Source organism: Elaeis guineensis, chromosome 8 (assembly GCF_000442705.2).
Source record: "Elaeis guineensis isolate ETL-2024a chromosome 8, EG11, whole genome shotgun sequence".
NCBI lineage: Eukaryota > Viridiplantae > Streptophyta > Magnoliopsida > Arecales > Arecaceae > Elaeis > Elaeis guineensis.
The window spans coordinates 750,113-822,201 of NC_026000.2; the positions used below are offsets into that span (position 1 = coordinate 750,113).

At 41.0% G+C, this 72,089-nt stretch overlaps 4 protein-coding genes and 2 long non-coding RNA genes across 45 annotated transcripts in view; 3 read left to right on the forward strand and 3 right to left on the reverse strand.

Moving 5' to 3' along the window:
- Positions 1–639: 639 nt before the first annotated feature.
- LOC105050883 (uncharacterized) lies at positions 640–1,444 on the forward strand. The gene has a single exon (XM_010931095.4). It carries the CDS (start codon positions 721–723, stop codon positions 1,153–1,155), a length of 435 nt encoding a protein of 144 aa, XP_010929397.1. The 5' UTR covers positions 640–720; the 3' UTR covers positions 1,156–1,444.
- A 9-nt stretch (positions 1,445–1,453) lies between these two features.
- Positions 1,454–7,395, reverse strand: LOC140851093 (uncharacterized). 3 transcript variants are annotated; one of them, XR_012133899.1, is made up of 4 exons: positions 7,033–7,395; positions 6,513–6,915; positions 3,051–3,908; positions 1,460–2,954 (listed from the first exon to the last, which is right to left on the reverse strand). It is a non-coding gene; the product is annotated as an uncharacterized lncRNA (long non-coding RNA). The 3 variants fall into 3 exon arrangements; XR_012133900.1 differs by having other exon boundaries at positions 1,454–5,830; XR_012133898.1 differs by having other exon boundaries at positions 1,460–3,908.
- A 630-nt stretch (positions 7,396–8,025) lies between these two features.
- LOC105050882 (protection of telomeres protein 1a) lies at positions 8,026–20,038 on the reverse strand. 2 transcript variants are annotated; one of them, XM_010931094.4, is made up of 10 exons: positions 19,778–20,038; positions 18,832–18,968; positions 17,332–17,521; positions 17,036–17,103; positions 16,856–16,944; positions 15,241–15,519; positions 15,076–15,152; positions 9,688–9,746; positions 8,694–8,849; positions 8,026–8,566 (listed from the first exon to the last, which is right to left on the reverse strand). In XM_010931094.4, exons 1-10 carry the CDS (start codon positions 19,959–19,961, stop codon positions 8,519–8,521), a joined length of 1,287 nt encoding a protein of 428 aa, XP_010929396.1. In that variant the 5' UTR covers positions 19,962–20,038; the 3' UTR covers positions 8,026–8,518. The 2 variants fall into 2 exon arrangements, with proteins under 2 accessions (XP_010929396.1, XP_010929394.1); XM_010931092.4 differs by having other exon boundaries at positions 8,026–8,550; positions 19,778–20,035.
- Positions 20,039–23,327: 3,289 nt separating this feature from the next.
- On the forward strand, positions 23,328–33,815 carry LOC105050880 (uncharacterized). 37 transcript variants are annotated; one of them, XR_012143279.1, is made up of 10 exons: positions 23,328–25,047; positions 25,692–25,738; positions 25,833–25,895; positions 26,644–26,718; positions 26,882–26,946; positions 27,147–27,391; positions 30,083–30,342; positions 32,346–32,472; positions 33,092–33,525; positions 33,600–33,815. It is a non-coding gene; the product is annotated as an uncharacterized lncRNA (long non-coding RNA). The 37 variants fall into 37 exon arrangements; XR_012143283.1 differs by having other exon boundaries at positions 23,328–24,530; XR_012143272.1 differs by lacking the exon at positions 25,833–25,895 and adding an exon at positions 25,925–25,973 and having other exon boundaries at positions 23,328–25,832; positions 26,837–26,946.
- Positions 33,816–42,729: 8,914 nt separating this feature from the next.
- LOC105050879 (auxin-responsive protein SAUR50) lies at positions 42,730–43,634 on the reverse strand. Its single transcript, XM_010931091.4, has one exon. It carries the CDS (start codon positions 43,458–43,460, stop codon positions 42,960–42,962), a length of 501 nt encoding a protein of 166 aa, XP_010929393.2. The 5' UTR covers positions 43,461–43,634; the 3' UTR covers positions 42,730–42,959.
- A 27,307-nt stretch (positions 43,635–70,941) lies between these two features.
- LOC105050954 (cation transporter HKT2;1) overlaps positions 70,942–72,089 on the forward strand; it is a 3,392-nt gene continuing 2,244 nt past the window's right edge. Inside the window, exon 1 of the mRNA XM_010931180.4 lies at positions 70,942–72,089. This exon is cut by the window's right edge and continues 242 nt beyond it. Within this exon, the coding sequence (XP_010929482.1) occupies positions 71,130–72,089 (960 nt within the window). The 5' untranslated portion in view covers positions 70,942–71,129.

Here is a 72,089-nt window from a genome sequence, read left to right on the forward strand (position 1 = left end):
ACGTAGCTGCAAGCCACTTTCAAAACTATATCAACATCCATATTGATCAATTTGCCTTTTTATCCACATTCAATAAGATAATTTACCGTGATGAAGGCAAGGTGGAAGTCTGGATCATTAGTACCCGATACCCTGACTGATTTTACCAACCGAACTAATTAAAACCCTCTCTTAACTTTACTAATTACACTAGTTGGCAGCCTGTGATTGTATCTGAAATCCGAAACACAAAACTCTTTCCTGTTGACGCATGACTTGATTCTCAGATAACTCAAGTTCACCTTTTTTTCGTGAGATTGAGAATTCCACCAACCCAATTGTGAGAGAGATTTCAATTGACAGTTAGAGGTGAGATAGGGTATCTCTGCCTCAACCTTTTATATTCTCACAAGGGTAATCTTTTAATTATACGACCGTATATGTTGCGGGTAATGATCCCATGGGTAGGAAATCACCCAAACCCGTTCGACCAAGTTCAGTCAGGCCCCAACTTTGGAGCGGATGCGGAGAGTAATCCGTTAGCGGACCCGCAGTCCGGACCATCGTTCCACCCGCAAGCGCAGCGCCGGGTGAGGAAGCGGATTCGAAGATGGCAATTCCAACGAATCCGAGCAAACAAAAACATCCGGTGGTCGGTGGATCCCACGTGCTCACCAGCACCACCCGATAAAACCCTAACCGCCTCCCTCTCTAAGCTCGACCACCGAATCGCCGTCCAGAATGGAACAGCCCTCAACCCCCAACGCCGCCTCTCCTCCTCCCAACGACTCCACCACCACCACCAATAACAAGAACAAGAAGAAGCGGCAGCTGCCGGGCCCGGAGGGGGTGCTGTCCCACTACGAGGCCCAGGGGCTGGGCACCCGCGAGGCCTCCCTCCAGGCCATCGGCGAGCTCCAGTCCCTCCTCTACAAGTCCGTGGTGTCCGGCCGTGGTGGCAAGAAGGATACCGACTCCGTCCGCAAGCTCGACACCATCAACACCCGCCTCGCCATCATCGAGATGAAGCTCGACTCCAAGCCCAGCTTCCTCCAGTCCTTCGCCATCGGCCTCGCCTCCGGCGCCACCATCCCCCCCATCCTCTCCGGCCTCGGCGCCATGTGGAACGCAGTCAAGACCGCCACCAGGAGCTCCCCTCCCTCTTCCTCCTTGTAGTTTCTTTTCTCTCTTTCTTCTCCATCCATCCTTTTCGTCTTGTCTTTCTTTCTTGCAAAGCGACCGACCCGGTTATATGTAATGAACATGAAACAGAATTCTTCTTTTTCTCGATATCAGCAGTTTACAAATATCCAGGAACAAGAGAGAGACGATTAGCAAATGGGCATGGAGGTGGCTTTCCATATAATTGTTAGATTACAAACTGGAGCGCTTTATCATCTTGGGCGGATGCAACTCGTGTACTTGAATGAATAAGATCTGAAGTTTCTTCGGGAATTTTAGAGTATATTTCCTATTTTTTTTAAAAAAAGAAAAGAAAAGAAAAGAAAAGAAAAGAAAGGAGTCCTGGCTTATTAGGGAATATTTTACATAGGCTAGTCGTTCGATGTATTAATTGTTTCGACCGAGTAATTTGCCGTGAATGCTGGCCAAGATCGTATGGAAGTCTGTTTAGAAATGATATAGAAAAAGATAAGAATTAAAAATACTAGTTTACAGAATTACACTGTCAATTTAGTTTACTGTTCTTTATGATGAAGTTGAAGGTTTGGAATATATCTCGGTTAGATCATTTTTAAACAAAATCGTAGACCTTGTTAGTTATATTTGTTTTTCAGTGTTCCATGGATTTCTATTTCCAGACTGCATATCATATTGAAAAATAACTGATGGCCGCTAACATGCTTTCTAAGCCCCTGGAGGTCTTCCAATGTTTAATCTTATCTGCAGAAATATTTGCTCCGTTAAATGATTAGTAGCGTCCGCTAATTTTCTAGATTATTGAGATGCTGCGCTCCCCACCTATCTAGTTTTGTTACATTAGCAGAAGTGCACAAATGACTGCAACATCATGCAACTATCTTGTTTGGCTTAGTAACTTCTGAGCAAATTTAAACTAAAACATTACGATATTATATGAACAAACAAAATCCAGAGTGTCTACCTTAAACAATCTACTATAAATTGATGTATGCACCAAACACACAAGTTACCTCAATGCCTCGTTTGTGAGCTTCTCTGACAAGTCTTGAATTCTTTAATTGCATCACAGCTGCAGTCATACAGGCTGATTAATACCTCATCATTGGTGAAAAATAGTTTGTTGTTGAGTATCCCCAGAAATTCAACCTGACAAGGGAGGTAAAAAGCTCCAGGAAAATGATGAGAAATTCTCCATAAAAGACGGACAAAATTACTACGGAGGAAGTTATTAAAGTTTTTATGTGATAGAAAATGAAAAACCTGAAAAATGGGCACCGACTATAAAGCATTTATATAAGATGACACAAAATGTAGTCATATTAAATTAGATGAAAGGCCAGATGCCCTGCGTTGGCTTTAAAATCCACAAAATGAACCCTGCAAAGCAGGATTCTTTAATTTGTGCAGATGGGTTAAAAGGAGGTTGGGAAGACTTGAGAAAATTAAAATGCAAGAAAAGATTTTAAGAGTAACTTTGACCAGGAATTAAACTTGATCGAAAATGATGATGAACCCTCATCACACCACCCATATATATGGAAGTTTGGCCATGGTGGCTAACTTAAACACAAATTTAACTTACAGAAAGTAATAACATAAGGACTGCTGATCAACTATTTTCCAGTGGGAGTTTTAACTTCTAGAAGGGACTAGCATGGACCACTACGCAATGATAATCTGCTAAATAATTGATCAAAAATATTAATTAACTGTTAGATCAAGTCCACAGACTTATTCTCACCAAGAATGGAGTTGTGGCTGAAGTACTCCAGCTTATTGAACTCTTGACAACTGATACAATTGATCCCAAGCTCCTGTAGTTTTTTAAATGCTCAACTGAGAACCAAAATTAAAAAAAAACAGACAATCTCATATTGGTGACCATCCAACAAACACAAATTGAACCTTACATTTAGCAGTTGTCAGAATCTACATACTGGAACGATTGCATTGAATAGCTGCCAGCACCAAATTCTTAGATTGCAAGTTTTAGGGAACAACCTATGGATGATCAAACTTGAACAGCATGGTTACGTAGCACATACCACAATTTTTTTTTAAGATAAAAAGTTATCCTGCTTTGAGTATGACAAAGGCTTCTACCAAAGAAAAAAAAGTATAACAAGGGCATTCAATATCTTTTTTTCTTTTTCAAACTAACATAAACATAATAACATGGGAATTGTAAAGCCTCTGACAACCACCATGAGCAATCAGGGTTTCAGGAGTATGGGGGGTAGCACTAATAATACATCTTAGACAGATTTCATCAACAGGTTTCAATTTCTACAAAGAGATGCTTCCAGGCTCAAGTGGTGATACAACCAACCGGAGCCCTCCCGTGCCATTATTATATTTGTTTACAAGCACTGCAGTAGTGTTGCTTGAGGTGCCTGAAACATCACCATTAACTTAAAAATGTGCATGTATGTCAAAATACTTGAGCAAGTTGTTGAAATTGAGAAATATCTCCCTCTCAAACCTTCTAAACTCTTGCATGGACGTTATGGAGGTAATATTCCAGATATGTGCTAATATTAATCGATGCATGATAAGAAGAAAGATATGTTGGTTGCTCACGAGCATACGAATACTCAACAATATAACTACTATCATAGTAGTGCTTCAAATTTATTTGCTGCACCAAGATAAGTCCCTGGGAAATCTGTCTTACTCGAATCATGCTTTGGGAAGCCTCTTGCAGGCGTTTCCTAGATTGTAAGGTCCTTTTGAGGATCGTGTAAAGGTAAATCTCCCTCCCAATCAAACTGAAAACATTACACATAGCATGCTGAAGTTAAACCTAGAGGAAAGGCCAAGCAAAATATACAAAAAAAAAAAAAAAAGAAGAAAGAAAAGAAGAAGAAGAAGAAGAAGAAGAAGAAGATATTAACAAAGATTCAAAGTGCAGGCACTGCAGGCTATACAATCAAGAAACTACTAAATCATGCAAAGCTTCAAAATTTATAAAATCAACAATATTTACAAAATGGCCTTTTGGCATACCCTACGCACAAGGCACTATAATACCAGGTTACTATAATAACCCACATGAGGACCAACAAGCTCTGCAAGCCTCCATGCCATACAGGTTGCACCACAAGTGCCTCTAGCAGCAGCACAATTGCAATGACCTGGAAATCATGGAGCAGCTGACAGGACTTGAACCCTTGACTTCATCCAGACAGAGCAAGGTTCTGAGTGCATGGGCTAAGCACTATTTGATTACATTTTAGACAAGTCATTGAGTTATTCTATGATCAATTTTAGGATACCTAACTGTAGGTGAGTCATGTGCTTTTCAAATTCTCATGTGATTATGTGACCTATTAGTCTACTCCGTGGCATTTTATCCAATATTGGTGTATATCACCTGCAAAAGACCAATCAAAACAATCCTTTTGTTTTGAGTAGTGAAAAGCTAAAAGCAATGATAGAATTCTTCATCCGCCCAATCCATCTCTTTCTAGAACTCATCCTATCCTTGACAATTCAGAACCACTTCAAAATCAATCTGCCAACGGTTTTTCTAAGTCAAGTATACAGGCAAGATCCACTCATAGGTTTCAATGCTGGCCAATGTTGCTTAAGATATTCAGGGAGAAATTAGTCAGCCATGAAATTGCCTCTCATAAATAAATTGACTTCATAAAAGAAGATCTTCAGGCTTCCCTTCATCCATTCCACCATCAAAATTACTTTCAAACTTCTTAGGTTCAATTCCACAAGCTAATAAGCTCATTGCCCTCAAAGTTCCCAACCTCCTTTTTTTGGGTACACAAGCAACAAAAGTTGCATTAGTGCTTCTCTAACAAAATTGATTGATGCAAAAATGTTATTTAAAAGGAGAGGGTGGGTGGGGGCCCGGGATGGGTGGGGAAGATCATCCTATCATCAGGCCTTCCGGTCTTCCATATAAAATACCCTTAATTCTACCTTCATTATCTCTCTAAACTCCAAAATTTAAAGTAAAAGACGTCACTGCTCCCCATTTTCTAGGTAACAGGTTAATCCTCCTTCGAGCCAGTCTCATGCATTTCTTTAAGTGGAGTGTTAAGATGTGAGTTTCTAATATACAGCAGCAGAACAAAATCTTAATATTACATTTACAGAAACTAGGTCTCCTAAATTAACTAACTGATATAAAGTTATAAAATATGGAATTCAGCTTATTACTGTCATGTTCATGAGAACATAAGGTTCAAGCAATATACAAACAAAAGTAGAGAAAATGAAAGTAATGCCTTAAAATTCAAAGGGAAAAGAGATACATAAACAATAATAAATTTGAATGTAGTGCAGTATTTATAATATACATAAATACCTTGTCAGAAGTCCGGAACATACTGGCCAGGAATTGTAGTGCATGATCTTAAAATGAGTCATGTATGCTTAAAATATTAACTGCTTCAACTTGCAAGAATGAATATTTGCTAGAAAACTAACATTCAACAGCATTATACTGAGAAAACCACAGACTGATCTAACTAATGTGAACAAATTCAACCTTAGAATAAGGATACAGCAAAATGTGGGAATAATCAAAGTAGTGCCTATCTTCAGGAGAAAATTTTTGGTCAAATTTGTAGCAGTATAACATATCCTCAAATTTGCCTTGAAGAAAAACATGTCACATGTCCCTTGTCTTGTTGACCAATGGGCCAAGTGAGATCTTCTCTGTCACTCCATTCTGCACCAAAAAGTGATGCAAGAATGTACACCCCCCACCCAAGAGAAAAAATAATGGAAGAAACAGTGGAGCATAAAAAATGAGTTTAATCTTTAAGATCCAGGAGAAGGAAAAATGAACCAAGTTAATTCAGGATAGCAACTCAATGTTTGCTAGGTTGTATAAATGATACTCAATTCTTGTGGAGAATGTGACATTCTGCTTTTAACTAGGAAGCATATGCTAATGCTAAGGTAATTGAATAGGAATTCTCAAACCATTCTGAATAGCCACCCACTATGAATTAGTTAATTAAATTTAATTTACTCTCTTTTGCCTCTTCCAATGGTTGAGGTAGGTTTGATGTCAAAATCTTGAGCTGAAAAATAACACGGTCAATCACTCGTAGTTTATCTTGCAGTGTGTATGTAGTTGAGAATTTCGAACATTGCTGCAGCAAAGTGTGATTAAATTGAAGCATTACTCTATCACCAATATCTTAATCCCCGTTTTCATCATCAGAGGTATAATTAAATCATCGTTCTGGTGAAGGTAAAGCTACGCCACAAGTTGTGCTTGCTTAACACGCTATACCAACACATTACTCCAATTAAATGCAAGATGAATCAATAGAATCAACTGAATGGACTGATAGACTCATTCAACTAGCAGAAAACTATCAAATTGTAGCGATAATGCTTACCGCTTTCAGATCAGAAAGGGTGGAGAGGCGAAGTGGTAGTTGCCGGAGCGCTGCTGGAGCAAATAGCAAGATTAACACCTCCATCCCAAGGTGGAGCACCAAGTGGTGACGGCGCCACGCAAGCACACCCGGGCCTCTCAGCCAAAGTGTCTCCACCTCGGCGGCCCCGATACCAGTTGCATTGCTGACCCAAGACGACTTCTATTTTGGAACTTCCAGAAATCGTCATCATCACCACCGACTTTCACGACACTTTTTTTCTCTCGCTTAGCATTAATCCTCGAGTATTGGTTGGAATTCCCCCACTTGCTCCTCCATCGACCATAGCTGGAAGGGAAGACCGAAACCCAGACGGCCCTCGCCAACTCCATGGGCAGCAAGGCCGAGTAATCGAGAGAGAAACCTAGGAATTGGAAGATATCAAGATACGGAAAAAAGAAATAAGAGATGCAGAATTCGCGGAACAGTAGAATTTCGGTGGGATTCAATGAGGGTTTGGAAGAGTCATAGGGTTCGGTACTCTGAGATTCCGGGCTCTTCTGGGATCTCGAACCGGTGGCGTTCGGAGAATGGAGAGAGGATGGTGGCGTTCGGAGAATGGAGAGAGAGGATGGAGTGAGGAGATTCGGATTCGGGAAGTATTTATCATATTTGTAGGAGCTGTTCCCGCCCGCTCTTTCGTTCATACCACAGACCAGGGACGCAGGCCGCCGCTTTCCACTTCACCAATTATTAAATAACTACTGGTTTAAGAAAAATTAAATAACTTCTAAGATTCCATATAACGTAATACCAGCCTCTCCTTGTTATCGGATTGTTGAGCACTGTGACCCGGCAGATATAAAGCCAGTCATCCCGAGGCTTAATGAGAACAAACGAGGATTGCTTTTACTTTCCAAACAAAAGAGGGTTGCCTTCACTAGCAGGGATGATAACATTTTAAAGGGTGCCTCAACAACTCAAATATCTTAGCGAGCAGATTTGTGATATGCCCCACCAATCATGGGATAAGCTTGAGAAGATCATCTGCATTTAAGATGTCCTGAATGATCTTGATTGGTTTAAAGATTATTACCATGCAAAGATTCTTTTTCTTGACAAGAAAAAGGGTACTCCGCTATGCTAATAATTGGTCAGGTATATATTGCTGATAATGCACCATACAAAAATCAAATTCAAAAACTTTGGGTCGTTAAGAAAAATAGCATGACTACCGAAACAAGTGTATCTTCGCATTTTGATGCAATGATTAAAGTTACCAAGTAAAGAAAGGAAGGAAAGAAGGAAAGAAACCTTCACAGATTGCAAACAGAGGGAGGAGAAGAATGTAGCCTAGACAGTCAGATCATACCTATAGCATGCAAAATAGGTGCTTTACCCGTTCATGCAGAGAAAATTACATGGGCAATTGCAGGACATCACAGAATATTCAAACAAGGCTGAACGAAAGGAGTATGGATGATTGAAGGAATGGAGAAAAACTTGCAACATAGTTCTTCAGGAACTCTGGTGCTGACTATAATCTGGCTGATTATCAACTTGAAGCAAACAAAGTAATTCCTCAGAATTACAAGCATCCCCAAAAACCAGACCTTCTGTATAGCACAAGGACCACAAGTTACAAGACATGGAAATCTTCCCCAAATGGTATTTACATGATAAGGACCAGTTCAACTTGCCAAAAAAAACATACATCCCAACTTGCCAAAAAAAAAACATACAACCCAAGACTCAAAATGTATGATGATCAAAAGCTTCCTCACCCAGTTAGCTTGGTGCCAAAAAAAACATATATCCCAAGACTCAAAATGTATGATGATCAAAAGCTTCCTCACCCAGTTAGCTTGGTGGCAAAGATCCGGTACCTCCTGGTTTCCCATGGGTTGTTTTTGTCCAAATAATAAGATTTCAAGCAGCACCATGCCCATGGTGGGTCTCTAGCAGCACGGACTTGGCCAGCACCATCAGTTATACCCAGTAGCATGTTCATCTTTCTAGCTAGTTCATCATTTGTTGGGTAGCCACCAAAAAAATATTCCTGGTATGTGTTGGATCTGTTAGGGTGCAGTCCTCAAGCATCAATTGAAAATTACTGAACTTCACACATACTTTCGATGTCCAAAGATATGTGAGGTAACTTTAGCATTAAGCCGTGAGGGTAAAGTGGAATTTGAATCCTACCCCATCTTCTCTATACACATATGCATGAATTCTTGTTGTAGGATCTTCCAAAGTCAATCTGATCCGGTAGTGCCCATCAACTGGAGAACGGAGGTCTTCACCTCGCCAAGGATAAGCCGCTGCCACTCGAACAATGCACTTGCACCTATGCGTTACCTATAAGATTCAGAATCCAAACTGAAATGAGTGTTTTCCCTGCAGCAAAATAATTGTCCAACACTAATTGCATGTTTCGAGCGGAAAGCTTGAATGGATTATTTTCTATACAAGAAAGGGATAGTTATTACATTAATTTGACAAAGGATGTCTCTTATAAGATACAAGGAATCCCATGCTGCCAGTGTAACCTAGACACCTACGATGGGGATACTTGAGTCTCCACAAAATTACACCTAAGTGCCCAACACTTTTCACATTCAAATTACCTTGATGATGGAACATCTCCATACACATAAGAAGGAAAAGAAAAACGAAATAAAATGGTATACATGTAATTGTATAACTAAACTAGGTAGTTTAGTCAGTTGTAAATAATATTGAAGAAAAATTAGTTCACGTTATGAAAAAGGGAAAAAAGGCTACTACACGTTGTTAATCTATTTTGATATCCAGTATTAATTTGTTCAAGTTTACTGCATCGGTATGGTTACACTTCACTTATCAAGCATTCCTAGACACATGTCAATTACTTGATCCGTGGTAAGAGCTGGCTAAAAATGTGTTTAGACAAGATACCATGCTGGAATTGGAAATTACATGCATTGGAAAATAAAGCTATTAAAGAATGGCAATATGATCAAGAAGAATCATCTTAAAGTTTCGCTTCTATACCATTTGAATTTTAATTAATATGTAAGTTGAAGCATCCAGTTGCGCAAGTTCAATCAAATTTTTTAAACTAAATTATATCTCCTTCTAGGGAGTAATTCTATTTTGTGTATATAAGACAGAAGAAAAGTTAAAAGTTATCTTGAAAATCCATAGACAACATAACCTCAGGATGGGTGAGCGAATCCATCAATGTCGCAAAGGCAGCATGCCTGAAATCTGTATCTGAAAGTTAAGAATAAATTGTTTAAAAAAAGTGGGAAGTTTAGCGAAAAAAGAAAGATAACTGTAGACATAAATGTTCTTTTATGGTTTCAGATTGATATGCCTCACTCAGTGATTCAACAGAAATATTAGAAAATATGGGTTTCTATGTTCATAAATGATTTACTACAGTCATAAAAGTTGAAGTGAGAAATTTTTTAAAAAATAAAAAAATAAAAAGCAGGACTACAGCAAAAAGGGGGGAAAAAAAAAAGCAATGTTCTACGGTAAAATGGATAGTGCATGATTCTTCAAAACATTGTAATCTAGTTTAGGCAAAATGTATTTCCAATTTCCCATGTATTCAATTCCATTTTTGAGGAAGTTTAGCTACAAAACAAAAACATAAACAATAAATAATTTCTATAAAAAGTAAGATGATTTTGCAAAAGATTAATTATAAAAGATAGAGAACCAAGATGCCACAGACATACTCCAGAAAAGTCAACATGAGCTTGCAGACAATGTAATCAGTTGCAATGAGTACCGCAGCCATCCAAAAAAATATGCAACACCATTGGCTTGCTAGATCTATTTGTGTGTTTATCATTGCACCAGCCAAAAACTCTAGGTCGAGATTGATACAAAAATAATAGGAAACATATCCTTCAACACACACAGAAAAGGTGGCATTAAGTCATGTTAGGATTTGACGCCTCGAGATTCGGTCCATATTAAGCTCATAGCGAGATCCGTGACGAAAAATGGAGTCTAACGAGATCAAGATCACCTCAAACGGAGCCCGAACGAAGGAGATATGAACTTTTGAAGTCGATACGAAATCCGAGGCGGCAGAGGACCACTGACGGGGGACCGGGGGTGCGGCAGCAGCACGGCCGCAGGTGGCGGTGCGCAACCCAGGTGCGGCCAGTGCGGGCACCTCCGCGCACAAGGCGCGGCCCAGCGGGCGGGCCCGGCCCAGGCCCAGGCACACGGGCGCGTGGGCCGGCCCAGCCCAGTGCGCCGCGCTAGGAGCCCAGATCCCGGTCCACCGTGGAGTGGGTGGTCCACGGCCAGGTCTGTGGACCACAAGCCCATTTCCCATCCGTTTCGCACGGTCCACGGCACTATTCCGTGGATCGATCGCGATCGAACGGCTCTGGTGACTCCCGATCATGATCCAACGGCTTGGGGCCTTAATTGGATTGGTTTAGGACTCTTAATACTAATCTAACAAGGGTTTTTTAAGCCTGTAAAGGCCTGGGAACAGTGAGAGAGTGGTTGTATGGTGGTTCGACTGGTCTCTGGCATGTGCGAAAATCTTAGGAGAGCCTGATCCCATGAAGAAGAGAGAGAGAGAAGACTGAAACGCTGTGAGAGGAGGAGCAGGGGAGCTTCTAGACAGCGGACAGCAGTCACTTTAGGGGTTCAGGGGGATCTTCCAAGAGAGATAGCTTTTGTGAGGAGAACTTTCTGTGAGAAAGAAATTGAATGTATGAGGATTGAGGGTGAGATCTCCTCTTGTAAATTTTTTTTTTCATAGTGAAGTTTGCATGTCCCGTGGAGGCGAGCCCTTTTGTGACTGATCCACGTATTTTGATTGTTTTTATTTTATTTTTTCTTTCTTCTTGCTGCATCGCGTGATACTGAAAAAGTCCTAGAAGGTGGTGTCCTGGCCAGACATCCACCCAACAAGTGATATCAGAGCGAGGCGGTATAAGAACGCAGACTGCAGCGGTGGTGAGCAAGACTGAAGATGGAAAAAACAGAATCAATCGAGATGGAGATCAACAAGTTTGATGGAAAGAGCAATTTCTCCTTGTGACAGGCAATGGTGAAGGACGTGCTCATCCAGCAAGGATTGATCGATGTTCTCTTGTGTGAGGAGAAGCCGACCATCATGGAGGTGCAAGATTGGAGACGGCTATAGATGCAGGCGGTGAGTACCATCCGTATGTACCTAGCGGATGAGGTGGTGATCCATGTGCTTAGCGAAACTTCTCTGACGGTGCTGTGGTCGAAGCTCGAGGAGTTGTATATGACGAAGTCTCTCACCAACACTCCTTTCCTCTGGAGATAGTTTTACCAGCTGCAGATGGCTGAGGGATAGAGTGTGCAGGAGCATCTCAACCATTTCTAGAAGATCCTCACCGACTTTCTCAGCGTTGGTGAGAATGTTGAGGAGAAGACCAAGATGTTGGTTTTGCTGGTGTCGCTTCCCCCTTCGTACGAGTCTTTGATGATTGCTCTTCTAGTGGAGAAGAGCATCATCAAGATGGACGAGGTCACCGTAGCGATACTCCACAACGAGATTCTCAGGAGACAGAACCCAGCTTCGAGCTCAGGTGGCGGTAGCTCAGCTTTAGTGGCTTTTAAAGAAGCAAGAGGCGGTAGACGGAGCGACAGAAGATCGCGACGAGGGCAGTCCAAGTCCAGAAGAGACTTGAGCAAAATCAAGTGTTACCGGTGTGAGGAGTTGGGGCATCTAATCAGAGATTGCCCTCAACTCAAAAATCGGACGATGGCTGCTGTGGCGACGGCCGATAGCGATTCAGATGAAGATATCCTGAAGATATCTGACGAGGTATCTACTTTTTCTCAGCAGTGGATATTAGATTCTGCATGCATCCATCATGTATGTTGCAGAGAGCAGTTTGACTCTCTGAAGAACAGTGAGGGCACTGTATATCTGTCGGATGGATCGAGCTGTACGATCAGAGGTATCGGGATGATCAACTGGAGGACACATGATATTGCAGTGAAGAGATTGGAGGAGGTCCGATACATACTCGATTTCAGATGGAATCTTATCTCACTGAGTAGACTGGATTCGAGAGGCTACAGGACGGTAGCTGGTGGAAAAATTCTGAGGGTGCTATGCCGCAATAAGATTATGCTGGAGGGGAAGAAGAGGAGCAGAGGACATTATAATCTGACAGTGAGTCCAGTGCGAGGTGGAGCTTCAGAAGCCAGGTGGAGCCCAGAGCGAGGTGGAGCTCCAGGTGGAGGTGGATCGGGCACGAGACAAGAGACTCGGGAGAAGGAAAGGTGACGTCGCAAGGTGAGATTCCTATTGCCGCAGGATGATGCCCCGAGTAGGTCTCAGGTCAAGAGGAGCACAGCATACGATGGAGATGGAATCGAACGGCTTAACTCGACTCCCATGTTTGCCCATCCATGATCAACAGGTAATTGTCCCAGGACATAAGCGTGAGGAGATCCAGAAGCTCTCGGAGTCAGGAGGAGGCCGAATATCGAGTCGAGATGGAGATTGTTAGGATTTGATGCCTCGAGATTCGGTCCACATTAAGCCCATAACGAGATCCGCGACAAAAAACGGAGTCCAACGAAATCAAGATCACCTCAAACAGAGCCCGAACGGAGGAGATACAAGCTTTTGAAGTTGGCACGAAACCCGAGACAATGGAAAACTGCCGACAGCGGGTCGGGGGAGAGGCGGCGGCACGACTGCAGGCGGCGGTGCGCGGCCCAAGTGCGGCCAGCACGCGGGCTGGGCACGAGCAGGGCGCAGCCCAGCGAGCGGACCTAGCCCAGGCCCGGGCGCGTGGGCCATCCCAGGCCCGAGCGCGTGGGGCACGGCCCAGGCCCACTCGCGGGCTGGCGCAGCCCAGCGCACTGCATTGGGAGCCCAGATCCCGGTCCACCGTGGACCGGATGGTCCACGGCCGGGTCTGTGGACCGCAGACCCGTTTCCCATCTGTTTGGTGCGGTCCACTGCACTATTCTGTGGATCGATCGCGATCGGACGGCTCTGGTGACTCCCGATCATAATCCAACGGCTTGGAGCCTTAATTGGGTTAGTTTAGGACTCCTAATACTAATCTAACAAGGGTTTTTTAAGCCTATAAAGGCTTGGAAACAGCGAGAGAGTGGTTGTATGATGGTTCGGCTGGTCTCTGGTGCGTGCGGAAATCTTAGAAGAGCCTGATCCCGTGAAGAAGAGAGAGAGAGAAGGCTGAAATGCTGTGAGAAAAGGAGCAAAGGAGTTTCTGGACAGCGGACAGCGGCCACTTCAGGAGTTCAGGGGGATCTTCCAAGAGAGCTTTTGTGAGGAAAACTTTCTGTGAGAGAGAAATTGGATGTATGAAGGATGAGATCTCCTCTTGTAAATTTTTTTTTTTACAGTGAAGTTTGCATGCCCCGTGGAGGCGAGCCCTTTTGTGGCTGATCCACGTATTTTGATTATTTTTATTTTATTTTTTCTTTCTTTCTGCTGCATTGCGTTGTACTGAAAAGGTCCTGGAAGGTGGTGTCCTGGCCAAACATCCACCCAACAAGTCACATACACACGATACATTTGAAGACACATCCTCAATCAAATGCATGAAAAATATGATTAAAATTATTTATGCCAAGTCTTCTGGTGAAATCATTTTGCTTAATTTCACAGAAGACAAGTACCAAAAAATTCTTAATTCCTAAGTTAACCATATGGCCTGGTTACATAGAAAAGGGCTTCAACCTGGCTCGTTGGTGTATGACCACAGCCAGCAGAAAATAACCAGACTCAGAAAAAACAGTTTTCAAGTTTCTAATTGCTGGCTCAGATACCCCTACAAAGACCTTGATTCAAAACTTCGCATGTCCCTGTTTAGTATCTCACAGTCATCTTCATCATTCAAGCCTTTTTCCCACCAAGTCAGGGTCATTTATAAAGCACGGTTCTAAGTTGAGAGAAAACTGAAGGATTGGAGCAAGTTACATTGCTTTCTCCACATTAACCAACATCAATGCTCTCACAATTGGCGCCGTTTTTTCCTAGGCAGGGCAACTTTATCTGACAAAGCATCAGTTGTGAAAAATGCATAGCCAAATAGTGGATGGTCTGACCTACTTGTGAATGTTTTGATGAAGCCATGTCCCAAATCTATCTTCATTACAAGTACCCAACTCACTAAAAGATAAAGTTTCAAAAATCAATAGAGAGATGCATATGCATTTGCAATGAGCCAAACATCCATCATGCCTTCATAAACAAATATGCAGAAACAAAAGCCGAGGAGATCACTCTCAATTAGAAGAAAGCTCATGAAGGATGCATAAAGGCATAGAAAATTTTAACTCGATGACATGTATAATCTGTGTTGATTTACCTTTACGGTCTAGAATGCCAGGAAAAAGCAAGAATTTAAACTTAAAAACAAAAAAAAAATTAATTTATTGAGGATCGATCCTTAATTCCACAATGATCAATCACTGAGATGAAAAGGAAAAATACACACCCAATTAAAAAAAATGAATGATCATATAAAAAAACAGCAAATCAAAAATGAGAACAGCAAATGCTTCATGCAAGTTCCTAACCAAAGAACGAAGTTAAATCCAATACCTGTAATATCAGATGGCTGAGGAAAGCTCATAAAAGGTTGGCACTTTGGCTTAGATGTAATACGATCATTATACATCCTAGTTTGAAAAATGAAAGCTGTTACAAAGATTCCCACTGAAGATAAAAGAACTGAGTTATACCAATCAATAAAAGAGATGAAATTACTTTAAACGATGTAATATGGTGTCATCTTGATCAGATAGAAGATGGATTTTACTGGAAGGCTGCAATACACCCTTCCACATATCAGACTGCAGCTCACATACCATATTGCATAATTTAACCCAGTGGCCACCTCCCTGCAATTGTGGAACCTCTTTGAAATATTTATTAGCAAATACCCTTAAGACTGTCCCAACTCGAGGAAATGCGTGCAGGACTTCTCTTGAAAGAGAAAATTCTTCAACATGTAAAGGAGATGGAGTTTTCCCTTCATTATCCAGCCTGTTATTTTCATGAAACAGAATTACACTGCACATTACTCTCATCATATAACAGATCAGAAATTTGCATATAAAGAAACTGTAGCTATACCATAACCACAAAGCCATAACCAACAGGCCACATTTCATCAGTTAGGTTAGCTCTACAAATTCTTTTCCACCACATGTTCTTACCTCCGTTATATTCATAACCTATGTAAACCTTTCCAATTCATCATTAGAATCTTCATCCAAGATATTATATTTCCCTTTCTATAGATTCTTCTGCGAATTGAAGCTCCACCTTGCAGAGGTCTTCTTTATAGAACAACAAACAAGCCCCTTCAACATATTATTTTCACAAAATCATATTATACCTTAGTTATTACATATTCAACATAACAGCTGTCTTATAGTGTAGCTCTTTCCCATCCATGATGCAAGTCTAGGCCACTTAAATTCAAGTCAGATTAAGGAATCAAACCTTTTTGCTGTAAATGAAAGAAACTGTCACTGAGAGAAAGGCTTATTTGAGGTTGACCTCACCTTGTAACTCAAGGCAATACCCTGAAAAACACCTCGAGTCTCATAATTGATGATACATAATGCTGGTTATGCATATCAGCTAGAGGTTGACCACACCCCTCGTGCCTTAAGTTAGGCCTTCCATGGAATACACCTTATGCTTTAATTATTTCCGGAACAATGGAAAGTTATGGACAGAATTCTTTTCTTATATATATGCATATTTTATTGTCCATCAAGTTCGAAACCATGGCTAAAGATGTGATATAAACTAACCATTAAGGTGATCCTTGACAGAGTCCATAATTGAATTTAGACAACATGCCCGCACCTTTTTTATCTTCTTACCTTCAAAAAGATCTTTTGGAAAGCTATAAACATTAAAGAAAAAACCACAAGTTTTACGCCTAAACATTTTGTCAAACACCTTGCAATCAAGTAATTTTATACTTGCATTTGATTGTCGGGTTCACAAAAGGTTACCTAAAGCAGAATGCATGTTCATGTCAGGTCAAGAGTTTCAGAACTATTCCCAGCAAACCAATTTTCTGTTGAAGCTAACCATTCTGAAAGCAAAGTTAGTTGCAGACTGAAATTTTGTCAGGTCCAATGCAAACACCCTCAACAGATAGTAATAATAAAATTTGAGAAATTCATGCAACTGATCTCATAAAAACAAGAAGAGAATGTTGGTTATTATCATAGTTAGGCTTATTTCCTATATTCACAATAGTCTATATACTAAAATAGACCTTGCTATCGAAGTTTGAAATCCCAATTAATACAACTAAGTAATGAGAAAATTTTAAAATCAAATGAAAATATATACTTACTCCATTGTGAAGCTTATAGGAGGGGTATCCGTTCCATCCCACACAAAGAGCACCCATTCACTGTTAGAAGTTTCGCACAAATGAAGAACCTTCAGCACAACCATGAAAATGTTTTTTTTTCACATTTATACTTACCTAAGAACAAATATACAAAATAAACTATTAGGCCCATTGACTTACCTTGCATATTAGATCAAAACAATGACCAATCTTGATTCTATTTAGCTCCAATGAGTATTCATTCAGAACTAAACAACCAGATTAAGAAATTAGAATTGGCATTGCAAAGAAGTAATGAAGGTAAAAAAAAATAAAAAATTAAGAGAATCCATCCAATCTTCATGAACAGGATAAGTGAAATGATCCAAATACTGGAGCAGAAAACAAAAAGATCCAAAGCATCAACAGAATCAGATTGCTTGCCTGAGTGAGAAAGTAAAGCTAAACTAAAATTACCATGCACCATAAAGTTTTACCTGCATCATGCAGATAATTGAGCAACCATGTCCTTAGCTGTGACAAAAATTCATTGTCATGATCAGTAGCTTTGTACCCTGTGGAAGTCTGATAAGCACTGAAACTCTCAGCAGTTTTGCCTTCAAATAGTGCAAACGAAGAGAACCTCTTGTTGTAAACACAATAAAATTCTCCATTGTGGATTTTCATCTGGACAAGATATGCATTTAAGTGTTGAGATTTTGTTCCTCAAAGCACTCTAACCAAATATGAACTCCAATGTTTCAGCCAAAAAACATGATGACAAGACAACAGAGCTCATAAACAACAATCTTATTGTACAAGTTACTTTAAAATATCCATGCCACACCAAGACCATTAATGACAACTACATACAGATATACAAGAATTGTAATTCTGAAATGAGAAATAACACATGCCTTTAAGAGTTATTTCACATAAGATATGAAAAATGAGATGAATGTTTGGTCCCAACTATTTGGTCAAGCAATGGTTACAATGAAATCAATAAGATTTACTAATGCAATGCTTACTCATGTGCTTTGGTTAAGCATATCTTATAATACTTGAATACATACAATTATGATGATGTTTCTAATAGCCCCTCTTCATGTCATTCACGTTGGATAAGCAAAACTTGTGTATTCAAATGTAAACAAAATTTTAGTTTCCTATAGAAGTAAAAGGGCAAATGCCATCAGTAAACACCTGGGACAGCCAATCCAATGCAAGTGCTGAAAATTGCAATTATAAATAACATAGGATGCTTCTGGTTGAATGTTGCCAACATTGTGGAATTAGATATAAAATTCTGGTTGGTTTCATTTCTTTTAAGATAATATGCACTCCAACCTTCATGGACTTCTAATTGTTCCCTTTCTCCTTCAACTTTTTCACCATTTCATCTGCAGATATAAACTTCAGCAATATAAATCTTACATATTAGGCCAGATAATCTAGTATTATTGACTAAACAAAACATAACATATGCAAGCATCAGATGAATTTTTTCATCTCACATTCCGGTAAAGAGAGAATGCAACTTCATGTTATTAAAAACTCGATGTGTTAAAGACCTGTTTGGATGCCCAGACAAACTATTACACGATAAGTCCCACACAACCAAATGTTTGAGAGAGAGAAGGTGATGCATTAGAGAATGATCTGTGCAATTGGGAGCTTGCAGATTACCAGAGTACGGGATTCCTTTTGAAAGGTGATTTTCCAGCATCCCATTTTTCGGGGATTTTCTGGTATACCCTGGTTAGAAACACACTTCCCCCCATCTTCCTAACATCTTCCCGCTGTCTACCATATACAGTATATTTCATGGACAGTTTACCTGATAATATGCAGAACCATGCATCTTTTCTGGGTAAAAGTTTTAATCAAAATGATGTATTTAAACGATACAATGACACCAAATGAATACACTATCAACAAGAAGGATTATTATGCCAAAGAAAATGGCAGATAAGAGTGCTAATACTGAGAGTTACCACAACATGATGAAGACCGATTATATCGCCAGTTGACCTAACATGAGGTAACTTTGTTGTATTCTCAGCAAAGAAGTTTACAGAAAGCCCAAGTGCTGAGTAAGACTGGTCCCTTATCTTTAGTGTGAGAACATAGTCTGCAATGGATCACACAAAACGAATTGAATAAGACATTTTATATTGGATTTTCATATATTTACAGGCAAGCATCCAATCGGGCAAGATAAAGAACTCCTTTGTAACTTATTGGTGTCTGAAAAGGAAGGATAAAAAGCTCAGCCATACCAAATGAGCCGAGTAACTTTAAGTTAAGAGCTCTGGGTAGTTTTGTTATATGCGAAGTTAAGGTTCAGCATAGGCAAAAGAAGATCTAATATAAAGGATGCAATACAATACCATCAGCACAGAGTATTCAAACTTAACATCAAATATATTCATTTGGAAATTGCCGCTCCACCATTCAAGAATTGCTTTTTTTTTCTTTTAAAACCAAATGGTACCCCGAATATGAGCTTTCTCGTAAAATTTACAGGAGGTTTAAAATTTGGTATTAGAGAGGATCTATCTACATAGAGGTATATTTTCTACGTTATTTCGATAAATTGGGTGGGATATCCCTCTATTTTTCCTTAAATGCAGGCATCTAAATATATCACTTCAGTCCAATGTACAAATTATAATTATACAAATGTTTTATTATCTCGAAAAAAGACCGGCACTTGTGCCTTAAAAGTAACTCAGTTGAGAGAAGCTTCAAATCGAGATATTTCTTGGTCTGAAATATCATTACAAACTCAAGTAGCACCTTACAACAATTCGCCATCGTTCCAAACCCTAGGAACTCGAAGAAAGCTGGAATATTTGAGAAGAAAAAAAGAAGACTTGGAGACATAACAAGGCCTCGAACTGAAGCAAGATTCGGGGGAAAAAGGCAAGAGAGACAGACCGGTTCCTCTGCTCCGTCTCGGCTCCCTGATCTCGGAGACGGAAGCGAAGAGATTCACCTTCGCGTTAATCATCTTCAACGCATCCGTGAGCGGGAGGTAGAAATATTCCGTCGAGGTCCCACTCGTTCTCGTTTCCCCTTCCAAAACCCTAGCTTTCTTCGCCGGAGATCGACTCGATTCCATTTCAAAACCATAGGGGAGGAAGGAGACCGCGAATTGGTTCGAACTGAGAGAAAGGAAGTGTCCAAGAATGGGCCTGCTTTTGGGCTAAAAACCGGTCGGATATGGATTGGATATCCATATTCGAAAACTAACGACATCCGATATTATTTCGAGAACCCGACCCAGGGGTGGCAAAAAGTTAACCCGACCCTAACCTGATTTGTCTCGGTGTAAATTGGCAGGTTCTCTTAAACAATCTTTTTTTGAATTTTAATCACGTCAGGCATCAGTCAAAACTTTGGTCTGACACAAGTCATATAAGTATATGCATTTTCCAATCTAAATAATTCAAATTGTGTTGAATCTTAACCTGCGATAAAAAACTTATGAGTTGCTTGTTTTTTTACATTATATATTATGATATATAATTAAGACTCATGAGGGTTAAACTAAATCAATCACATAGTTAGTGCCGATCAAATGTCATGGTAAGTCAAATATGTCAAATTCGATTAGTGGTATTAGTCTTAGATGAGCTAATCAGCATGGATCTGATTGTTTATGCCCATGCCTAAAATTTTTTTTATATTATTACCTTATTTAAACCCAGCATGGATCTACTAACTAAGGCGTTACCATCAAATTCTACTTTTTAGTTTTGATTTTTTTTTAAAAATTTATTGTAAAATTGGTTGATGTTCTTAAAATTTTCTCTTATTTATTTTTAAAATATTATAAAATTAAAAAATTAAAAAATCAAAAATCATCATGCTCATCACCACTATCTCTACCGCCACCATTCCTCACTGGTTGTCACCATGGATTAGATGTAGACCTGACCATTGTTACTATTGTTATTATCAAATATAATTTAAATGATTGTCAGACAGATTTTAAATTTTATTTTATTTTTAAATAATTTTAATTTTTATTAAAATCAAAAATTGTATCTGATATCAAACATGACATTAAATAACGAAAAGATTGGTCAAGAATATCATAATACAGACTATCGAAGAATAATTTTATATCTAAATGCAAGAGACTTTATAAATCTTAAAATTAAATATTTATATAATAATTTTGTCAGTTTAAAATATCAATCAACTAGCAAACAATTTGATGATAAGTGAAAGAGAAATTAATATATAACATTGATTTAGGAATGGTTCAATATACTCTTTCTATTATTTTTTTATCAAAAATACCCACTAATACTTTCATAAATAAATAAATTTAGATTTAAGTTAATCTATCGATTTATCTAAATATCTTTTACCCTATAATTAACTAGAATATTTTAAATTAGTAAAATAAAATAAGTCATTTATGAATACATAATAAGTGTTATATTCTCATTTTAAAATATCCTACTATGAAAAGAACTAAATATCCTTGAAATAAAAGTTCTGGCAAGTGATAAAATATGTGACAAAAAGAATAATCATTTCTAATCTCTCTCCCATTCCTATCATTTCTATTTATTAATATATATGACAAAATTTAAATGCAAATATAGATGATTAATATGTTTATCCATTTATTTAGTTAAAAGGGCTCCGCTACAGGCACCTTAAAAAAAAAAAAAAAAAAAAAAAAAAGTGGGGGGGTGGTGCGCCGGGGGATCCATTACAAGTCTTGCCAATTGCCTCTCTCCTCCCAGTCGATTTTTTTTTTTTTTTTTTTTTGACTCTCCTCGTCTAAAAGAAAAACAAAAAAAAACCAAGGGACTGCTCTCTGCTTCTCTTAATTTAAAAATTAAAGAGGCACTTTCCCAAAACAATACGTTCATAGCTCTGTAAGAAAAGAGAGAGAGGGAGAGAGATGAATCTGGAATAATTATTAGTTTCTTTGCAGAGATCATCAAATAGGTTCTTATATGTTCAAATATTTTTCTTGATTAGAAATTTTTTTTTGAAAAGAGAGAGAAGTCTTATGGATTGCTCTCTATTAACCTCTCTTGATTTTGAATTTGAAAATTAAAAAAAGCACTTCTCATAAATTTTTCAACTCATTTGAATCGAATGTATTTTTTAGTTAGAGATGATAATTAGATCGGATCGATCATAAATGGATAATTCAAGACTTATTTATTAAATATATTAAAATTTATTAAATCGATCATAATAGATAATTCAATATATTTATTAAATAAATTAAAATTTATTATTTGAATATGATATATTTAATAAATAGATAATTCAATCCGATCTATTTAATCTATTTATTAAATAGATAACTTATTAGTCCAATCCAATCTGATCTATTTAACATATTTAATAAATGGATAACTTATTAGTCCATCTGGTCTGATATGTTTAACCTATTTAAAGCGAAATCTATTAGTCCAACTCAATCCGATTCGACCTAACCTGTTTAATACATCAAATAATTAAAAAAATCTGAATATAAAAAAAAAATCATAATATTTTTTGGATGATATTTATATTTAATTTTTATAAAACAAATCATTCACTCTTGTACTAAAATTACAAAATATTATACCTACAAAAAAATAATCATGCTACAAAAATTTAAAATAAAAAATAAAAACTAGCATATATAATTATTAAATAATTAAAACAACAAAGAAAATAAGAAAAAAAAATGACTCAAATTTATTATTTAATATATAGTTAAATCAAAATAATTATAATTAAATATTTGTAGAAGTAGATCGTCCGAGATTATTATCTTTAGAAATAATTGAATCAGCAAAATCTTAATCTAAAATCATCATAGTTTTTTTATACAATCTTAGAGCAATTTTATTTGTGGCTGAAAGTTAGTTCCAATATGAGTAAGTATAATAAGTTAATACAATTAGATCTAATAAGAAAAAATATCAAATGAAACAATAATTCAGGATAAAAATATCTTTCGATCTAATAAAAATTTAAATATATTAATATAATATTAATATATTATATTAATATTTTATATAATATTATATTATATTTAAAATTATATTTTATATTTATAATATGTATTATATGATAATATATTATTAATCATATCATTATCATAATGGGATGATAATATAAATTAGAATAAAATTTTTTATTATATTTTATATTTATATAATAAAATATTTAATATATTACTTCAATTTATTTTTTTAATCAAAATAAATATTTATATTAATAAATAATATATTATAAATATAAATAAAAATATTAATTTTATAATAAAAATTAATATAATTTTATAGGATTGATGATTTATAAGATTAATAAATATTTTTTAATAGAATCTATTAATTATTAATATATTATATATATATATATAGAATTATTTTATTTATAATATATAATATATGATTAAAAAATATATTTTTTATAGAATATATTATAGATAGTTCAGCGGTCTTGGATTCCCCTCTCTCTGTTCCTATCGGACTGCGGCCGCCCGCCCCCTTTTCTCTTCCCTTTCTCTTCCCCTCTGATGGCCGGCGTCAGGCCCCTCTCTCTTCTCCTTCCTCTCTCTCCCTCCCTCCCCCTATCTTCCCTTTGAGTCTTGTTTTCCTCCACTTCTCTCTCTTCTCTTTGAGTTCCAGCCCCCTTTGCCGGATCTCTCCCTCCGGCGGAAGGCCAAGCACCCCCACTCTTTTGCCTCCTCCCTTCCTCTCTCTCCCTCTTCCTACTGCGGTCGGACAGTGGCCATGCCCCTCGGTTTCACCTTCCTCCCTCTCTCTTGTTCTCTCTCTCCTTCCTCCCCCAACCCTCTGTTTTTCCCTTTTCGCCGATCCTTTTCGACGGTGGATCATTTTCTGGTGGAGTGCTGATCTACTCCGCCATCTTCTCTTTCCTTCTCTTCATCGGCCATTCTTGGCAGCGGGCCCGGCTAAGCCGGCTTCTCTTCCTCTCCCCGGCAAGGTCAATCGCTGGTCCTATTCTTCTTTTTTTCCACCGACTGTTCTCGAAACCCACCGAGACTGAGAGTTGGCTATTCTTGAACCCCCGGGCGCGTTGAGCCCCTCTCTTTGCTGCCTGGCTTTCGCGGGGTGTCGCCAGTATTTTCTTGCTGGAATGCATGACTGTCTTCCCCATCATGGGGCGTCTCCCTTATCACCTCTGGTTGGGCCCCCATTCCTCTTCCCTTCTCCCTTCCTCTGGCCTTGAGGACCTCTTTATCCTCGGCTGGAATCTTCCTTGGAGCGGCCCCCATTCTCCGCTCTTCTTCGAGTCTCCGTCAGTCGGAAAAATCTTGGTTTCGGACTGCTTCTCTTCTGTTTCAGTGTTGTAGAGATCGGAGTGCTCGTTCTCTGACTGTTCTCGAGTGATAGCTTCTCTCTCTATTCTGCGACCCTCCTGATATCGGACTGTTCTCTTCTCTTCCGGCATTGGGATTGAGGCACTCCTCGGATCTAGTCATCGTCTGTGGGTCTTCTCCTTCTTCTAGTCACCAGCATTTGCTCTTCTCCGGCGGCCCGCTTTCTCCCCGGCTGCCGGATTCTCTCTCTGAGCTGCTGGTGTCGTCGTCGGTGAAGACGGAACGGCCATCCATGGCAATGTTGGATGGAGGTGTCGTCGACTTGTTGTGAAGCCATGGGTCCCCCTTCTTCTCCTGGGACAACTTCATTCTCCGATGGTCAGCATTGCTTCTTTTCTGTTGGCGGCAGAATGGGTTTCTCTCTTTTTTAAATTCAAATTTTAAATTTGAATTTCAATGCTGAGGGTTTGTTGGAATTTCTTTTCTATTGATTTCTTTTCTTCTTTTATTATTTTTTTTGTACTCTTTTTTTTCTAATAAATTTGGATGAATTTTTTCTCTCTTTATATAAAAAAATAAAATATTAAATAAATTATTCATAGATATTTGAAAATTTTTAATCACTAAATCATGATGTATTGAACATCCGATCAGATCATAATAAAATTCGCATCACTGATGATCTTAGATTACCGTGGTGATCTTTTTTTGGTTCCAAACGCTGCGTGGAAAGGGGGAAGGGGTCTTGAATTCCTCGAGAACATTGCCACTGCATCCGGTCTTCTTTGTCGGTCAAATATTTCGAGTTAGATTCACTTCTATTGCGTTAAAATGTTTCTCAAGAAATTCAAGAACTCAGACTTGATCACGTGGGTCTTCTCCACATTATTTTGCGGTAAATTTCGTTCTTTCTTATAGTTTTATGGAAACCGGTTGTTTTCTGAATTCTTGATTCCTTATTTCTTCTCTGATGATCAATATGAAGAACCGTCCGCAATTTCTTGGTTATTTTTCTCTAGTTTTTTTTTTATTATTTCTCTCTATGCCAAAGTTTTGGGCCGGGGTCGATCAATATATGAGAAAAGGTTCTCCTATTAAAAATTTATCCGAGAAAAAAAAATGAATTCCCGTTATTTTAGAGTTTGAGAATCAATTGACTTGAGAATTCTTGATTTCCCAGTTTGTTGAGGTGAACTGGATATTGTTCTGGCATTTCGTTTGATCTTTGTTAATCTTTGAAATGCATCCAGCGATCATGTTCATCTTGTCTTTTAGCAAATTATTTTGAACTTCTCTCTCTCGGTGGATACTTTCAATGAAAATATAAACAAAATGTGGAGAAAGTAGAATCTATTTGATGATTTGACGATGTTTTTCCTTAAATATCGCAATCTGACATTAAACTCTCTCTGTGCTCCATAAACAAATTTGCCTTTTAGTTGAGAGGGAAAAAGAAATATAGCAACAGACATTAGCTTTTTATTATTTTCTTTTCTCCAGTTCCAGATTTTTTTTTTTTTGTAAAATTTTTTTCTCCAGTTCAAGATGGGACTGATGTCAACAAAGGTTTTGCCTGCCTGTGGGAGGTTGTGTTTCTTCTGCTCTGCACTGAAAGCAATGTCTTGACAGCCAGTGAATCATTACAAGAAGGTTTTGGCTGACATTTTTTCTTGAATGCAGGTCTTGCTTCATACCTTTTATATTGATCTTGCTGTTTTACTTGGACAAATCATTTTTTAGACTGTAAGCTGTTGTTCCATCTCCTACTGCAGCTTGGGCAATCTTTAGACACCTTCAAAATTATGCTACTTGTTATTGCTAGTAAAATGATTTTCCTTTTTAAATGCTTTGCTTATTCTCCTCAATTATGGTTTGGTGAGTAGGCCTCTCATGATAACACTTCAATATGTTTTCATGTGATGATAAAAAGCTTCTTAAATCTGTCAAAAGTATACATGTCATTTCATCTTATAAATTGTACATGATTAATATGCTCTTATATGGACCCTAAGTGTAAAGATCTTCTACGGAGCAGCCGACTAAGAAAAATCCACATATCTTTCATGCGGGGTAGTAAAGTTCTGCAACTAGGATTGGGGATAACCTTTCAAGTATCTAATGCTTGTTCCTGTTTCACTCCTTTTCTTACATGAATGTATTCATTTTATAAACTCAATAATGCTGTCAGATTTTGCTACCTTTCTTTTTGCAGCTTCCACATGTGCATACATAGGTATCTGTTTGTGTGCGCACATGCATGCATGCCACATGCATGATAGTTCTTCAACTTATTTGAATTTGATCAATGTTGAACTTTGGCAGGCTTGTCAGGCTACTTTTCTAAGTATAGATTCAGCAGAACAGCTGTATTTTTGAGTAATCATAACTTTTTAAGATTAATTTTCATAGACTTCTGAAAGTCTCTTTCTCAAAGGTGCTAACATTAATATATGCTTCTATAAGGATTCAATTGTTGTTAAATGCCTTGCAGAATGAGGAAGTAATTGATTGAGACATTGGCAAATTGTGCGAACACGCTTCTAGAAATCCACTACACATCCCAAAGGTAGTTCTCCTCCTTTTTCTGTTACCACCTGAATAAATAGTGCTCTCAAGTAAATTTATTAGATAAGAAATATACCTGGTCATTATTTAAGATGTTTTAACTCTACCTGTTACATGAGGAGGATCAAAGATGTCAACTAACATACCAGTTGCTAGGTCAACAGTCTCTGCAGTTTATCATACAGCTCAAAGAAGTGCATCAGTACCAAATTTGTTGTATCAGAATAAGGTTTGTCAATGATACATATTTTTGGATATATCTATTTTATGTAATGCTTCATTTAGTTAATTGCTTGGAATTTTATATATTCACTATATATTGCACGCACTTCCTGAAGCCCTATTTCATCAGTTGCTCTTGGCAATGGTCCACCCAGATCATGAAACATGTGTTGAAACTCACCATATATTTTCCCTATCCTTGCTCAGCTACTCCAGAGTCCAGAATCACCGAAGACATATGATCTTTGAAGGACACTCTCAAGGATTGTGTCTGTCTTTACATCTTCGGCTGCTCTCTTTGAGAAGTTAAGAAGGGAAACTTGCTCCTTGAGAGATAATGCTTGCCAAGAAAGTCTGGATAAAAATTCTCATGGTTACTATGGACAACAAAAGAGCAGCAATGGGGCAAATCTGTATTAACTGAAGACAGCATGAAAGGCTCTCCTTTACCTGTAAGTGCAGAAAAATTTCCATGAATAATTCAACTGGGGAGGCAATACATCTTTAGTTCTTTATAATATTGTGTTATCTGCCACTCCACTTGGATAGGCTTATTGAATTCCTTGAATATTCATGGTGTTCCAATAAGTTCGCTCTTTTCCGTTCATGGAAGCACCCAGTTTCTTTAAGATTTAGCAGTCATCAAATCACAGTAATGTTTTCATCCAGTTGGACTCAGTCCAATTCTGCTGAAAATACACCTGAAGACCCTGAAGCTTTGCTCATACTTATCATCTGATATTGTTGTTTTCTCGAACAAAGGTTACCTCACCTCATTTCACAGTAATGCTGAAGCATTGCCATTATTATTCCTTCATTTTAAATTTATACTATTTTTTTGTTGGTTCATATTGTTATTTTTTAATGGTACCATGCATTAATGTTTGGATGAGCTTTTGTGTTATTTATTTGCTGTCTGATACTACCCTTGTGAGCTGTATGAATATCTGAAACTACCTCTCTCTTGATTCAGTTTCATGTAAAAAGATTTTAAAGGATAAGCTTTATATTGATTTGCTTCCTTTGATCTATGGTCTGCGAATTGTATCCTGCTTTATATTGAAAAGTGATGCTCGACAAGAAGCAAAAATTAATTTGTAAATCTATTTAATCTCAACAAGATACACAATATAATCAAATTTCAGTTGTATTGTTGCGATATAGGGTGCTCATTTCTCTCCCTTTTCTCTCTGCTTGTGTCTAGACTTATTTCCTGTGGAGCTTCTTGATTTTGGATGGTTGTCCCTTCCTTAAAACCTTAAATGAATGAAGTATTAAAATTCAGTCTCTCTATAGGCTTCTTTTTTTTCCCCTGTAAGCTGCTTCTTTTTTTGTGCAGGCAATGAGATTTCACATGCTTTTTTTTTTCTTTTTAGAAAAAGAAGGGAATTTGTTGAAAATTGTAACTTTAGTTTCTGGAGTGACTAGAGGAAAAGATATCATTGATACTTCAATCTTTCTGTGGGACCTCCCCTCCTACTGTAATACATCCAACACCTAAAACTACAAATAAATGCCAATTTATTGTGGGAAAAAAGAGGCATATTGAAACAACTGTACAAATTAAGAATATGGGAATATCAGCATCCCTCCTATCTTGCTGTAGGGCTAGACCTATTAAGCTGACATTGGAGTGACATAGGACAGTCGTGCAGTCAGGTTCAGTATTAATTCATCTTAGGACAAAAATTTGTAATTTGCTAAATGTTCTAGAGAAGTATTGGAAAACGTCTGAGAATGGATGTTTATGCAGGTTTTAATATATTAGAAATATATGATGCATCTAGTAAATTAGCAACATCACAAAAGTTAAGGAGACCAGGAGTGATCTATGAAATATGCATAAAATACTATGAAATGTTTCTTAATGTTGCCAAAATAAATATCCAGGAAGAAATGTTGGCATAATAGGAAGCTAACTGCTTCCCCAAAAACAAGAAGAAGAAGAAGATCTTTTATTATGGTTGGTAAAAATGCTGTGTTGTGGTGTAGAAGGGAGGGCAGATCGCAGCCGGCCAAACAAATGACTCTTCGACGCACCACCGCTTTGATTCGGCCACTAAGATTGATCCGCGCAAAACAGCATCGGGCCAACTGACATCAGACAGATGGCAACCTCTGATTGGTTGGCCGGTAACCATCGATTTCTGACTCTCAAAGTCGAAATAATGATCTGCTTCGAGCCGCCCATCCCTTATAAATGCATCGGGATCTGCGAGACGGCGAATCTTCCTAAATAATTAAGATGCGATTCACGAAGTGACCCATCAAATTGGTGTCGGGATCCACGAAGCGATGCATTGATTCGACTTTGAGAAGTATGAAGCAATGCGACGGTTCACTTAAAATTCAAACAACTCGGATTTGCCAACTCGGACATGTACCAAGGACTTATCTTGAGGATTACTACTTCTTTTGCCTGAGGCAACTGTCTTGAGCTCGAAAGTGGGGGGCAAGTGTTAGGGGGTTAAACCACCTTGGCCATTATCCTCGGTGCTCATCCATGGACATTGCTATTTGACGTTATACTTCCTAGAAGGTTCTAGTCGGACATGGTCATCGGCCTGAGATCGAGGACTGTTTGGTGACCACGGTCACAAACTTCATCTCGATGCTCAATGCCATTTGGGTGTCCTGCTCCTACGGAAGGGCCCTTATCGCTATAGCACCAACTCAAATTCTCGAGAGCCAAAAGAAAATGGAGGACCACACCACACTCTGCTTAAAGTCATCATCCTTTGCTACGTTCCAAGGACTATGTCGTTTGCCTGCCGACCTCGTGGTTAGACTCAATCCGATGACTACAACTAATGACTCTTAAGGACCTTGGGATGTAGAGCCATTACAAAGAGATCGTGGTTATGACGGTTATGACGGAACACCCGATGGTTACAATCACACGTGGTGCACAACTTAACGCTATTAATCGCCCATTACTCATGATGGATTGTGAACCACAATTCTCTGGACGGTTACTAGTAATTAAGGTAACGTATCCATCCTCCCCTCTATAAAGGAGACCACAGAGGACTCTTTAGTAAGTTTTGCATAACTAGAAAGTCTACTTGCTGTTTTTCTCTCTTTCTCTCTCTCTGTTCTCAAAGCTTCAACTGACTTAAGCATCGGAGGGTCTTGCACCGAAGAATCTTTGGTGGCTGGACTTTTTACAGGTTCGAAGGAGCGCCCAAATTCTCGAATCACCACCGACCACCTATTTTCTCCTTGGACCTTCGCCGACCTCAGTTACTCAGTCCGGAATGTTGCAGCAACATTATGTATGGAATATGGAAGAAGAAGAAGAAGAAGAAATGGAATACGGAAGACGAAGAGGAATTATTATGGTTGGTAAAAGTGTTATGTATGGAATATGGAAGAAGAAGAAGAAGATCTTTCATTATGGTTGGTAAAAGTTTCTGCATTTACTACGTCAAATTCTATGTTATGTATGGAATATGATTGGTAAAAATTTCTGCACATACTTGCATCAAATTCTATGTTATGTATGGAATACTGTCATTATAATGTATATTTTTTAATTAATTTTGAAATAATTATAGTTTTCATGTTGACCTTTTTTCATTTTAAACTTAATAAGTTAATATCAAATCGAGGTTTGAAATCTCAACCATATCGTACTATCATCAACATAGGGGTATTGTCTTGTTTGGCGACTGTATAGGTATGGGAGGTGGAGTACCGCTAGTTTTTAAACCTTGTGTCTGAGAGATCTCAGTTTCAATCTGCCTGTGGCAGTGACCTGATTCATATATAGTAGCATTATTATTTAGATTTGGACACAAACAATTGATGCTGTTACCATTAATTGGTCAACAAAAATCAGTTTGAGGGTTATAAGTACGTTTGTAACATAGTTATTGAGAAATAGGAATTGTTGCCATTAGGGCTATCAAACAAGTGAGCTGCTTGTCATCAGTTCATGTCAGCATGAAATTCAGCTGTTCTATGGTTTTCCCAATTAGTAAACGAGTCAAACATTAGCCAAGATTTTGAGCTTGAAATATGAACAAGCTAAGTTTGAGCTATGGCTAGCTTGTTCATGTTCAGCTTGATATAGCTCGAAATATTATTTCATTAATTATGTGAAAAAACTGAAGTTCATGCAAAAAGAAGGATAAAGTTTGGCTATAGAACTCAATCGATGCCTATAATGATAACATTGTTGATAATCATTTCAGCTTTTAGATAACGGACTAATGGCCCTAATCAACTAGTTTTATTTCGAAGGGGCAACCCTAAGCAAATCCTTTATTCAAGTAGGGGGGCACCACTGAAACCATTCTCTCTTCTCCCATCTCTTCTCTCTCCCTCAACTTTTGCAAGTATTAAACCTAACCCCAAAATCCAAATCCTCCAAAGCCCCAAGGTTGGATCCACAAAAACCCTTGAGCATAGGTCCTCAACTTTTGCTCATCACCATCCCTCTTTTCCTTCCTTAACAATGCCTTGGCCAAGCTGACATCAAACCTCATCCTCTTCTTCTTCTCAATTTCATCGGTAACAACAGTCATGTGGTCGGTGAGGATGATTGAGATCAAGTTGTTCATTTAAAGATTCTGACTGTTCACTTGATCTGGGCTGTCATGTTGCTGGTCCTCACTGCTCCTTTCTTCAACTGATATATCATCTTCTTTCTCTGCTCAGCCTCTAATAAGCCTTCTGAGAGGAGCATGTGCCAGCTTGATAAAAGACGAGACAAACTTGAGTTGGCCCAGCTTAGTCTGTTATAAGCTCAAGCTGAGGTCAAGCTGGCTTTCCACAATTTCATATTTTGCCCAAACCAGGGGTAGCTTGTGCATTTTTGGCTCGTTTACAACCTAATGGCACAGACTTGCATAGGAAATTTGCATCAGCCCTGCACTTTTTTGCACAATCCTGAGATGTAATTTCAGATCTGAGCAAGATTCATGAGCTGATACTGTTGTGTTGCTTCGATCAACATTCTTAAGTTATTGCTGTAATACAATTTGATTTGTGCTTAAATCTGTGAAATATTCAAAATCCAAATTCAATTTTCACATCCAAAATATGTGGAGTGTTAGCCACAAATTGCTGATAAAGGTTGTTTTTCATGGTTAGTTATACTGAATATTGTCACTTATACTGTATGTACCAGTAACAATAAATGGTGACGGCATGTCTAAGTTGTCAAATATTGTATGTTGGACAGTTATGATCCTCTGGGAAGTATCTTCCTGTTTGAGAAGTAGCAACTCTATGCTGTATAGGACCGTCAAGTTATTTTAGCCAGTTTTCAATTATAGATACTTTAATAGTTTAATCTCGGTGGTACTATATGATTATTTTATGATCACTAGCAGTTTTTTCTTTTTTTTTTTTTTTTTGCTGCCAATTGTCAATGTTGATGCTGCTTTTACATATTTGTAGGTTCACTTCCGCCATCATGTTGCTGGTTCCTATTTATGCTGGCAGCAGTCATAATTGTGCTTTATGCAAAGCATTCAATGTACAGCCTCGTATTCCACTCATTATGTCATTGCTGAATAAGAAAATGGTATGTAACTCAATACTTATGGTCTTGTTCGAGTCAGTTTTGTTCATTCTATGTGCTAAGAACATCCTGAAGGCCAGAAGTCTGCATTAGGCAGTAGAGGATCTGATAAATATATCTTCTGAGATTGTCACACGACCAGCATAGAGTTTCAGGGTATTGTTTTAAGAGAAACTCTGCATTAGTTTTTATTTTGTCACTTATAAATATTCAAATATCTTGAGGTTTCTTGTAGTATCACATATTACTATTGTCTTATAAGCGATGCAGTTACATATATCACGTCAAAACACATTACCTGATCCTGTAACATCAGATTCGTGGATATTACCTGATCCTGTAACATCAGATTCTTGGATATGTACCTGTCACATGTGTTCCTTTTTGTACATTTTTATGGCAACAACCACCATTAACAAATTTGTTCCATCAACTTGAAGTTCAGTTCATTGTTTCAGCTAAAGACTAGCAAAAGTGCCGCAACTTAAAGTATCATGTCAATCAAATAATCTTCTTCCAGAATTTTAATGATAGACATCACAAGGTGTGAATAAAGTAAGATCACTTTTTTTTTTCCTGCTAAAAGAGTTTTAGCCTTTATAAATTGTGTTTCTCATTCCAGGTTGATCCATTTTTCAATTGGTTGAAGATTCCAAACTACAGTCCATGACCACTGCATCTGATCATCTGGTGAATATGGATCAAAAGAGGATGATAATAGTGCCTTGATACCTCTTTCGGAAGTAGAACTAACAGTAAACCAGTCAAAAGAATTCATGGTTTCTGTAAATTCTGAACAGCTTAGGAGATCCATCAGATGTGACTCCTATAAATTCACTAAGCTTCCTTTTTTCCTCCATGCGTTGGAAAATGGTTGTTATGCTATCGGTGTCCTTGTTGACTTAATGTGCATCTTTTAGACAGAATTGTCTGCCATAAGAAAGCAACTTCTGAGTGACTTCTTGCCTGATGATGTGTGCATTGCGGGCTAAATTTGTGGCAAGTCCTGGACAGATTCCACCTTTCAGCTCTAAAAAGGACAACTCTTAAGAGAAGGTGCTCTATATTTACCATTTTAAATGACTGATCTAAAATCCTATGACGTAGAATTTACCAATTTTATCTTACAGGTCATACGTCCAACCAGTTTAGTTCATGTCGACATCTTAACTGAAGCATTTGAAGGACTTGTAGACCCCAGTCCGCAGTTTCTCAGTGATATGTATAATTGTCTGTCAATCAATTTCTGACACGGTATGCTTGCAATTCTCTTGCTTCTGTTATACTTTTGTTTCATACGGTAAAAGAAATTAGAAGAGAATACTTGCTCGTCGCTTCTATATCAAGTTTTTAGTAGTTAACAGGTTGGCGGTTGCTGAATCTTTAGTTTTTTATATGTACCCCTCTTTTTCCATTCTTCTGATCACAAGTTTTTTGATATCTGAAGGTCATTAGAGATTCTGTAGCTCCATAATTTAAGTAACATTTGAATGAAAATTTTGCGAAAATACATAAAGCTTTATTTTTCTGGGCATTGTTACCCATCTTATCTAGTTACCAACATGGGCAAGTGAAAATGGATGCATGAGCAGTTTTAAGAGGTGGATCCTTGAATGCGTGTCTTGATGGTTGCATGCGTTTCATGGTAAAATATTATGAGTACCCTTGAGTCAATTAAAAGAAATTGACGTGTCTCATGTCAAATGTTTCAGAATGCCATGCTATGGGAGGTTCATAATGTAAAGATCATGTTTAAATAACATGGAAGATGGCCCTTAAAGGATCCATAAAACCAACCCAAATAGTTGGGCTAAGATTGGCTAATTTATGGTCATGGTTATATGCTAAAAATGCATTAAAATATTAGCTAGGCACTTGGAAATGTTCGGCATTAAATAGTTAAATTCTTAAATATTTTGTTAAAATATCTTTATTAATATGATCTTTCCGAATTTGTTGATTTTGGACCCTCCAACATGTTGAAAATGGACACAATGTCACGAAACATTGAACTAATGTGTCTATATACATTATGTTTTGGTTTATCAATTGTGGTTATCATGAGTCATTTTTTATCCATTTTCTTTTCCTTCATGAATTATTAACTTAAGAAGTGTTCACTGAATCAGTTAGATGTCAGCTTTCTTGTGCTGTTGCGCAAATATGTTGCTGTGAACATTCTGAGCTCCTCCGTCTCCATATTTTTCGCAATCCTCAGTTAAACGGATAGAAAATACCAGAAGATATCTGTAAAGGATTTAGTTGCCAGTAGTATGGCAGCTGCTGGTCAGTGGCTGCTGTGCCAGCGCATATGTCACCATGCTGAAATGCAAAACGATTTAATAGTCCCCTTTTAATTAAAATATATCAGAAAGAGATATAATATGTGTAATGCCCAACTGTACCAACGCATGTGCGTCATGGAGTGGTACGGACTGGCTCAGCAGGCTTTGTCCGGGTTATACGTTTGGTCTATTAATTTATGCGACTCCTTTTGCAGCTTTTGGAGACTTCGTGGCCTGGCAAGTTGGAAGATTTTCAGTGTCAACCACACAAGATTTACCATTTAAAAAAATATTTAATTATTTTTAAAAAAAATTTAAAGAATTTTTATTTTTATTTTAAATTTTGATTCATTGTAATTATATTATTAAAATTTTAAAATATTATAATTTTTTTTTGACTATTATTTTCATCTAATGGTCACGATGGAAATAGTTACGTACTATCATATGATATATAGTGGAAGTTGATTTGGTATGAAATAGTTAATGTGAAATTTTTATAAATTTTTTTATTTTTTTAATTAAAATTTTTATTTTTTATTTTATCTTTTTTTTTTATCACTATCTTTTGTAAAATTCCATCATCTCCTACACTATCATCGATGCTTTCACTTCTACCATCACCAACTTCAGAGTCTCCATTATAACCACCACTACCATCAAGATTGTCTTTACCACTGCTATCAAATCCACCGCCATCGTCTCTCATGACCCTTAAGCAACAAGCAATTTTCATGAAGTATATGATATGGGAGGCAAATCTCTCTTATGCAGTAATCTATTAAAGTTATGAAATTCTTTCAACCATATTAAGTTTACGTGTTTGTTTCTTCTCTGAACACCTACAAAAAGAGGTATGAATGGTGGAGATTTTGAAGGAGATAGTGATGGAAAAAAATAGAGAAAAATGAAAAGCAAAAATTTAAGTTAAAAGAGGAGGAAAAAAAGGAAAGAAAAAATTTAAATTCTAGCTAAAAGAGGAAAAGGGGAAAGATTTTTAAACTTAAACTAGAAGAGGAAAATGAAGGAGTTTAGAATTTTATATCAACTAGTTTTATGCCACATCAGCTTCTATTATATGTCATGTGATGGCACTTGATCATTTTCGTCATAATTTTTAGACGAAAATAATAGTTGGGGAGAAATTATAAAATTTTAAAATTTTGATAATTTGGTGGTAATGGATTGAAGTTCAAAGTAAAAATAAAATTTTTTAAAAAAATTCAAAATTTTTACAATAATTAAGCTATAAAGACATGGCTAGTCACTTTGAGTACCTGTTTTCATGACTTCGCAGTAAAAACAGGAAATATTATGTTTACAAGATCAAGGTGACATGAAAGAGTTATCACATTTGTGTGCGCGGGGATGTAACAAGATATGATAGCTATTCGTAGGATGGATGCAAATATAAGTATATAGGCGTCTTTGTGGGCACGATTTTGATACTAATATTTTTCTTTTTTTTTTTTCTTTTTCTAACCCTTTTTTTTTCCAACATCTACTCATTACATCTGCCGGAGTCCTAATTTTTATTAAAGAAATCAAGTAAATGTGCACTTTGCAACCTTGCAAAAGCTTCAAGTTATTCCTTGGAATATCATCTCTTTATGTTAACCTAACCCGATCCTTGTACTTTTCGCTCTTTTTAAGAAATTTGCACCTGTGTTGCTTCTGCTCTTCAAAACTATAGGTATTTTTCATCTTTGAACTCTACATGGATGGGTGCTGTTGCGGATAAAGATTTGGTCCGTTATGTGAGATATTATTTACTCTGATCTATGAGTCTCTCGATTTTGATCTTTAAAAGGCATTTTACGTGAATTTTTTTTTTCCTTTTTATACATATCGGAGTCCCTCTTTGATTGGGATTCTGTTGTGGTTTTAATAATGTGGAGGGCACCAATAGTCCCATATTAATTGTGAGTCAAGAGAGATTTGCGTTTATAAGAAGGAAAAAACTCTTCCTGGCGCGTCATTGTTGCGGACAAGGGCTTGACCCGTCACGTGAGGTATTGTCCGTTCTGGTCCATGGGCCTCACGGTTTTGTCCTTTAAAAGGCGTCTTACGTGGGAAGGATTATTTCCTTCTTATAAGCGCGAGTTTCCATTGACTCACAATCGATGTGGGACTATTGGTACCCTCTACATTATTAGAACCACAACAGAGCTCTCCAGTCAAGGGAGACTCTGATGTGTATAGTTCGAGAAGCCCCACAGTTAGCCGAGGCGGACTTCGACTTTAGAGAATCGAGGCGGAGCTCGACCCCTACCTGGCGCGTCATTGTTGCAGACAAGAGCTTGATTCGTCACGTGAAGTATTGTTCGCTCTGGTCCATGGGCCTCACGGTTTTGTCCTTTAAAAGACGTCTCACGTTGGAAAGATTTTTTCTTCCTTATAAGCGTGAGTCCTCCTTGACTCACAACCGATGTGGGGCTATTGGTGTCTTCCACATTATCAAAACCACAACAAAGTCCTCCAGTCAAGGGGGATTTCGATGTGTATAGTCCGAGAAGCTCTACGGTCAGTCGAGGTGGACTTCGATTTCAGGGAATCCTCGATTTCAGAGAATCGAGACAGACTTCGATCCCTACTTGGGGTGTCATTGTTGCGGACAAAGGCTCGGTCCGTCACGTGAGGTATTGTCCGCTCTGGTCCATAGGCCTCACGGTTTTGTCTTTTAAAAAATTTCTCACGTGGAAAGAATTTTTTTCTCCTTATAAGTGCGAATCTCTCTTTACTCATAATTGATGTGGGATTATTGGTGTCCTCTATATTATTAGAATCATAATAGATACTTTTTTTCTATTGACAAGGTGGCCTTTCTTCTGTTCACATTGCATCGCAGTTTGCTTCTTTTTGTCATCTCTAACCATCTGCAAAATGCTTCTCCTGCAATTTCCTTTACTATATACTATTTCCCTAGTTTATTTGCGGCTCTAAAGAACATCGTGACTCTGTTAAGATACAGGTATGTACCTGTATGAAGCAAATATGTACAACATATAAGACATAAGTGTCTCACCAAAAAAATATAAGACATAAGTATGGTACAAGTTGATAAAATCCTGACATTTGCTGACTAAGATTTTCAATTTGGTAATAGGGGAAGATAATAGCTATTTTTATTTTGAGAAATAAATTGTAATTAATTTCTAGCAGTTACTGGCTAGTATATTGACGATGATATGTCAGTCATGACCACCAGTCAGATATATAGTAATATCTCAAAATTGTGCTAAAATCCCGGCGTTGTAAGAGAAATAATTTTAGTTTCTTCCGACTGTCGTTTTGGTTGAGAGTATAGCTCGGTAACAACCCCCTCTCGAACAGGTTCCGCATGCCTCTCGCTTGCATCAAGAGAGGTCAAGCACCCTATCCCAGCCTCAAATGAGGTGTGTATGACTTGGGGCTCCCCTTCCGATTATCCTATTGGATCTTTAGGATTGGAATGATGATTTTTAGTATGGATGTAAATACGCCGAGTAGCTTGCTAGCTGTTCGAGCTCAAATTGGGTTCAAGTTTTATTTGATTCAATTGTTATCAAGCTCAAGTACTTCGAATAATTTTTTGAGTCAAGTTCAAAAAATAAAATACTCGATTTGGAGATTTACGAGATTAATTGAGTGTATATATTTTTAATAATATAATATTATATTTACAATATATGTTAGTAATTTTATATTTTAAAATATAATATTATTTTATATTTTGCTTTAGTCATATTTTTAAATTACGGTCAAGGTATAAATTTGAGCTCGAGTATGGTTTAGTTTATATTCGAATTGAGTTAAGTTGATTTCAAGAATTTTTTTTTTTTCAATCGTGTCAAATTAGAGCTCAAGTTTGGATATTAAAGTTTGAGCGATCTCGGATTGAGCTTTAAGCACAAATATTTTGAATCGAATTGATTACACTTAATTTTTAGCATTATAGAATATAAGTTGTGGTCCAACCAATGTCAATTACACCTCTTCGATTCCTTCATGTAGGATTGAAAAAAGAAAAAAAATCTCATAAGTTTTTTTTTTTTTTTAATTTTTCTCCTCACAAAATCCGGGCCAGACCATTCTAAAGAAAATGTTTCAGTGAATAGACAGTCCAATCCGGGCCAGACCATTCTAAAGAAATGTTTCAGAGATCTGGCCCAGCCTGTATTCATGTGAATCTTGTTGGATTGCACCAAGTATCCAAACATGCTGTAAATAGACAGTCCAATCCATGAATCCAGTAAGGAATCTCAATTTGTCTGGCCCTAAAAAAAAAAAAAAGGACGATCCATGTACAATTAGCTACATACATTTGGCATTCACGAGATACACTTGATTTGTTTTATAAATATATTTGTTGTCGTTATTGTGCTCATTATATGTTGATCAACAGGATATAAAATAAAAGAAATTTTTTGTGCATCGTCTGTGGTGTAGAAAATCTGATATAGAACGCACCGTTTCATTCTATCGAACGACATGATCATCGTTTTTAAATATATATTTAATATCTATTTAATGTTCAAAATTTTATTTTTTTGTTTGAAATTTTGAATGATAAAAATACTCCAATATTTTGATAAAATTATGACATCTAAGATAAAAATTATGGCATTATGGATTAAGACATCTTAGGATAGGATGTCATAATTTTGACATAAAATATCATAATTTTTTTTTTGAATGTCATAATTTTGTCACAACAGAGAAGCATTTTTGTTTAGTAAAATTATTATTTTTTTAAAATTTTGAATGATGAAAATATTTTTTTATTTTAATAAAATTATAATATTCAAGATAAAAATTATGATATTACGGATCAAAATTATGGTATTTTTTGATAGAATATCATAATTTTGGTTCAGAATGTTATAATTTTTATGTTAGATATCATAATTTTATCAAAATAGGAGATAATTTTTATCATTCAAATTTTAAAATAAAAAAATAAAATTATAAATATTAAATATATATTAAAAAATAATACCTAATCGAATGGAACGATGTATTTCATGTCAGATTTTTTACACGGCTTTTTGACTGCCACCGAGGTCGATGGACGAGGGGTTGCTCTCATTTATAGGCCAACCCATTTAACTGCCACCGGGGGACCGGTGTCGCCCGATTTAGCCCGCAACTCGAAAAAACTGCCAGGGGTTGCATCCGACAGAAACTTTGAAAAGCCACAATAGATCAGAAACCTTTTTTTTCCCTCCAAAGTGGAGGGGACGAGGGGAGGGATAGAGCCTCCGCTTGTTGACGCCATCACTCGCAGATATCATCAATACTGCTACAGTCTCCTAAAAAATTATTTATATATATATATATTAATTTAAATTTTATAATTATTTTGAAAGAATGTCAAGAATATCTTGCACAAAAAAACTGTGCCTTGCTTTTCTTTTTCTGTTCTGATTTTTTGTTACAATGTTTTCAGAAGAATTGAAATGTGTATTTGTTTGAAATTTTTTTAATGCAGTCAAAAAATTTAATATGATTCATGGCAACTTGATTGTATTTCTTTCAATCCGATATCTTGTTATGATGTAAACTTTAAATTACAAAATTATCTATCTTAGCCTACTTGCTTTTTCGACAAATCTTTTCTTTAAATTCTTACCACTTTAATTGTTCAATTCATTATTGTTTAAGATTGCAACTGAGTTCCACCGTCCTCTCCACCAAGCAAAGGACCAAAGGTAAATATATAGTAGCCAAGATTAAAATTAATGAACAAGTACAACAGATTTATGAAGCTAACATGAAAAATAAAATATAAAATTCTCCTTTTGTAAATTAAAAGAATGCTGAGAATTGATGATACGACTATTTTTACAATTTTTCCCTACCGGCGCATATAAAAAAATATTTAAGATTTTTTTTACTAAAATAGAATGGGAGTTGGAGGGGGCGGTTGGTGCATCGATCTATCTTTCTTGGACGTGGTCATAGATCCTCAATTTTCACGGAAGAATATTTGATTTGGGATCGAATTTGGGTGAATAGATGGTCTCATTCTCATCGTATGGATGAACTTAACGGATGAGTACATCATTTCAGTACCGTCGAGAGCTCACGGGACTAAATCTACTTTTAGATGTCATGTTCGGACTATTAGGATACGTTTCATTCACAGTCATTTGTATTCTAATATTTAATCATAGTATGATGAATTGAATCCAAGTCATTTCGTTGAAAGCAAATGATCCGCTCTATTGGGATGCCACCACCTCAGCAGCTATACTCTTGTAATCTGAAGTTACGCATAAGACATCCATGATATATAACGGTCCATGCATCTCACGTGAATGGTACATTGGAATGGTCTGGTGTTTTGCAATGCCACCTATCTTAGATGAATTTCCAATTCGTTTCTCATAATAAATGCCTGAGTAATTGAGAACGTTAGAGTAGGTGAATAACGGCTAACTGACGGAGCGCAAGCCCACCCATGCGGACCAACAATGCCGGAAAAAAAAAAAAAAAAAAAAAGGGAAGAGGCCAATTTGTCAGGAGATTGAATAGCATAAAGTTGGAAAGAAATCTTGGGACGGTTCGCAATTATTGCAATCAAGCAGGTTACGAATATGAATAATATAAGATGGCCTGGGCCCAAGGTCACTGCATTAGTTGATGTGGGTGCTGTGGCTTTCTGATGAATGCCAAAGTAAGGAAGAAATCTCCTATGAAAATTTATCCAATTGCTCACTAGCTTTCCCTATTGCTATCTTAATTGTTAAATAGCATAGATAACAAGGAAATGGTTTATACCGATATTTGTGTGTGTATATATATATACATAAAATCTTCAGGGTCACCCTAAACAGCTAATGGATACCATCTAGCTCCACAAGGAAAGCAAATTTTCGCATTCCCCATTCTACGAAATATGGTGTTCCATCCAAAATGGCACATACGGATTATTTCAGAGTTTTTGCCTGACAATAGATTTACAAGTATCACAATGATAACAGTAATATCGGAATCAAGAAAACTGTGAATCCGACATTACCTTTAAAAAGTCATACATGAAATCTCTAGATGATCTTGTCACCTTATGATTGATGCAGGACGCCCCATTTTTTACATGTGGGTGCAAATAAATTGGGCTAGCAATTGTCGAGTTGTGTCCACCCTGAACAACATTTGCATTATATTATTCCCTTGCCACGCCTTCCTTTCAACTAATTATAGAAAACGCCAAGCAATCAACATGCATGAAGTTGGTTGCCAAGGAAACTTTTGCACCTTCAACACTATGGCTTGAAACTTCCCACCTCTCCAATACACACACGCATATCTCTCTCTCTCTCTCTATATATATATATATATAGAGAGAGAGAGAGAGAGAGAGAGAGAGAGAGCATTAGAAAAAAAATTTCCTCTGCAAGAAAACAACATGCTATATGCTTACATGAAACCCTTCCTGATATATCTTAACACAATCTGAAATAATTGCTAGCATTGGATAGTGGTCGGTCGTCGGCACACATAGTGGCATGACCATATTTCATAACTTTTTCCATAAAAGATGGGGTAGGCTACGTAGTCCAACGTAACACCAGAGAATCAAAACAGCCATTGCCGCACCAGTTTAAGCTATGTGAGAGGTACATGCATATCTTACCCAAGCACTCAGGAATCAAGATAACGTGCTTAATGATCCTTAACCAGCAATCTTCTAGTAATATCACACTCAAAGAAAATAATAACAAGCATTACGACAGAATAATTGGAATTAATTGCGACAAAAAATGAAATATTTCTCTCTATCACTAGCATCCATCATCAAACAGCCACATTACCATTCTTTTTTATTTTCCTCTCCAATTCAACTACATCATCATCACCATCACCATCAAACCCATCCACAAAACCATTAATTCATGCACTAGAAGTCAGTTATCCGAATCAATTGCATTATATTTTTCATCATCATCTACCCAAAAAAACGAGCTTAAAATTAACGTTAAAAAGGAGACACTGGGATCAAACGAGCTTAAAATTAACGTTAAAAAGGAGACACTGGGATCTCATGCATGGAAACATGAATATGGACGGATGCATCGAAGACATCACATTCTCCCTTGTCCCCCAGATTGCATCACCATTTCTTTGTACATAAAGAGTTTAGAAAAAGAGGTTAAAAACTAAAAATCCTCGAGGACCGAAACTACTTCAGAAAAAACAAAAGAAAGGGCAAAAAGCGCCCGATCAAACGTTAGTCTTGGATAAAAGAGGAGTGAAGCCACTGTAGGAGGAGTCCCTACAGGGGGAGGAAGAGGTGCGGTCGGCGAAGAGACGGAGGAAGGCGTCGAGGTCAAGACCCTTGAACCGGTCCTCTTCCCGGTCGAGTGCGTCGACGACCCACTGGAAAAAAGCCGGGTCGCATGGAAGCGCAAGACCGCCGGTCGGCTGGAAGCCGTACTCCTCCTCTGCCCGTTCCAGCAGCGATGCCAACACCGGCAGGTTCAGGAACCGAGTCGGGATCACGAACCGCCGCCGCTCCGGGCCCACGTACACCGCCACGAAGCCGGCCCGGACCGGCCGGTTCGAGCCGGACTCCCACTCGGATTGAGAGGAGCGCCGCCCTCCCCCGCCGCCACGGAGGCTGAGAGCCCGCCACCGCTTCATCACGTGCTTCAGCTGCACGATCTGCCGGATCTTCTCCACCTTCTTGATGGCCGTCGCCATTTTTTTTAAACAAAAAAACATAAAACGGAGAAAGAAAACTATTATTACGGTAGATATAATATATAATGTAGAAGAAAGTCGCTCGCTCTTTCCTTTTTCTCTCTTTTGGACGATGGAGAGGGATAGATGGGATGAGGAGAAAGAAAGAAATGATTTTGAGAAGAAGGATGGCGTATAGCGGCGAGCGAATGGAGGTTGAAGAGGTAAAGGAGGGTTTAAATATTACAAAATAATAAGTTTAGGGATATACTGGAAGTCTAGAATGCCCTTCTATTTATCGCCGGATAAACATGCTTAGTACCAGTCCGTATCGATTCAATATACGTATCATCCCCATCCAAACGACAAAAAAAGAAAAGTTGATTTTAATTCTATGAGAAATCGATGTATAAATTCTTCTTCGATCTGCCAAGCTTAAATTAAAAAAAATTGTAGGAAAGAGTTTAGCGTAATAATTAGTATCTTTCTTCTTTTTAAGAAATTATTTAAGTTTTCTTTTTCTTTTTTTTTTTTTCCCTCCTTTTTGAGAAGTGGGAAAGGTGAAATCGGAAAAGTTTTGGGGGCAAGGTAATAAATTATGTGTGCATACGTCACGGAATAAAATCAATTTATTTCGAATAGAAGAATCGTAACAGATTTTTTTTTTTTTTCAGAAACTACTTTATTTAGCAGATCTGCCTATAGAGGATTTGCTTGTATGGTCAAACTTTTTGTTAAATCTCCTTCATTATATGGAATATTTTCAGCAAGCAGATTTTTTTTCTTTGGGAAATATTCCTCTGGTATTCGACCAATCATAGATTTGTAGATCCGCTGGTTCTTTCTTTATTGCTACCACTAGTTAGGCATTAATAGACATGGCATATTTATTTCCAAATAATGTCAAAACCATACTTATTTATACAATATCGTACGCCGGTACAAGAATGGCCACCACAATCTTTGACCAATCAAAATCTCTATTCGCCGAGCAGGCGAAAATTTATTCTGGGTGCACGCTTCAAAAGTCTCTATGCAGGTGCTCCATCCATCTTTTACTTTTTTTTTTTTTTTAATCTATTCTGGTTCCGGCAACAAATACATTATGAAATAAATTGATGCCAATATGGCACACGTCTAAATCATACTACATCATCGAGTTTCAGAAACAAGGTATTGCTGCTCTGACGCTATCGTTCTAGTCCATTCATTCATGTGCTAATAGTATCCTCCTCAGGAGCAAGTCTGCATCGAGATGTTAAATTATATTTGGTTGCTAAAGGTCCGGTTCTGATTGTACCAAACAAAAAAAAAAAAAAAAGGTCCAGTTCTGTCAGTCTTGTCATCGTTGATGGACCAGCATCAGTTATTGGAGTGCATAACTCGAATTATTGGCGGATTCTATTCGGTCATTAACCGGTGCATGTACGACGAGTCTATTACCACAGGCACGGGATGATCTATTAATAATTTTGCATTCTCAACTAAATTGATTTTTAATCAATTTTTTTTTTTTAATATACCCCAATAGTTTTCGAAATTTAAATCGCACATCATTGTACGGCTCCTGCCGAGATCAGATTCCAATTGGGATAGAATGGACGGCTCTTGTGAGGAGACAAGCCACATGGCTTCGTACGACATTCCAACTACACTGGAAGATCGATACGGCCCGAATACCGTTTGAATCCACAACAAATAGTAATGTACCGGATCGGTTAAACAGGGTGACGCTGCTGCTGCTTGCTGCTCGAAAAGATAAAAGAAGTGGCTAAAGTTGCAGTCTGGGATGCCTGGGAAAGAGGGCAACCAAGGTGCACCGATAACCGTGCGCGCTGCGACGTTACCCCTACGCTTGGATTTAAATATGAAAGTACCCCTCCAAAATTTATAATTTTTGGAAATAAATGGAACAAGGGAGGGATATCGGATATCCTTGTGCCAAAGGGCCAAAAGGATGGCCGGACCAATAGGAGAATGACAGGTGTTGCTGGGGCGTGGGGTCCACAGGCGCGGGCGGCGCTGCCCGACATTCGTAGCGGCGGCAGGGCAGAGTTCGGAGGCGGGCATAGATTGGATTCTCTGTTGGACCGGCCGTGCTTGTCCGACCGACTCGTGAACCCGCTTCATCACGCAGGGGGATTGGGATTTTTCTCGGAAATCGGAAAGAGGGGATGGCACGCAAGCATGTGGCCTCCGCCAACCCTAGCCTAGCCAAGAGCTTGCGTTTTTCTTCATGCTAGTTTGTCATTTTTAGCGTTTTCAAAAAAAAAAAAAAAGGAAAAATGCATAGGTTTTATCTAGACTAGACGTAGGTAGGATGCTTGGAGCAATGTGTCGATGACAATCCGATGGGCGTTGATTCCGTTCAACAGTTGGAATTGTGGCAGTTGCAATCTCGGTACGGATGGATATCCATTTTTTTTGGCAGTACTTGGAGGAACCATTCTATGGCGAAGCACGATCGACCAGAGACATTCTCGCCACTAATCTCTACACTTGCACTGAAACTTTGCATGCCAAGGGGTTCTACCGTATAGACCACGAATCCTCATTTCTAGTGGCTTTTTTTTAGGTTATCTAATGTTGTTGTTTTATGGTTCGCGAGTCGATCGTTAACACAAATTTATGCCAGGCTTGGACTTTGAAAAGTAATCCTTCCCGAGTTGAAGTTTGAGTGAGTATTTCGTATAATGGATATAGAACTGTCCAAGAATGAACAAATTCCTTCTTGAAATCCTCCTATTTGTACAACTATGCAAAATTGAAAATGGATCGCAATATTTTGATTACTATTGGGATGTACCGACAGATCCTAATGCCGACTCACCAACGTCGACCGATCCTAAACGCCGACTCAACGACGGGTCTCGATGCCGACCCATCTATGGGGATGGACTGACCGACTTCGCCCGACCGACGGCGGACAACACCGACAGTAACTTCCGATCGTGCCCGACCGGAACGGATCGACCTAACGGGCTAACGCCGCCTCCGACCGCCTGAAAGTCGATCCCCCGTTGCCGACCCCCTGTCGGGTGGGACACCATCGACTTACCATCGGTTTGGACAACTGACACCCGACCTCTGCAGGCCCTTCTAGACGCCGGATGAGCGGTAAGGGCTGCAGTCCTATCAAGGACATGTCGTGCGACCGTCAGGGGATGTTGTCCTGCCAGGAGCCTGGGGCGCTGTCCTGCCAAGGACGCGAATTAATTTCTAGGACCTGTCAGCTCGTCAACGACGTGACAACCCTGACGATTTGACAACTCTCCAGTTGTCTACATCACCGACGGCGGGACCATACCACCTCTTACTATAAATCCGGGAAAGCAACAATGCTGAGGAAGTTCCTTTCGAAACCCTTGAATCCCTCCTCCTCTCTAGCTCTCACCCTCTCACGCTGAGCTCCTTGTTTCTTTTTACTGTTGCCTAGACTCCTCTCTGACTTGACCGTCGGAGGGTCTCCGTCGGAGCCACCTCCGATCAATGCGGACTTTCTTTTGCAAGCGCTCGTTCCCGATGACCAGGCGACGAGGGGATTGGCCGCAACAGATTTGGCGCGCCAGGTAGGGGGAGCGAGTTAGTACTTCATTGACGGCACCAGAGATTGTACCCCTCACGGAATCCAAGATGACAAAGATAAGAGCTCAGCGGTCGAGGGTCACTGGATCGACGAAGCACTCTTCCCGTCGGGAAGAGGCCTCTCCTCCACCCTCCATGGCGGAACCTAGCTCTCCCCATCCCGCGGTGACCACGGAGGCACAGATCACGACGATCGTGCGGCAGATGATCGTGCTGACAGACACGGTCAAAAGCCTTCAGCAACAACCGATCTGGCCGCCGCCCTCATCGGCCGACCAACCGGCGGCGCGTCCGATGTCCTCCAGGAGCAGCTGCCAACGCTTGTGTCGGTCTCCGTCGCCTCCTCGGGAGCACCTGCCACAGTGCTCCCATCGAGAGGAGGAGGGGCGGCCGTGGCGTGACACCCATCAGTCTCGACGGCCATCTCCTTCCCAACTGGAACGGGTGAGGAAGGAGAAGCGGTCGCGAACACAGTCCGCTTCCCTCTCGGATTCATCGGGAGACTCCACCCCCGGGATCTCTCAGCACTGACGGATCGACACTACGAACGCAGGTTCGAAGAAATCGACCGTCGGCTTGCCCAGCTGCAGGTGGACGGGCAGAAGTCCTCGAACGACGTCGACTTTCAGACCGCCCAATCTCTCTCCTGACTCATCCTCGATGAATCGATCCCCAATCGGTTCAAGATGCCACACGTGGAGCCTTACGACGGCTCCACCGATCTGATCGACCACCTGGAGAGCTATAAAGCTCTCATACCATCCAAGGGGCAACCGACGCTCTTCTTTGCATCGGCTTTCCCACCACGCTTCGCAAAACTGCCAGGGCCTAGTACTCCGATCTTCGATCCGGGAGCATCCACTCCTTTAGGCAGCTCGAGCACTCTTTCGTGGCTCACTTCAGCACCAGCCGAAAGTCGCCACGAACTTAGGACAGCCTTTTCTCCCTTAAACAGGGAGAAAACGAGACGCTCCGATATTTTATGGCGCGATTCAACACGGCCACGCTCGAGGTTCGGGATCTCAATGAAGACATGGCCATCTCGACCATGAAATGAGGGCTGAGGGTGTCCCGATTCACTTATTCTTTGGACAAGACCCTCCCCCGAACATACGCTGAATTATTGGAGCGCGCGTACAAGTACATGCACACGGATGAAGGAGCCTCCGACAGGCACCTGACCGAGCCCAAGGGCCCGAGGGAGAAGCGAAGGAAGGATCGGACCCCCGTCGAGCCTAGCAGGCCCCCGACCGTCAGTCGGGTCTCACCCCCACAATGGAACCAGAGGTCGCCCCGACGGCGTAGTCCAAGACCGACACGCCCCAGGTATGACTCCTACACTCCTCTCTCTGCTCCTCGTGCGCAAATTTTGATGGAGATCGAAGGAGAAGAGTACCTGTGGCGGCCCCCGCCTCTGAAGGCAAAGGGCCTCGACCGACGAAAGTACTGCTGATTCCACCGGGGCCACGGCCACAATATCGAGCAGTGCATCCAGCTTAAGGATGAGATCGAAGCCCTCATACGTCGGGGATATCTCGGCAAATTTCGGAGGAACCCGCCGACCCAATCCGTTGCCGACTGACGACCCCAGCCGACTGAAGAGGCAACGACTAATCAGCCCACGACCGGGGTCATCAATATGATTTCTAAACGACTGGGACCGGGGATGTCTACTGGAGGGGAGCCGACGAAGAAGGTGCGCCCAGATGACGTAATTACTTTTACAGATGAAGATATTCGGGGCATCCAGACTCTCCATGATGATGCTGTTGTTGTCTCGGCAACAATAGCCAATTATGATGTAAAAAAAATCTTTGTAGATAATGAAAGTTCAACGAACGTTTTATTTTACTCGACCTTCTCCCGGATGCGACTATCGACCGACCGACTCAAGAGAGCCTCTACGCCCTTGATAGGCTTTGCTGGGGACGCTGTCGCGGTGGAAGGGAAAGTTACTTTGCTCGTGACGGTCGGAACCAAACCACGACAAAGCACAGTCTACTTGACCTTTGCGGTCGTCTGAGTGCCTTCGACCTACAATGCCATACTCGGAAGACCCGGACTAAATACCCTCAGGGCGATAGTTTCGACGTACCATCTCCTGGTTCGATTTCCGACCAAAAATGGAGTCGGAGAAATATGCGGGGATCAACAACTCGCCCGACGATGCTTTTAGATCTCTGCTCAGGGCAACGAGTCAAAGAACTCCCTGACGGTCGACAAGTTGGACCAACGGGAAGAAGAAGAACGGGGTGAACCGGTCGAACAGTAGGTTCCCATCCCGGTATTGGAGAATTTCGAGCAAACGATTTGGGTCGGGTCCCAATTACCCGACCCCGACCGACGACAGCTGGTGGAGCTGCTGAAGGTTAATGCCGACGTATTCGCTTGGTCGGCAGCAGATATGTCGGGCATCCCGCCAGAGACGATGACACACTGACTCAACATCGACCCAGCAATGAGACCGGTGAGGCAGAAGAAACGGTCTTTTGCTCCTGAAAGATGGAAGGCCATCGACGAGGAGGTAGATAAGCTACTCGAGATAGGCTTCATCAGAGAGACCACTTATCTCGATTGGCTCGCCAATATCGTAATGGTGAAAAAAGCCAACGAGAAGTGGAGGATCTGCATTGACTAAATCGATTTGAATCAGGCTTGTCCGAAGGACAGCTTCTCACTTCCGAAGATCGACCAGCTGGTGGATGCAACGTCCGATTATCGACTGTTCAGCTTCATGGACGCCTTCATCGGGTACAATTAGATTTGGATGGCGCCCGAGGACGAGGAGCATACGGCTTTTGTGACCGTCAAGGGCCTCTACTGCTACAGAGTAATGCCCTTCGGACTGAAAAACGTCGGAGCCACCTACCAGCGACTTGTCAACAAGGTCTTCAAAGATCAGATCGGGCACAACATGAAAGTATACGTGGACGACATGGTGGTGAAGAGTGCGCAAATTTTGGATCATGTGCGAGATCTTAAAGAAACCTTCTGCACTTTACGACGACACCGGATGAAGCTGAACCCGACTAAGTGCACCTTCGGAGTAATCTCGGGAAAGTTCCTCGGGTTCCTCATTTCGCAACGAGGAATCGAGGCCAACCCCGAGAAGATCAAGGCCATCATCGACATGCGACATTCGGATACCAAAAAGGAGGTGCAGCAGCTCAACGGAAGGATCATCACGCTCAGCCGATTCATTTCTCGATCGATCGAGAGATGCCTCCCGTTCTTCAAAACCTTGCGACAAGCAAAGCATTTCTCTTGGCCGGACGAATGCTGGCTAGCCTTCGGGGAACTGAAGAAATACCTGGCTTCTCCGCCCCTACTTGTGAGGTCGGGGGTCGGGAAGACACTATATCTTTACTTGGCAACCTCCCCGGAGGCAGTTAGCTCGGTGCTCATCCGAGAGAATGAGAATCGAGTCCACCAACCAATATATTATGTCAGCAAAGTGCTCCACAAAGCCGAGACTCAGTACTCGAAGGTAGAGAAAATGATTTTCGCTCTGGTCATTTCAGCACAGCGGCTCCGTCCGTACTTCCAGGCGCACGCTATCGTGGTCCTCACCGACCAACCCCTAAGAGCAATCCTACACCGCCCTGACACATCAGGATGGCTGACGAAGTGGGCTGTTAGACTGAGCGAATTCGACATCCAATACCGGCCGCGACCTGCCCTGAAAGCCCAGGTGCTGGCTGACTTTGTTGCGGAATGCCCGACGACCGACCGACCGTCGGGAGAAGGGAGCCCCGAAAAGGTTGGGACCTCCGAATGTGACCCCTATTCAACCTAGGTGTTGCACATCGACGGAGCCTCCAACGCTCGGGGGAGCGGGGTCGGGTTCCTGCTCACCAACTCGGAGGGAGTGGTCACCGAGCACGCCCTCCGATTCGACTTCAAGGCCTCCAACAATCAGGCCGAATATGAGACGCTCGTCGCGGGCTTGAGTTTGGCATTGGAGCTCAGGGTCGACCGACTCAAAGTCTTCTCCGACTCTCAACTGATCATTGGACAGGTCAAAGGCGAGTTCGAAGCGCGGGATCCAACCATGGCCAAATACCACCAAAAAGTGAAAGATCTCGTAGCAACCTTCAAGTACTTCGAGATCTTCCACATTCCCAGGGCAAAAAATGCTCGGGCCGATGCACTCTCCAAGCTCGCGACATCCGACTACGGCACCTTGGGCCAGACATTCATAGAAAGTCTGGAACAACCGAGCATCGACAAGGTCGAAGAAGTGCTACGATTGACGACAGAGCCCAGCTGGATGGATCCGATCGCTCAGTACCTGATCGATGGGTCTACCCCCAAAAACCCCACGGAAGCCAAACGGCTCCGGTGGACGGCTTCCCAATATGTGACGATCGACGGCCGACTATACAAAAGGTCATTCTCCCTTCCCTTGCTGAAGTGCTTGGGGCCGACCGATGCAGACTATGTCCTCAAAGAAGTACATGAAGGGATATGTGGTGATCACTTGGGGGGCAAGTCCTTGGCTTACAAAGTCCTGCGATAAGGTTACTACTGGCCCACTATGAGGAAGGACGCGGCTGAGTTGGTTCGGAGGTGCGAATCGTACCAAAGGTATGCCAACATACAACACCAACCCGCCAGCCAGCTTACTCCGATCGTCGCCCCGTGGCCCTTCGCCCAGTGGGGAATCGACATACTCAGACCATTTCCTCTGGCATCTGGACAACGAAAGTTCATCATCGTCGCGATCGACTACTTCACTAAGTGGGTGGAAGCCGAACCTTTGGCGTAAATCACTGAGCGAAAGATGAAAGACTTCGTACAAAAGTCCATCATCTTCAGGTTCGGATTGCCAAACACCATCATTACCGACAATGGGAGATAGTTCGACAACCAGGACTTTAGAGACTTCTGTGCGAAGTTTCAAATCACGCACCGACTGACCTCGGTCGGGCATCCACTGTCTAACGGTGAGGTCGAAGTGACCAACCAGACCATCCTGCATGGACTAAAGACCCGACTAAATGAAGCCAAAAGCCTGTGGGTCGAAGAATTGAACTCTGTCTTGTGGGCGTACTGAACGACGCCCCGTGTCCCGACCGGAGAATCTCCCTTCAACTTAGCCTATGGAATGGAAGCCATGATCCCGCTGGAGATCGGGTTGCCATCGACCAGAGTCGAGCAGTATCGCGAGCCGGACAACTCCGAGTGTCGGAGAGCCGACTTGGACCTCTTGCTCGAACTCCGATGCGAGGCACAACTCCGTATGGCTTTTTACCGACAAAAGGTGGCCCGGTACTACAACGTCAAGGTTAAGTCGAGGCTTTTCCGACTCGGAGATCTGGTCTTGCGAAAGGTGGAGGTATCGAAGCCTCTGAACCGGAGAAAGTTGTCCCCGAACTGGGAGGGACCCTACAAGATAGCCGACACCTACGGGTCGAGAGCTTACCGGCTAGAGACCCTAGAAGGGACGGCCATCCCACAGAGTTGGAATGCCGACAATCTGAGGTTGTACCATCAGTGAACACTGTATCTCCTCACTTGGAATACAAATTCAGTTTTAAACTTCGGAGTCTGAAATCTCGACTCTTCGACTGTTGTTCGACGCTCGCTAAGGAGTACGAGCCCCGACGTCCCGACTCGGACTTAACGTTCCAATGGGGACCGACGGACCGATCGTCGACGATGCATCGGATGCTTAAAGGAACCGACGCATCCACGACAATGGGAGTTACACTCCTTCTACAGCTAAAGCTCTCGGGCAAAACGATCGGGCAGCACGATCGGCCGACCTGCCGACTCGGCCTCGGTCGAGAAAGGCAGAGCATCAACGCGACCAACGTCGTGTTCGCAACTTGCCGACCAGGTCACGATCGGTCAAAGGGTATTCGGCTTACCATCGTTTATCACACGGTGTGACGTGAGTGCCCGACCTAAGTCTGGGTAATGGAAACTCGACTTACCATCGTCTTCCCGATCAAACGCATCGACGCCGTCCGACTGACAACGTCGGACATCATTCGACCCAACGGACACATGTCTGGAGGCCGATTGACCACCGACTTAACGAACGTGCCCGACTCATGCCAGGACGACGCACGTTCGACTTTAACCTTCGACTCACGACCTAGTGACGGACGTTCAGCTCAGGCCTCCAGACAGACGATTCGTGATCGGAGTTCGTCTCGCCTACCCTATAGCGTATCCCGACTAACGACTTGGGATGTCGCTAAGTGACCTAATATAGTGTGTCGGGTCTGCGACTCTCCGACCTTATGACTCTACAACTCTAAGTCACAGCACGTCCTGACAAGCTCATGGAAGAAGTTGAAAATGAAATCAAAAATTTCTTAAGTATATTCAAGTCTACAAAATTGGGCTGAAGCCTGGTTACAAGTATGTAAAGAAAAACAAAAAGAAGATAAGACCCCGATCATCCTTCGGAGTCGATCTCTTCGACCGGGAAGATCTCGGGGACGGTCGGCGTTGGATCAACGGTTGGCACAGGATCAACGGTCGGCCCAGGATCGGAGGTCGGTGCAGGATCGGAGGTCGGAGCCAGGTCGGGAGTCGGAGCCATCTCCTCATCGGTGATCTGCTCCGGGACGGTCTCCTCCACTGCAGCAGCATCTCCCGACGATGGGTCGGCCACTTCTTCTGTGGCTTGGTCCTCGGGTCCAGGGGGGCGATACTGTTGAGGTCTAGCTCCGGGTACAAGGCCTGGACTGCATCCCGACCGTCTTCGTACCCCACCCGGTACGACGCGAAGCCACTCTCCAGGAGCTCTTCTCGATATCTGTCGGAGCTGCGAAAGTCCTCCACCACCCGACTCAGCAGCTCCTTTGTCGACCTCGCCTCCGTTTCCACCCGAACAAGGGACTCCTTCGCCGACTCTGCCTCTGCCTTCGCTATGTCGGCGTCGGCTTGGGCGATCGACATGTCCTCCTCGGCCTTGGTGAGGTTCTCCAGGCTGACCCGAAGCTGCTCGCGTTCGACCTCGAGCTCGAGGGCAATGCCATCCCGTTCGCACCGCAGTCGGTGCACGATCCGACCCTTGCGCGACCTCCCCTCGGGCCGACTTGAGTTCAGCCCCGAGATGAAAAATCTCATCCTCCAGCCTCACCTTGCGATCGATCGACAGCTTTAACTGTTCGACCAGTACCGCCCTGTCAGCTTCGACGGCCGTCGCCCTGTCCTTTCAAGCCGCCCGGATGTCCCCGAACTTTCGGTATCTGACCTCCAGTTCGGACATAGTATAGATCAACTGCGAATGAGAGTTGACCGTTAGAAAGGTGAAGTAACAAAGACGGTAAGAAGGAAATGGACGAGACGGAACTTATCCCGATCATGGTCGGGTAGAAAGATGATAGCATCTAGGTCACCTGCCGAGTCTTCAGGACCACCACGTCGGTTGGGAGGAGGGTCGCCTGACATAGTCTCCTGGCCAAGTTATGATCGGCTAGGGCTGACGCTCCCTCAGGGGCCCGGGCGCCAGGCGACGCGGGGCAACTCCCCGACCTTGGGTCGTCAGCAGGGGCCATCGGGGCCTTCCCTCAATCGGCCACCCAGGCCCGTAGGTCGGGGAAGGAGGGGATGCTCGAGCTTGATTGAGCACCCCCGATGGCAACAGCGGGCGTCGACAGACGACGTTCGGGTTCCCAGACGGTATCCGTTGCCTCCTCCATCGGTGAAACTGCCGATGTTCCCTCGACCACTCCCTCCACCAGCTGTTCCTCCGGTAGCGCAGTCGGGGCCGAAAGTGCGATGACCGGCTCTGGCTGATCGGCCACCGACGCGGTGGAGGTCGGTGCTGCTGTCGAGGGCTTCTTCGGAGGTCGTGAGGGCCCGACCCCGAACGCCGACCTCTTCCTCGCCGCATACTGTCTGATTTCGACGTTGGTCGGCCTCATCCTCGGCGGCGTCCCTGCAATTTCAATAAGAAAATCAATGCATGTTCGAGGACGAGCGCGAAATGAAAAGACAACCGGTAGATCGAGCGGTATCTAGACAGGGGACCAGACTCAGGCCAGCATCATAGAGGGCTTGTTCGGTAACAAGCTCCCTCTGCTTCGGTACCGACATATTCTTGAGTCGGTAGAAGTCCTCCCGGTCGTCCGCCTCCACTCGGCTGTTCTCGTTTGCCTCGGTCCGAGGCACGCCCCAGTGAGAAGGGAAACCCCAGGGAGAAAAAGAGGAAACAAAGAAAAACTGATTCTTCCACCCGTGAATGGATGATGGAAGATCAGTGATGAAAGAGAGACCCTTTCGGAGGTTGAAGAGCCACCACCCTTAGGCCTTAGGATGGGGTCGGAGGACAAAGAATGCCCAGAAAAGAGAAATCCGAGGGTTGGTCGGCAAGAGCTGACACAACAGGGCGAAGCTGATTATTAGCCGAACTGTGTTCGGCGCCAGTTGCGCCGGATAAAGTCCGTAATAATCCAGAAGATTCCGAGCAAATTCCAGAATCGAAAGTCGAAGACTAGCCCGAAGGTCCTCGACGTACAGAGCCACCTGGCCCACAGGCGGGTTGTTGACCCGTCCCTCGGCCCCAGGGGCAAAGAGTTGGAACTGCTCCGGGATACAATATTGATCCCGAAGCCGACCGACATTCGGCCCCGAAAGAGAGAAAACCTCCACTTCCGAGGTCGATCGAAGATCATCGGTCGGGTTCCTCGACCGAGCCTCATGAGGAGAGGTCCTGGCCATGACACCAGAACCAAGAAGAAGGGAAAATCAGAGAAGGAGAAGAAAAGATTTCAAAGGAAGCTAGAGCAAGGCAAAAGGAAACACAAACTCTGGATGAACCTTCCGAAGAACGGGGATGGGGGCAGCTACCTGCGACGGAGGAGAGACCGTTTGGGCTGAGTCTCTGCAGCAAGACCGTGAGAAGTGAGGCTTTGAGAACAAGCGGCCCCATATATATAGGACTTTTCGACGGCCGGGATGAGGCCACGCCGACCAAGACCTCTCGGATGATCGACGTGTGGCGGCATCCGGGCCCTCCTCCGGCCCGACGGTTCGGTGCACCCATCCCAGATCGAGCCACGTCGCCTTCATCCGCACGAGTGACTCCGGCCCAACGACCTCCCGACATGTGGCGGAAAGACCGCGCCTCAGAATTAAGTCGCCTGCGGCGATTCGCATCCCCGATGGGATGCCTGACAGCGGCCCGCGCTCCCAAAGCAGGCATTGGGCGACGGTTTGCATCCCCAGAAGGCACCTGACACCGGATCGTCTGACACCGGATCGTCCGACACTCAATCATCTGACACCGGATTGTCTGACATCGGATCATCCGACACTCAGTCGTCTGACATCGGATCGTCTGACATCGGATCGTCCGACACTCAGTCGTCTGACACCGGATCATCTGACATCGGATCGTCTGACACCAGATCGTCCGACATTAAACCGCCTGATGCTGGATCGTCTGACACCGGATCGACTGATGTTGAATCATCGCACGTCAGGATACTTGACATCGATTTGTCCGGATCGTCCGCTGCTGAGATCAGCAAAATCAAGGTAGAATGCAATAAAGAATCCACTCCTTTCGCCCAACGCCCCACCCACGTGGAAACACGAGCTGATGTGACATCAGGCTCAGGAGTGGGGGGGGGCAACTGTTGGGATGTACCGACTGACCCTAATGCTGACTCACCAACACCGACCGATCCTCGACGCCGACTCAACGGCGGGTCCCGATGCCGACCCATCCATGGGGATGGACCGACCGACTTCGCCCGACCGACGGCGGGCAACACCGACAGTAACTTTCGATCGTGCCCGATCGGAGCGGATCGGCCTAACGGGCCAACGCCGCCTCCGACCGCCTGAAAGCCGATCCCCCGTTGCCGACCTCCTGTCGGGTGGGACACCACCGACTTACCATCGGTTTGGACAACCGACACCCGACCTCTGCAGGCCCTTCTAGACGCCGGATGAGCGGTAAGGGCTGCAGTCCTATCAAGGACATGTCGTGCGACCGCCAGGGAGCGTTGTTCTGCCAGGAGCCTGGGGCGCTGTCCTGCCAAGGACGCGAATTAATTCCTAGGACCTGTCAGCTCGTCAACGACGTGACAACCCTGACGATTTGACAACTCTCCAGTTGTCTACATCACCGACGGTGGGACCATACCACATCTTACTATAAATCGGGGAAAGCAACAGTGCTGAGGAGGTTCTTTTCGAAACCCTTGAATCCCTCCTCCTCTCTAGCTCTCACCCTCTCACGCTGAGCTCCTTGTTTCTTTTTATTGTTGTCTAGTCTCCTCTCTGACTTGACCGTCGGAGGGTCCCCGTCGGAGCCACCTCTGATCAGTGCGAATTTTTTTTTGCAGGCGCTCATTCTCGACGACCAGGCGATGAGGAGATTGGCCGCAACAATTACGTTATGTGGTCCTTTGCAACTAGAACGAAAATTATTTTAATCTTTCTTTAGAAAAAGCCAAAAATAAATTTTAATCCTCTCGAACCACCAGACAAGATGCAGCGAGGCTGGATGTGTGTGCATCTTGGCTAGTGCCATCATCCCTCATCTTGCGAGAGCAATTAATTAGTATTTTGCACCGGATCTTTCTTGTTTAAACTCGAATCAGAGAAGATATGAAAATAAAGGAAGTTAGGTAAAGAATATGAGAATTAATGATTTGTGGAGTTATAATCTGATGTAGAGCAAGAATTTATATAACCAAAGGAATTTAGATGACTAAAATTGAATCTCTTTATAGCATCATTAATGTCAATGTGCTAATTATATAAATGTAGAATATTTGACCCCCCACCTTTTTTTTTTTTATGACAAGTATGGACATTCTTAATATTTCATGGGCAAATCCCTTGAAATACCGAAATTCCTTTTTTCCTTGATTCTAAAAGTCTCGAGTAGGGTTGGCGCTTTCTTCCCGTATTGACGTTGCAACCTGCGACCACAATCTTCCCCTCGAAGTCAAACACATGAATTGAGAAGACAATCCAATACCTAAAAGAAATAAAACTCTAGGAAGACTTCATCTCGCCATTGGTCGTATATCTCTATCATTATATATGACAACCTGAATCATTTCGTTCGGTGAATGATCTTTTGACTTCCAAAATCTAAAGCATCCTATATTCAACATGCTGTGCACATTTGTCAACAAAAAGTATGGAGCGTGGCTGGAGGTTTCCCCTGAAATGCATCTTATTCTTTAGACGATGCTACTGGTTTATTTGCTACAGCCTCTAGCTTGTACGTTACCCTGCAATGCAGATTTGGGCTTCGCATCATGACGCTTAGATTTTTAAATCTTTGTTTTTTTCTTTTGAAGTCCAACGGCCTCTTTTTTGCCAAATTAATATTGTGGACGCTGCTCCGCATCTGTACCCATTTCCAGCTAGCCCCACCAGCTTCAGCCTCCAAGCACGGCGCCTCTCACTCCAAGCGCATGGGTGAAGAAGGGATAGCTGAGTAGCGTACAATGCCGGCCCAAATCTTGCTAAGGGGAAGTCATCTAGGTTGCGGAGCTTCGCCTGAGTCTTCTAACGTTGCCTTGCTCCAATTCCTACGCTGGAGACATGGTCATTGTTTTTTGGGTTGCACATGATCATGACAATGATACATAAATCATGGGGAAGAGAGGGTTTAGTAGAGACGGTTAAATAGACGGCGGCAACTTCCCTCCGCCTCATCTGGGTATCGGGTCGTCCTACCTAGGATAGCTATTCAGTCTGATCTTGTTGCTTCTCCAAAAGGTGGAAGCTAAGCAGTATATATATATATATATATATATATATATATATATATATATATATTATCCATATGGGTGTTGTTGGAATGCTGCAAAATGGCAGTTTGCAACGTTTGTTTTCCACCCGATCGGTGGCCGCTGGTGCAGATCGATCGGATCAGATAGCTAGCTACGAGAATCCAATTTTATGTAGCATGAGAATATGCCATCTGAAAATTTAAAGCTGGCTTTAGTTATTTCCAACTTGAAGTTTAGTTCTCTTCATGTGGCAACGAGATGTGGCTCATCTTCTAATAAAACAAAGTATTAATGCAATATATGTAACACCACTTTGATGTCCTTACTTCCATGTTTTCTTATCCTATTGATTGGATGATAACCAAAGTAAATCAAATCAAGCGGGTTCGATCGAGCGAAGTTGCTTAATTAAGGTCTTTTGTGAAAACAAAAAATGTGCCCTTCATAAGAGGCTCAAACTAAATGCCGAATAAGATCCACACAACTAAGGTGTCATAAGATTTTATGATTATTATATATGTAAACGTAAGGCACAATCAATGATTAATTAAGCTCTCTTAAATAAGCAATCTAAAATTTATTTTGTACTGAGTTTCGTACTGAAAATAGAGCATATTAAAGGATCTGAATACAATTTATATGGAAACTTTTCGATTTGACATAAATTTAATCAACTGCTTCTTGGCCTGATCTACCCTTCAACTCTTTCTTCTAGTCCCGAGCTTGGCTTTTACTCCAGCTTCAGATCAGACCTCAGACTTCATGATTATTTTTTAATTATTTCAAATATTTAGAAATACTAAGATATATTTAATTATATGTTCAAAATATTAAATCTGGTAATTAAATTTCCAACAATCTACAACATGTCAATTATCCCACTAAGCTCACGTATCAACAACAACTAGTAATAAAAACTATAAATATATCAAACATAAACAAAAGGAAGAAAAATGAAAAAAAAAATCGGGATGACATAGGCTTAGCTGTGCTTTTAATCCGAAGCATGAGCTTGAGCCCTAAAACCTTCTCCTATGCTTGCCTAAAAAGACTTCATGAGCAAGTTGGATAGCTGGCTTGCGAAGAGGTCTGTTGGTGGGAGAATTTTTTTGATCCTCTGTGTTGCAGAATTCTCTACTATTGTTTTTTTTTATAGTTGAGAATCCTATATGTTATGGTAATTACCGTGAGTATTTCAGATCAGCACTATACTATAACATATATCAAGTTCTCAAATCATTAATACGATTACTAACTGCCGTATGAGCTGAGGAGTCCATCTCCATGTTGAGCTGAGGCATTCCCAAGATCTGATCTGTATATGAGCTGTTCAGCTGACTTATCTCTTCAACGTGTATGACAACTGTCTATCCCGAATAAGATAAAATTTGGCGTGACCATCTCCCCTGATCTCAGAGAAGCGTTTAAGGGTTGAATTATCTCATCCAGTTTGGCATGTCCAACGGTCCGGCAATTTCGGGATCGTGCAATTTCATAGCTAACAACTTAACTGTTGTGGTCATGAGTCAAGAGGTCGAATGGCTCAGATGATTGGCTTATGTCTCCGCCTTCGCATACGTGAGGTATTATCCGCTTTAAATCATGACCATCTTTAAGCTTTAGTGGGCCTTTAGGCTTCAATGAGCCTTCATCATTTAGAGTCTCACAGTTTTGTCCTTTAAAAGGTGCCTCACATTGGGAGAGAAAATTTCAATACATATAAGCCATATTTTTTCTTAACTCATAACCGATGTAGAACTAAAGAAGCCTTCTCTACACCACAACATAGGCCCCCAGTCAAGAGAGAGTATGTGTGGATAGGAGGTATTCCCACAGATGGCACCAATGTTGTGGTCATGGGTCAAGGGGTCGAATGGCTCAGATGGTTGGCTTATACCTCCGCCTCTGCATACGTGAGGTATTGTCCGCTTTGACTTATGACCATCTTTAGGCTGCAGTGGACCTTTAGGCTTCAATGGGCCTTTAAGCTTCAATGGGTCTTGATCATTTAGAGCCTCACTATTTTGTCCTTTAAAAGGCACCTCACGTTGGGAGAGAAAATTTCAATCCATATAAGCCATATTCCCTCTTGACTCATAACCGATGTGGGACTAAAGAAGCCCTCTCTACACCACAACATAGCCCCCTAGTCAAGAGAGAGTATGTGTGGATAGGGGGCATTCCCACAGACGGCGCCAATATTGTGATCATGGGTCAAGGAGTCGAATGGCTCATATGGTTGGCTTATACCTCCGCCTTCGCATACGTGAGATATTATTTGCTTTGACTTATAACCATCTTTATGCTTCAGTGGACCTTAGGCTTCAATGAGCCTTTGACTTCAATGAGTCTTGATCATTTAGAGCTTCACGGTTTTGTCCTTTAAAAGGCGCCTCATATTGGAAGAAAAAATTTTAATCTATATAAGCCATATTCCCTCTTGACTCATAACTGATGTGAGACTAAAGAAGCCCTCTCTACATCACAACACCAACTGTCTGATATACTTCTATATAAACAACTAGAGATCTAAGGACTCAGGTAAGTTTAATCGAACTCCTCTCAGAGAACTCGTTGCTACTTTTTTGTTCTCTATTTTTCTGACTTGAATGTTGGAGGATTCTCGTTGGAGCCACAATTTCTGATTTGGGATTTGTTTCGCAGGTCGCTCTAGCACCAGCATCTCTGCTCGAGATTTCTAGATGTTCGTCCTCCGATACCGACCGATTTAAGCAGCAACTCTATACTATTGTGAATAATCATCATATTATCTATTTTGGAGATGAGTGCCTCTTATTTATCCCAAAAGGTACCCATGCATTTTTTAGTGCGATATATGGAAGAAATCATACCCTACATTATGCGCACCATATATGTACGTAGCGGTGTACCACGCCAATCATATCCTCTTGTTTCTATTGTCTCTGTTCATGATGCATGCGGCCGTCTCAGATTGTTGCACCCCCACCTTATTTGGGTTGTTCCTATGGTGCGTCACTGGGATGGTGCATGTGGCGTCAGATATAATTTCTCAACATATGGTGCATTGGGAGTTAGAGAAGAGCTGCATGTCTCTAAGATGGATGACGTGACAGCTATTTGGCATGGAGCAGAAGTTGTACCATAGAGGATCCTGTTTTCAACAACACATGGTATTGAACGGATGCTTTGGTTCTCTGTTATTTTGAAATCGAAGGAGCAGAGGGAGGGTTGCAGGTTGCTTGAAATCTTAAACACAGCAACGCGAAAGCAAGACCTCGATGGATATGGAGTTCTGCAGGGGATCGATGTTCTCTGTCTGTAGCTTTTATCCATCGCTTTCTGAGCAATGGGAGTTTGCTCTACCCCATTATTGTTTCTTATCTTTGGCAAGGTGAGGCACCTCAGAAGGTTAAAAGTCCTCACTGCGCGTGCGCTATTTATCAAAAACAAGGTGTTTTTACCGTGGAGGACCTCCGAAAAAGAATGGGTAGGTGGGTTTTCTTTGTCGACTAGCACCTGAAACCACCCATTGTCTTTCCTTCGACGTCCAACAGATGGACCAACTCGATTAGGTACCCATGGAACGCGTGGAAACATACAAGAGGCCTCTTGTCGGATGCGAAAATTTGGATAATATTGTTCTTGCTCTGGTTGGTTTGAGTGGAAGGAAGCGAAGGACTTGGTGGAGCCTGAGAATGCGGTCAATCGCTGTTGAAGCCGTCGGTCCTATTTAGATTGAGAATTACATGCGGTGGTGCTGTCTCGGCTGACTGAGATGGTCCACAATATTTGTAGTTCCTTTTGTTGGGGGGGCGAACGACGCTCCTGTTTTCCCTTCCCTTCCCTTCCCACCTCTCCCTCCCATCTTCCTAGCTAATGAAACGAGTGGTGGACGCTGAAATAGGATCTTGCAGCTTTGCCATGAACCTCCCTTTTTTTTTTTGGGTAGCTGGCCATGAATTAGTTTGGCATTCTCCAACTTAGACAGGGTTCGGGTCAAAAATTTTGCCTCGTTTTAAAACTGGTCAAACAGGAGCCGCTGCAGCCTGACCTGGGTCACGAGAGTGAAGCTTTAATTACTTTGGTCGAGCTGGACCGAGTTAGCTCATAATCATGGAATGATATTTCTGAAGTGTTCAGTTTCTTTCTAATGCTTCTTGTTCAGTTCGCCTTGGCACATGCCAGTACTGGGTTTGATGGGTTACTTGGGGATTGGGTTGTACTTACACACGGTGCTACGGTAGAGTAGGTTATGTGTCAGTCGAGTGGAATGGTGATGGGTTATATGGGTGGACAGTGATTTAAAGGGGTCGAACTTTCGGTGCTGGCAAAGGCTGGATTGGTCGGATATGAATCAAGTCAGATATGGTCATCATCCTAATCTGACCCGACCCTATGTATCCTAATTCGAGCCGCGTAATCTGACCGGACCCTATCCTAATTAATTCGAGCCGGGGTTCAGCTTGCGTTCGGTTGTATAACTAATTAATCCGGTCCTGGATAGGTTCGGCTTGTATGTATTGGTTTCCCTGTCAGATGCTGCTCATGGAGTGATGAGATGGGTACGTGTCTCTCATGCATTGTCCGCAGAAGCCACTTGCACCAGCTCATTAACATCGTCGCCTCGGCCATCGGTTCATCTCTTGTGCCAAGGCGTGCCAGCCTCTTATGCGCCCTCCACTCATCTAACCTGTATATTCTTTCGGTGGGCGGACGGTACCGACCATCACTTTCGTTGGTTGGCAAAGTGTTCTATACTTGTATCAGCTCGCCTTTTGACCTATGGGCCAGTTCCATTGCCCATGCCTCACCGCCGGGAAATACCCTTGGATATACGGAACATGGCATGGGCACTCAGACTCAACTTGACATCATTCGATATGGGTCCTTTTTTTTTTTTTTTTGTAAAAAAAAAAGAAAGATATAGAGATATATCGATTTAAAGATTAACTCGTAATTTGTTTTATTGGAACCAGGTCCCGGGACTTGAGGCCAAACTATCGTACTAAGAAATTGACCCGTGTAAAGATGCCAACTAGTTCACTTGGTAAGTCATTGATGGATGATAACGAAAGGATTCGAAACCCTCTTTCGTTCCAATTCCAGCCAAGGCCCCTACCATTCTAATCATGAGAAAGAAAAATTGGCCAAATTTTTGACTGACTTCATTCGTGATATTGGGCCTTAGGATGAAACCATAAACTTTCGGGCCCACCAAAACATTCCAGGCCGTGATCAGGCCTAGTTGGTGTTTTTACCCGAGGATCCAGTACCCGAGCCCAACCTAGGTTTTATAGACTGGGTCATCAATCACTCTTATCCTCCATTCGTCGCATGTGGTCCAATAACGGGCCAACCGGCCTCTCAAAAGCCCCTTGGCACACGAACAGGATTCTCATGACAGAGAAATTCATTTTGCACCGCATGTTGTATAATAAAAATGATATGGAATACACCATCCAATTATGTTAGAGCATGTGATCATCATTTTCCAACGCGCATTTAATAGCATATTTAATATCTGCAGTCTACTTTTTCGTTTAAAATATTGAATGACGAAAATGTCTCTCCTCTTTTGAAAAACTTATGACATCCTGTGTGGATATTATGATATCCTGCATTGAAATCATGGCTTCTTGTACAGAATGTCATAATTTTTTTTATAGGATATCATAATTTTGGTAAAAATATTTTCGTCATATAAAAATTATTTTATAAATTTTTTAATGATAAAATATCATTCTTTCTTTTTGACATCCTATGAAAAAGTTATGAAATCATGTACTGAAAGTTATAATTTTAATACAAGATATCATAATATTAATATAATATATTATAATTTTTCAGAAGAGAAAGAATATTTTGTCATTCAAAATTTCAAATGAAAAAATAAAACTATGGATATTAAATGTACATTGGAAAATAATTACTATATGATCTAATCGGCGAAGTGGTGTGCTTCATGTCAGATTTTGTACACCGCTGGTGGTGTACAAAGAATTTCTCTTTGTTTCATTTATATTGCGAGTGCTTACATTTAGTCACCAGGATGGATCACCCTTCTGTCCGAGTTTTAAGTCCATGAATTCGATGACAGGCCTGGTAAATTAGACGTCAAACCAAAAGGAAAGAAGGTTTATAAATATCCTTCGAAGGATGTAGGGGAAATATTAGAAAACCAAAAACTTGTGGTATTATCCGCAAAAAAAAAAAAAAATTGTCGTATTATAAAACACTTAAATATATGACTGGTCGACCTTAAAGCCATATCGTAGGTCTGTGTCAGAGGTTGACCAAACCAGCGCTTTCCATCCAATTGTCATCCTAGATTCCAATCTATTCGGATATATTTAGTCAACCCCTTCAAAGTACTTTGTTTCATCCCTCATCTAGAATGAATAGTGGCAATTCCTCCAAACTTGAGAGCGACACAAGAATCAGACCAAATTGTTTCACCTAGGATACCTGAAGTGATTCACATAGATTGCAACCAATTCAAACACACAATACTTATTTTTGCACGAAGCGTTGGTACAGCCATTAATATTAGGATCCGTTTGAAAAATTCAGCAGGATTGGATTTGATTTGTTTGAGGAGTCGGACCTATAAGCCTGTCATAATCTTAACCAAAATTCAATTCTTGGGTATGTTGGACTACAGGAAGAAACTAAAGGTAGATGGATGTCATTTTTTCCTCCCACGAGACTTGGGTTGAGAGGGTATGTATTTATACGGGCTCTGTCCAGATAGACTGCTCACACCAGAAATCCAATAGCAAAATCTAGTACAATCCTACTAGAATTCCAAACAGACCGTAAATGTGTGCAACTATAATCCGCCCAATCTTGGCTATATTGATTTCAAGATACTTCATGTTGATTGAAATATGGAGAGGTTATCAAGAGCCCAACTGTGGAAGTAATCCAAAGGAAATGCCTCACCTACTGATTCCCCAATTGGTGCAATGCATGCGTCCATAATTTTGCAAATCATTGATCGTATTTGAAGACAAATATATCCACCCCTAACACCATCATTTGCATAAAATATTGAATAATCCTCGATAAATATACCTCCTATACTGGTTATGTCTTTTCAGAAAATACATAGGATTAATTTAGAAAAAAAAGTCAACCGCATTGGGCGGTTGGAAGCCAGGCTTGCCAACAGAAGCGAATTCAAACTAAATTTTTTGACTAGCAAAATGAGGAAGGCTTCATTTCAATCATGCGCTCATAAGCAAGGAAGTTACCCCAACCAATAAAGCCTAACCAAGCTAGCACTCGCCTCCTATACTGGATTCGAGCCTGGCAGGTGGCATCTAAAGGAAAAGAACAAACCTTGACATGAAAGATTCCTCTAAATCAACCTCAAGTGTTATGCCGTGAACTATAAAATTATGTATACATAATTGAGCTCGAGAGCATACCTACCTCTAAACAATGGTCATTATTGGCCTTGACACAAGCAAAGTCTGCCGTCGCAATTAATATGCTGCATTATTGACACAATTGAGCATCCATAAGTTACATAAAGAATATATTACTAGAGGAGCCGTGTCACCCGTATACAATTTTTCTTCGGAAGAAGAAATAAATAATTCATTAATGGTTAACCTCATGGAAGGTCCCAACTGAAAATGGATTGTAGCCATTCAAAATCTTTAACCAATCTTGATTCACTTGAGCTAATACTCAATTAATTGGCAGGGCAAATCTGACTCTGGGGAGGCTGCAAACATGATCTCTGTCGACACGTTTCGTTTTAAGAGAAAACATACGGTATTTTATTAAGAAGAACGATCCTTGAGTTGAGATCGCCGCACTTCGTTGGCAATAGCCTAGTTCAGTTGAAATTAGTATTAAAAAAAAAAAAAATGTCGTGTTGCTCACGGGCTAGCCAAAGGATGACAAAAAGGACAAGCTAAGTGCACTGACTCCTGCACGCCACTATATGCCGGATCTAATGGTCCGCAACTTTCGTTCTATTTGGAATTCGTGGTGGCCGGGGACGGGTTCACTTCTTGATGCCCCTCCTATTAGGGGGATTGGATCCACGATGAATTTAGGATAAAAATAATCTGAGTAAAATTATTTCACTCAAGGATAAAATTATGGATTTTGTTATGACAATCTATAAATAATATTTTATTATAAAAAATATTTAAGATATTACACATCTAATTTTTTAAATATTTTATTATTATTTTTTATAAAAATAATATTTTATTATTTTTTGATTCTTCATCATTCTCTCCTTCGTAGCTCCTCCTCGCCATTGCTCGTCTCCCCCCACCGCTCGCCACCCCATCGTCGCTCGTCTTCTCATTGCTGCTGCTTGTTTATCCTCTTTCCTCCTCCATTGCCCGCCTTCTTCTACCTGTCTCCCCCCGCCGATCGAACTTGCCGCTCTCCGTCCTACCGCTACTTGCCTCCCACGGCCATCACTTTTCTCCTTTCGTTGCTCAGACTTGCTGCTCCCTTCATCTTCCATCTCCACCACCAGCCTTCCCACAGCTACACCACTGTCGCTCAGATTGCCGCCCCCTTCCTCCTCCAGTTCTATCGTTCAATTTTCTGCAGCCCCACCATTGCTACTCAGGCCTGCGGCCCTCTTCCTCCTCCGCCTTCGCCGCTCGTCTTCTCGTAGCCCACCGCCGCCCCCTACCTCATCTGCTTTTGCCACTCACCTTCCTGCAGTCTCGTACTTGCTGCTCGAGCTCGACGCCCTCCTTCCTCCTTTACCTCCGCCACTCGTCTTCTTGCAGCCCCACTATTGCCAATCGAGCCCGCCGCCTCCTTTTTCCTCCTCCTCTGGTGTTTGAGCTCGTCGCCCCTCCTCCATCTCGAGCGCCCAGACCCGCCAATCGCCTCCCTGCTGCTATATGCCGACCATTGACGAAAAGAGATAGTGGTTTATCGGAATGGAGGAAGAAGAAAAGAAGAGAAAGGGTGCGACTTTCAAAACATCCGATCAATTTTTTGCTTTCCAAATTGCATATGAAGTTTGAGTTATTTATCGCACCAATTATGCATACGATCGATTAAAATTGATTGCGAATAAATAAATTAATATTTTTTATTTTTAAATAAATAAATAAAAAAAAATAATAATAAAATAATTAAAAAAAATTTTGAAGCACCGTAGCAAAAACTTAAAATTAATAGATAGGTGCATTTCATTCCAGGATGTAATCCACTTAATAATTCTTCATCTTCGTGATAGTCATTGTACCGTGCAGGGAGGATGTAATAATTGATACGGAAATGGTTGAGCGACGAGAAATTTCATGCCAAAGATCCACGTGGCATGTCAGGTAGGCGGTCATGATCCTTCACACGGCATATCCTACTACCGAATGGAGGAGCAAACATCTAAACTGATTTTTAAAGTGAAAACTTTTATTATGATAACATATTTGGTTACATGAAAGATTATGAAAAAAAATCTTTTATAAAAAAAATTCTGGAACGTTGCATTGAATTTTCTTATTTTATTGGGTTTTCAAGAAAAAACCATGTTCCCTGTTGGCTCTTCAAGAAATGCTTTGATAGCAAAAAAAAAAAAAGTTACTTTAAAAATGACGGTGCGACCCAAGTATAGAGATGAGGGGATAGGTAAGAAGATATTTTGTAACAAAATTTAAATTTATTTTTATTTAGATTAAAGGATGGAGCTGTTAGAACAAAGTTTTTAAAATTTCGAAAAGGTAACATAGTGGCAAGGGGTAAAACAAACTTACCTACGCAACCCGACAAAAGGGTAAAACAAACCAATAATTGGAAGAATGCTTCACCTAAACTCGTCACTTCATGAATCCAAGGTAGCATTTCGAACGGGACTTCACGCGAGTTCAGCCTCTGGACACGTTGCACCTAAAAAATGCATATAGCAGCCTTTGAATAATACACATTATTGGTTTTATTTTTTTTAAAAAAAAGTCAGCGCTTACAATTAAAATATATCGCATTATTGAATAGGACACAGCTCCAATAAGATTTTGGAGGATACTTGATTCATAATTAAAATCAAAATTGAAATAACTAAATCTCTTAAAACATTTGATTCATATTTAGAATCGAAATCGAAATAAAAATGAAAAGTTAAATCTTTAGAAGAAAGTAGAGATTCAATTTTAGAGGGATCGGACAATTTTCATTCTGCTCCACAATCAAAATCAGAATAAGACTCATTTCAACCAAATAGTTAGAAAAAAAATCACTCATTTCAATTTTGATTTCAGATCGTAACTTTTTTGGTGTAGCCTTCCAGAGGCTTCAATCGCCGTCCTGATTCAGTTGAGCTATTATCTATTGCATTTTTTTATTCCAAACTTTTGACTCTTAAAGAGATTGAGAACATGGGCGGCTAGGCTCCGGTCCTTTGCTGACCAAGAAGGCTCGAGTCCTTCATCCTTGTCCACGAATCACGATTGGTGTCTTACATGACAGATGGATGAATGTCGGCCTCCATGATGGAGAGCGGAACAGAAAAATCGTGCCTTACTAGTTTTTTTATTTTTTAATCGAAAAGTTCGGTATTTCTCGGCTTGCCAACCAAAAGGACAAATATATGCACTCCGTACCGCCTCAAACTTATATCTAACAGTTGCGGTGGGATTGTCCTGAATACCAATTACCAAACCTAAGGGTTGACCCGTTACAAGTAGGCAATCCGATAGCCTCACATCATTCTCAGCCATTAATTTTTAGTGAAACAACATCCTTGGGTCTTTGGCTCCCTTGTGTGCGTGCGTGTCCACAATATAAAGGGTCGGCTCGCAATATAAATGTTGCTGCCGATTCTGAGCTTTGATTAGATTGGCGGGAAGACGGTTGCTGGATCTACGTAACAAATTTCTAATCAGGATGGGCTCCGATGGAATCTTCTGACATTCAAATCAAGAATTGGTAGAACAGGTGAAAAAGAGCACATAAAAAGAGAAAAAATTACATATCTTGAGAGTCCACAAGTTACTTATATTTATAAATCAAGGTGAGAATCATAAGAAAAAAAGAATTGAAGGACATTTCGACTCTTTCGAACACACCGTCATGATATTTTTGATCTGATTTCTTAAGATTATATGGTTGTGGTTGTCTTATCCAGCCTATGGTTAGCTATTTCTAGCGGTTGTGTGACTTGAAGGGAGAGCTTTCTATCAATTTTTCTAAAAGTGACGGTCAAAATCAGAGTAGAAAGGAGCTGGATCAGTAGTTTACCATACGTATTATTGGAGATAGGGATCAATTGCAGATGCATGAGTCAGGAGCCAATATGAGGATCAGTTTTCTGAGATCAACGTCCGAAGTCTGTATCAATATCCAATATATGAAGACTGTTTGATGATGCGAGTCGATGGTCGATATGTAGATCAGTGACTAATATATAGGTCGGTGGCCGATCTTTGGACCGGTCAGGATCAGAATTTACCAATATCTTTGGTTTGAGTGCGAGAGACTTCCCACCCAATACAATGAACATGTCCTGTCCCTTTACATCAAAAGAATAAGAAGGGAAAAAAAAAAAAAAAAAAAAAAGTAGACTTTCTAAGGAGGAAAGTAGCCTATTTACTAAATAAAAAAAAAAAGAAAGATAAAAAAAAAAAAAAAGTAAGACAAAACCTTCAATTTTGGATGACAAGATTGGGTGTATGTGGTCGGCTCAGAAGCTCCATCAATTATTGAATGCCTTACGTCAGCAGCTGTTCGTTCCGTTTGGAATTCAAATTCAAATATTTTTAGAATTCAAATAATTAATATTTAATTTGATGATTAAAAATAAATAAATAATAAAAAAATTAAAATATTTTTTAGAGCACTATAGTAAAATTTTTTTGAGATTGATAGAAAGATGCAGAGAGATATGTATGTAATTTTTTTAAAATTTTTAATTTCTCGATCCCATGGACCAGCACATTGGTCACCTATGGTTGGAACGTTGACTCTTCTAAATCATGGATCTGAAAGAGTTTTTTGATCATCCGTTACTGCTAATTATATATGCCTTGTACCACAGCAAGCTAAAAATCGTCAAACTACTTCTCTAAACTATGTAAACAGAAATAATGAATTCAATTACTTCCAAATTTTGACACCTTTAGTACATCAGGATCTCGCCCTTAGTTGCCCTAAAGCTGATTGGTCCTAAAACAAAACACCTTCCTAGAATCTTCCATATTCAGGATAGGTTTCAAAGATTACAATTCAGTCAGTAGTCTACCATTTTACAGAAAAATTGATCGAGCAGGCCTGCCCCAGCCGATCGATCACATTTAAATCAAAACCTTCGTGTATACACATGTTTCTCACGGCTCTCTATTAATAGGCCAGTAACTCCTATGGTCCCATTACAACAAGCACCGGTCTCCCTCCACAACAAGCTTCAGCTCCCTGGGCGCTAGCTTTTCTCAGTGAGGAGATGGCGGCTATCTCTCTCACTCAACTCCTCCAAAACTTCGCCAATGGGTTCGCACATATTTTTGCTCGTGTAAGTGGACATATGCATAAAAAGATGGCTCTTGTGAGTAGATATGGGCATAAAATCATCGTCTTCCATCTGAGCCCCTTCTGGATTCAGCTTTCTTATTTTGTTTCTCTTGCCATGCTGGGTTCTCTGATCATGATGAAACTCAAGCCAAGTAACCCTGCCTTCAGTCCTAGCTACGTCGACATGTTATTCATGTCCACATCTGCAGTGACGCTCGCAAGTCTTGGGAGCGTCGAGATGGAGAATTTCTCAAGTTCTCAAATCGTCGTCCTCACCCTTCTCATGTTCTTAGGAGGGGAGATATTCGTTAGCCTGATCGGCCTTCTGCTGAGAATTAAAGATGATGGGTATGGCGGCATTAATCCAGACACTGCTCATAATAGAGTTGATCCAGTCGTGCCTGAACTCAACCCTATGGATCCTTCAAATGCCATCGATTGCGTCGAGGTGGGTCCTACAATTATATGTTCGGAAACTTCTCTGAGTGATGGCAAGGATTTGAGGCTTCGTTCCGTACGATATTTGGGTCATGTGTTGTGGTTTTATCTTCTTCTGATTCATGTCACCGGCTCTCTATCGATTTTATCCTACATAGCTTCTGTTACAAGCGCATGGGATGTGTTAAAGAGAAAGGGGATTAATGTTTTCCTCTTCTCCTTGTCTACTACCGTTTCTTCATTTGCGAATGCGGGCTTCATACCGACAAACGAGAACATGGCGATCTTCAAAGTGAACCCAGGTCTCCTACTACTAATAATTCCTCAAATTCTCGCCGGCAATACGCTGTTTCCTCTGTTCCTCAGATTGGTGATATGGGCCTTGAGGAGGTGCACTGGAGCTGCAGAATTCGAGTATCTGTTGAAGAATTATTCAAGAGAGATCGGCTTCCGT

What these genes read in the sequence shown, in the direction of transcription:
- LOC105050883 (XM_010931095.4), top strand. Translation starts at nt 721, where the DNA reads ATGGAACAGCCCTCAACCCCCAACGCCGCCTCTCCTCCTCCCAACGAC.
- LOC105050882 (XM_010931092.4), bottom strand. Translation starts at nt 19,961, where the DNA reads ATGGAATCGAGTCGATCTCCGGCGAAGAAAGCTAGGGTTTTGGAAGGG. An exon ending in GAGACGGAGCAGAGGAACCG is followed by an intron (nt 18,969 to 19,777) that starts GTCTGTCTCTCT and finishes GATCCATTGCAG; the next exon opens with ACTATGTTCTCACACTAAAG. An exon ending in TCGGTCTTCATCATGTTGTG is followed by an intron (nt 17,522 to 18,831) that starts GTAACTCTCAGT and finishes TATCTTGTCCAG; the next exon opens with ATGAAAATCCACAATGGAGA.
- LOC105050879 (XM_010931091.4), bottom strand. Translation starts at nt 43,460, where the DNA reads ATGTTTTTTTGTTTAAAAAAAATGGCGACGGCCATCAAGAAGGTGGAG.